Here is a 60,619-nt window from a genome sequence, read left to right as displayed (position 1 = left end):
TGTATTTCCAGAAGATTTACCTGGTTACCACCAGATAGGGAGGTAGAATTTAGGATTCATCTAATTTTAGGAACTACACCGATAGCCAAGGCACCCTATCGATTAGCTCCTACCGAATTGTTAGAATTAAAGAAGCAATTAGATGAATTACTAAGCAAAGGATTTATACAACCTAGTTCATCCCCTTGGGGTGCACCGGTGTTGTTTGTGAAAAAGAAAGATGGACCGATGAGAATGTGTATCGATTATAGAGAATTGAATAAGGTTACAATTAAGAATCGATACCCATTACCTAGGATTGATGATCTTTTCGATCAATTACAAGGCGCTAAATATTTTTCTAAGATAGACTTACGCTCCGGATATCATCAATTAAAGGTTCAAGAAGAAGACATACCTAAAACTGCATTTAGGACTAGGTATGGACATTATGAGTTTACAGTCATGCCCTTTGGACTAACTAATGCACCCGCAGCATTTATGGACGTGATGAACAGGATCTGTAAACCATATTTGGATAAATTTGTAATTGTTTTCATAGACGATATACTTATTTATTCAAAAAGTCAGGTCGAACATTGCCAGCACTTGCATGCACTCTTAACTTTGTTAAGAAAAGAAAAGTTCTACGCTAAATTCTCAAAGTGTGAATTTTGGCTACAAGAAGTGCAATTCTTAGGACACATGGTGAATCACGAAGGTATTCACGTAGATCCTGCTAAGATAGAAGCAATTACCAATTGGAAGGTTCCGCAAACTGCAATGGAAATTAGAAGTTTTATAGGTTTGGCCGGTTATTATAGACGGTTTATTAAGGATTTTTCCAAAATAGTTGTACCATTAACTAAGCTAACCTGTAAAGCCACTAAGTTTGAGTGGGGACATAAACAAGAAGAAGCCTTCAGAATTCTAAAGCAGAAATTAACCAATGCTCCAATCTTAGCCTTACCAGAAGGAACAGAAGATTTTGAGGTATATTGTGATGCTTCAAAATTAGGATACGGATGTGTGTTGATGCAACGCAAAAAGGTAATTGCGTATGCTTCCAGACAATTGAAGAAGCACGAGGAAAACTATACGACTCATGATTTAGAATTAGGAGCTATAGTTTTTGCCCTTAAGATATGGAGACATTATCTGTATGGAAGTAAGTTTACTGTTTATACAGATCATAAGAGTTTAAGATATATATTTGGGCAAAAAGAGTTAAACATGAGGCAAAGAAGATGGATGGAAATCCTGAGTGATTACGATTGTGATATTCAATATCACGAAGGAAAGGCAAACGTAGTCGCAGACGCCTTAAGTCGTAAGTTCCATGAAAAGCAAAAGCGAGTCCGTGCTCTTAGAATAAATCTACAAGTAGATTTAATGGAACAATTGAAGGAAATTCAGGAAACGGCAATCAAGGACGATGCCGAAGGAATGAAAGGTTACCTAAAAGAATTAGAACAAGGAAAGGATGGAATCTGGAAATTCCATAACAGCAGAATTTGGGTACCTAAACAAGGAAATTTAAGATCAAAGATTTTAGAGGAATCTCATAAATCTAGGTATACTATACACCCAGGAAACAATAAGATGTACCAAGATTTAAGAAAGAATTTTTGGTGGATAGAAATGAAAAAGGATATAGCCGAATACGTATCTAAGTGTTTAACCTGTTCACAAGTTAAAGCCGAACATCAAAAACCCTCAGGTCTACTACAACAGTTAGAAATACCGGTATGGAAATGGGAACTCATAACAATGGACTTTGTTACTAAGTTACCCAAGACCAGAAAAGGTAATGATGCCATTTGGGTAATCGTGGATCGATTAACCAAATCAGCTCATTTTCTACCAATAAAGGAAACCTTTAGTATGGAAAGGTTAGCCAAATTGTATGTAGATGAAATAGTATCCTTACATGGAGTTCCACTCTCCATTGTATCGGATAGAGATAGTCGTTTCACTTCCCGTTTCTGGACAAGTTTCCAAGAATCAATGGGAACCCGACTCAATCTAAGTACTGCATATCATCCACAAACAGACGGACAAAGTGAAAGGACGATCCAAACTCTAGAAGACATGCTCCGAGCATGTGTAATTGACTTTGGTGGTAATTGGGATAACCATTTACCATTAATCGAATTCTCCTATAACAATAGTTATCACTCAAGCATCGAAGCCGCTCCATTCGAAGCACTGTATGGACGCAAGTGCAGAACTCCCGTATGTTGGGCGGAAATAGGAGAAAGTCAATTATCAGGTCCAGAAATCGTGCAAGAAACCACAGACAAGATAACTCAAATCAAGGAAAGATTGAAAACAGCCAGAGATCGCCAGAAAAGCTATGCAGACAATCGCCGCAAGCCACTTGAATTCCAGATAGGGGACAAAGTACTGTTGAAAGTATCTCCTTGGAAATGAGTAGTACGATTCGGTAAGAAAGGAAAACTGAGTCCAAGATATGTTGGACCATTCCCAGTGATTCAACGAATCGGACCAGTTGCTTATCGCTTACAACTACCAGAAGAACTAGCTGGAGTACATGATGTATTTCATGTATCCAATCTTAAGAAATGCCTATCAGACGAATCCTTGGTAGTACCTCTTCAAGATGTGGAGGTAAATGAAAAGCTGAAATTCATAGAGAAACCTTTACAAATAGAAGATAGGAAAATCAAGTTTCTCAAACACAAGCGAATAGTACTGGTGAAAGTCAAATGGAATTCAAAGAGGGGACCAGAATATACTTGGGAGCTAGAGTCAGAAATGAAGCGGAAATACCCTCATTTATTTTCAGTAAATCTCGAGGACGAGATTCTTCTTAAGGTGGGGAGGATGTAACAACTCTCACTAAAATTAATGCTTAGGGTGGTAATTAGCTATTAAGAAAACCCTAAATGAGAAACCCAAGTAATTCTGCACTAACCCTAAAATTTTCGAAACAATCGGAATCAGGATCAGAGCCCCTAAAACTCAGGGGGGGTTAAACCCTAATCGATATTATCCTCTAAATTCGTTGTCTGAATTGAGTTAAACAAAACTGTCAACTCACCCAAGCTACTGGACACGGAACCTACCCTACCCTAAATTGGCATCCCAGGCGATACGCGGGAGGTTCCCCGAATTCTTCCGCGACACGCGGGAGATGCAAATTTTCAGTATAAATAGAGGGCCTTGGGACTTGAATCTGGAAGTTGAAACGTCGGCCAAACGCTTTCTGTACGGCGAGTTATCACACTTATACTACAAATAAACACACACACTACTTTCGAATTGCTGCCGCAAAACAGGGTAATCACTCGATCGCTATTACGATTCATTTTCCGAGGTCAATATATCCAAAGAATGTTTAAGTGCCGCCCACATTATGGTTATACTTTGTCGTTCGTCGTTAATTCGATGAATGAGTTTAAGTATCGCACTTTGTCGTTCATTGTGAGAATTTGATCTTGTGAGTTATCGTAACTGCTGTATTGATCACTAAAACTTATGTATTATAGATTATCGGGGTTTATCCCGAATTGTGAAATAAAATAATCGGGAAAAGTTTTAGCTTTACAACGATCCTGATGTTAAAATTTCCGCTGCTAAAATCACATAAATAAATATCACGGGATTTCTGTCCCGCGGCTCCTGAAACGGGTCAAACCGGGTCGGGGGCCGTGACAACAGGTATTATCCATTAAGGTATATATTTCCTTTAATTTCTTTTCTAAATGAGTATTTGATGTAGCGAGTGATACGATAATGAAGAACAAATCACGTTGATTCTACGAATACCCGTGATGATCTTCCCTAAACCCCCAAAATTCAACCCAGGGCAAAGAATTTGAAGTGAAAATGGTTATTCTCAAAATTGAAGTCTGACCATTAGAATTACAAGAGCAAGATATAAATAAAGACTGGAATTCGAAATGGGCCACAAAAAGGTCATAGGCCAAACGCAAGCCCAAAAACAAAATATATAAAACACCGAGAAAAACATAAAAGTGTCCATAACTCCCATTTGAATGTGTTTTTTGGGCCGAAACTTGGAAGCTCGATCATGGGCCTCCAGAAATGTCATGGCTAGATCTTCTATACTTGGGCTTGCATCAGTATTTTAATCTTAAAGCTTGGGTATCCACGAAATGGACTTTGGAAGGCAAGTAAAGAATAAAGCAATAGAGAAGTATTTAGTGCTTTTCCAAATTATGCTCACTATTGATATACATACTTAATTGATGTATTGTTTAATGAAACATTGCAACATTTTATGAAAAGTTTGTTGCAGTTAGTTACACAATATGACACATTTTCACACTTGGTGTGAAAAATCACCCCTAGGTACATTTTTTAGGATGGGATGAAAAATTCATGGCGCTTGAAATGTGTTGCTATAAAATTGGTGCTCGAAATGTGCTTCTATAAAAATCTGCCTAGTGTGCAAGGAAAGAGGATCTTCCGGTTCGAAGTAACCTCGGCAGCAGTGATGTATTATTGTTTGTCACCTCCCTAGGACTTGAATAGAGTTGTAAACGCAATATAAAATCCGTTAGAAGGGGCCCGAGGGCCAAAGCCTCGGGACAACCTTCAATGGTCAAGTCATCAAGAATCATGAGATGGTGTATTAGTGTAGGATCTAAGCAGTACACAATACTTGTGTCAATGCATCTATTGTATAATTTATTACCAGATTTACTCATGAATGCTCGGGCCCTTTGTATCGAATCTTTTAATCCTAGGATAATGGCAGCAAAATCGCGATTTGATAAAAGACTTCAGATTCCTCTTAATACTACGATTAATCTAAAACAATTACGTTTAGAAAGGTCACCTCAACGTGTAAATACGTTAAAAGATGCAAGATAAAATAAAAAAGAGTACACAGATGGAACACACAAGCAATGACCACAATGAAATATTCCGAGGGGGAACTTTTGTGAGATCACCCATCTTGAATTGCTCCCATCCAAATACACGTTCTCCTCTCTTCCAGCCAATGTGCCTAAAACGTATTGAGGTCAGGAAATATCTTTTTTTAGACGGAATGATGTGGGATTTGCCAGTGATGTAACATTTTCTCTCTAATGCGTTTACTAGAAGTCAAACAAAAATTGTATTCAAATACATACAACCTCCTAGATCATATTCTTACAAGGTTGTAATAATATGGGTTTTGTATAATCAATGCTCTCCGTTTATGAAAACTTTTGGCAACAAGTCGGGCTTTATATCGGATATTAGGATCAACAAACTTTTGGCAACAAGTCGGGCTTTATATCGGATATTAGGATCAACAACATAACCGTTATGAGAAATGACAAGTGATGTCATTGTCTACCATGATTCTTTCCGTGCGGATGTAGTGTGTCACATCATAACCATGGCAATATCAAACGTCAATGAGCCGTAGCTACGGACTCAGGAATCCATGCCGGTTGAATGATACGTATTCGATGAACAGTAAACGGGCTCGGCTACCAATCCAAAAAGTAAACATATCGGTTGATGAGTAAAATTGATATAGCATTCGATCATGAATTCACTTTTAGTATTAGATCCAAAATTAGGCTTTTCACTGGGCCCACAAATAATGCTTGAATGAAGTCTTGTAAGCCTAAAAATCTGCTGAACAGAAACACATTTCAAAAATATCCAATTTATGTGGGTCACTAATCACTACCCACTAGATGAACCAGTATCAAACGGCTTGTGGTCTATCGTGTTTAGTAAATGTGTTTCTGAGGCGAGAAGCGTAGATTTAGAAGTGTAAATTTAGTGGGTATGTAAGTTAACCATCGCCAATGCCGTAAAATAGCTCGATTACATGTTTGGAGATAAGTTCCAAGAAAAAACACCAGCGGTTCCGTCGAAGAAATTGTTCATTCTTGATATATAACCCAGTAAAAAAACAAACTTCCTATTATATCCTAACCCAGTAAAATAAAACAAGACATAAAAATTATAGGGACTGAAATCGTATATGTGTGAAAGTGAGTAGTTAAAAGAAAAAAAATTGGTGTACAGAATGTGTGTGTGCGCGTAGATTGAGAATGAGAAAGAGGGGGAAAGACCTTCACCTTATAAACACAAAAATTCAGCAATTAGGAAGGAAATTGGTGGTCAAATAAATTGAAGATAGGAATCATGTTAGTAAGCATTTTTGAATATGAAATTAGGAAAGATTTTGATGATAATGTGATTTCTATGAGAGCCATTGTGTATGATTAAGTGGGTTTTGACATGGTCTAGAGATTCTATGATTCATGACTAATAGCTTGATGTAATTTGCGTAATGAGAATCTATGTTGATTGAATTGTTGTTATGATTGAATGAATTGTGATACTAAATAAATTCATGGCAAGCATCTTAGGAGTTTTGATAACTTGCTTGGGGGATTCAAATGGATGCCCACCAAGTGTTTGATAAAATGCTTAAAAGATGAATTATAGCATGTTATGATGATATCTTGTTGAGAATCATTTGCTAAAATGAAAAGAAAAATGAATGCACAAAACTATTTCTCTCTGGCTTTCCTGTTGACACTCCTATTTTGTATTTCTCTTTTTAATGTTTAAACATAATGTTTTTGACCAATCTGTCGGTAATATAAATCGATGTAGTTACAAGGGACGAAATTGATCACTTTGATCGCCGTCATCCGCTCAGCATTGTGTATCTACAACAGCCTAATCAAAAAAATGAAAATTCTGAAGACGAAGATGAAGACAAAGAGAAAGAAGAAGATGATTTTGTGGAGGAAGACCATCATGGTGGCCAATGCAACCTTTGTAAGGAACGAATCTGGTCATTTCATTTGTGTTACTACCAATGCAAGTCCTGTGACTACTCATTGCACAAATTTTGTGCAGAACTACCCGAGACCCTAGTAAATCACCCATCACACCCTAACCACAATGTTTTGTTCAGTCATGATGATGTTTATTTATTTACGTGTCATGTCTGCAATACTAAGCGTGAGGATAAGTGTTATTATTGTTCTGTCTGCGATATTTTCATGGACATTACTTGTGCTACTATGCCGAAACAGAAGATAAACCATCCTAGTCACCCTCACCTACTGGAACGAATGCCTGGGTCCATCGTATCTAGTTGTCTAGCTTGTGGTAATAAACATGAAGGGGTCTTCTTTCAGTGTACCACATGTCCAGGGTTTCGGATCAACCAGGACTGTGCTTTGTTGCCTGCCAAGTTACTAATACAAAATCATACCGATGGGACTTTCACTCATTCTCATCCACTTACCCTTGCCTATTCCTTTTCCTTTTTGGATCAAGAATCTGCATTCTTCCCCCATTGTAGAGCCTGTAGTCAGCATTTCAAAGGTCATTTATGGGCTTACAAATGTGATAAATGCCGATATTATGTGCATGTTGACTGTGCAACTTCAAAGAGAGAACCATTTATGTCCATCTTCCAACATGAAAGTGAGCAATCTCTCTTTTTTTGTTTTTTTGTTTTTTTTTTGTGTGAACATTATATCTTAGTTTAATTTCAAGTATCTTATTTTTATCAGGCCTTGGCGAAACTTCTAAAAATTTTAATGAGGATGAACATCCGAATCTGCTCCACTGCCCATTTAACGATGAAGGTGACAATCTTTTAAAGCGTCATATGTCTAATCAAAAGGAGTTGATTGGTAAACAAAATGATGGTGACACGCTCAACCATTTTAGCCATCAACATCCACTCATCCTTTTCGACAAGCAAACACCAGTTGGTATAACTCTTCACGACCCCATGAAAAGAGTTCGGCTATTATGCGACGGATGTGTGAAACCAATCATAACGGTACCATTTTACATGTGTTCCGAATATGTTGATGGAAAATGTTGTTTTGTTCTTCATGAGTGGTGTGCCAAACTACCCTTGGAAGTACAACACTACGTGGGCCATCCCGAGCATACGCTTTTTCTACTGCCGAAAATCTCTGATAGGTTCTTTGGCGTGTTCAAATGTACTGTTTGCAGGTTACGATCTAATGGTTTCGCGTATGGATGCACAATGTGTGACTTTTATGTTGATATTAATTGTGCATTCATACCTGAAGAAATAACACATGAGGCTCATCCAGATCATCTCCTATTGAGAGTAATGCCTTCACCTTATAATGAAATGCGTGTGTCTTGCAAAGCATGTTATGAAAATACGTGGCTAAGGTGGGGATTTCATTGTCCCTCTTGTAATTTCTACATTCATGCGGAGTGTGCTTTCTTAATGCCTAGAGTGATTAAGCACAAGTGTGATAAACATCCTTTGAGCTTAAGATACTATCCAGCAGAGAACCATATCAGCGAATACTTTTGTGAGATATGTGAGTATAAGTTTCAGCCTTGGAAATGGTTCTACCATTGCACTACATGTGCCCAGTCTATGGATGTTGCTTGTGTACCCAATATACTTCAATGTGAGCAAGGTGCATATTATCCTTTTAGACATGGTGTCAATAAGCTTCTCAATATCAAATTTGGAGGAATGCTTGAGATCAAAGGTCACTCACACTGCTTGACTTTTGCACAAGGGTTTAACAGCGATGGAGAGTGCGTTAAGTGTCGTGAACGATTGGGATATGATATGATCTTTAAGTGCTTGGAATGTGAGTTTGCATTTCATTATAAGTGTGCATCTTTATTTCTCAGTTGATCTAGCTCTTTGTCATATACTATTGTAAGTTTGTTATATGGTCCAGTCAATTCTTTTGACTGGTTTGGTTTCGATCTTTTATCGTTTGGTGTCAACCACTTGACTATTGTAAGCTTTCTATGAGTATCGAATAAATTATCAATTATCTTGCAACAACTTCTAGCTATAGTTTGATGTAGCCACGCTATTGTAAACTTTTTTAATTGCCAATCTATTACCAACGTGTAAATACGTTAACAGATGCAAGATAAATAAAAAAGAGTACACAAATGGAACACACAAGGAATGACCACAATGAAATATTCCGAGTGGGAACTTTCGATGAGGTCACCCATCTTGAATTACTCTCACCCAAATACACGTTCTCCTCTCTTCCAGCCAATGTGCCTAAAACGTACTGAGGTCAGGAAATATCTCTTTTTAGACGGGATTTGCCAGTGATGTAACATTTTCTCTCTAATGCGTTTACTAGAAGTCAAACAAAAATTGTATGTAAATGCATACAACCTCCTAGATCATATTCTTAAAAGGTTGCAATAATATGGGTTTTGTATAATCCTATGCTGTCAAAAGCGCAAAAAGCACGCGCGTAGGCGCAACGAGGCGCATCTACAGCGCCTGGCGGTAGCCTAGGCGCAAAAATGGGCTTTTTTGAAAAAACGGTTCTGAGGCGCAAAAAGCGCGCGCCTAGGCGCAAAAAAACGTGGTTGAGGCACGAAACCGAGGTGGTTGAGGCGCAGGAAAAAAGGTAAAACAGGACAAATGACTGGCTCACGCGGGCCCGGGTTTCCAGAGCTCGCGCGGGCACGCACAAGTTCAACCAAATTCAAGCTCAGACACTCATATGTGGAATCTTATTTATTTTCAAAGTGTTACATATTTTTTATATATTTTTTTTCTCTATGTGCGCTTTTCTTAAAAAAGCCCACGCTTTTTTTTCCGCCTTGCGCCTAGGCTCCGGGCGAGGCCGATGCGCCTCGCCTGCGCCTTGCGTCTTTGACAACATAGGTATAGTATAATCAATGCTCTCCGTTTATGAAAGCTTTTGGCAAAAAGTCGGAAAAAAAACGGATAATGTGTTTCTGAGGCGCTTCTAATCTCACGGTCGATATAAGCGTAGATTTAGAAGTGTAAATTTAGTGGGTGTGTAAGTTAACCATCGCCATTGCCGTAAAATAGCTCCATTACATGTTTGGAGATAAGTTCCAAGATAAAACAGCAGCGGTTCCGTCGAAGAAATTGTCCATTCTTGATATATAACTACAACTTTAGTAATTAATTTTAAGCAAATCCACCTCAATAAAATTCAAACAAAAAAAAGTAAGAGAAAACAGTGAAAATGGCTTTTAAGGGCCTTTAGCAACTGTTAATTTAGGGTCTTCCAGTTTTAACGATTTTAATTTTATATGACAAGCAATTAGGGGCGACAATTCCTAAGACAACCCAAAAACAACACCGAAAAAACAAATATTTGTTAGGCAAGCAATAGGGGCGACAATTCCTGACACAAGAATTACCGAAGAAACCAACAACGGGCAAGAGTTAAAGCTCTCATTAAAGAGTTACCTATTACACGATAATGATACATGCATGAACACGACCTCTGTAACCCAGAATTCACAAGGCATTCAAGAGGCTCGGTTTCACGACGGATTATGACAACAAACGTCAAATATGTCCCTTTAATGTCACTAAAGTTAAGTTCTCAACATTCCTAGTTCTATGACAGGTTACAAATAACAAATTACAGAAATGCCCCTTTCGTAAAAACGATCATCATTGGCGGCACCACCACTTACTCAATCTTTATCTCCTCCCATGTAGGCTTCACCTCGCTGGCGGCTTCCGCCACTGAACATCCATTCTCCGCTGCAGTCTCTCCTGCTGCTTCTGTTACAGGTACAGCTTCTTCAAGGGCGGGTTCGGTAATTACTTCCTTCGGTGGGGGCGTTATCGGGTTTTCAAGCACTTCTTCATTAACGTTAACGTCTTTTGCAGCCTCCTCGCCTTTTAACTCTTGTTTTTCGACTTGTTCAGTTACAGGGTTCGATACTTCCTCGGATAGGGGCACTTTCGGTATTTCACACGTTTCTTCATTCTCCTCTTTCTTCGGCTCGTTTTTTACCTCGTTAACGTCTTTTGCAGCCTCCTCGCCTTTTAACCCTTGTTTGTCGACTTGTTCGGTTACAGGGTTCGATACTTCCTCGGGTAGGGGCACTTTCGGTATTTCACATGTTTCTTCATTCACCTCTTTCTTTGACTCGTTTGTTACCTCATTGACTGGTTCGGCTACTTCCTCCGCCAGGGGTATTTCTGGTATTTCACACTTTTCACCAGCCTCTTCTTTCGCCTTCTCGTCATCTTTCTCACCCTCCTGCATTTCAACATCTTCTTTCTCTTTCTTGTCTTTCTTTGCAGACGTCGACTTTCTACGTTTCTTGACCGGCTCGGGTTCAGCTGGTGGTGGGGTTGACTTTGCCTTCTCGCTGATCCGTGTTGACCTTCGTGGAGTCTCACCGCTTCCCCAGTCAAACTCCGAGATCTTGGGCCCACCAGGGTGCGATTTCAGGTACTGCTCTAACTGCTTCTTGTTCGTAATCTCTTCCCCTGTTGGTGCCGTGAACACCGTCTCGTTCTTCTTTGGTGTCCCTCCTTTCTTTAGCACGAACTATACATAAATCCATGATAAGGGTAATTTAGGTATTTCACAAAATCATCACACACTACCCGTACATTATACAAGTGTTTCCGTTTGTTCTTGATAGAACATAAAAAAGAGACCTTGACAAGAAGTGGGTTGGTTTCAAGAAACGAATTGATTCAGAACCGAAACTCAAATGGTACCCACTACATACTATGACGTCCGACCCATGACCCGTAAAACTAACCCGTATCACTGATTGGATTTAAACACGTTAACACATTATGCATTGAAAGCTAATGTTTATTGGAAATACGGAATTTTGCTAGTTTAGAGGGGGATATATGAAATTGCCCCTAACCGTAAAATCGAAATTTCACTAAAAGCAAAACCCTTGACAGATCCATTAAATTAAAAAAAAAAAAAAAAAAAAAAAAACTTAAATTTACATAACCAAGACCTAAACTTTACCAATCTTTAACCCTAAATATGCCCATACAAACCAAAGTTCATATCTTTTTTAACAAATCAAAGGTTAACAAAACCGAAAATGTCGCAGAAAGTACCCAATCCACATAAAAAATTAAAAAACCCTAAGCAACCCATGTTTTCCCCAATTAATCAAAACCCACAAAAATTACCCTATCAAGAACCCTAATCCCAAAATTAAACAACAATGTATGCTCAGAATTATAACAATCGCATCAATCAAACCCTAATTTAAAACCCCTAATCCAAAAAACCCAAATTTCATCAAATTGACAAAAACCCACAAAAAAAAACCCTAATTTCTGAAAACCCCACAAAAAAAACCCTAATTTTTTGAAAAAACCCACAAAAAAGAAACAAAATTTCAACACAAAACACTAAATTTGAACCAATTAAACCACACTTATAACCTCAAATCAAGAAACTAACAAACAATGTAACCACAAAAGCTAGCATAACATGTATTATTATGATTCAGTTTAAGATGAAATGTAGAGAGAGAGAGAGAGAGAGAGAAAGAGAGAGAACCGTTTTCTTCCAGCCAGAAGGTGCAGGAAGCTCCATTGAAACAACCTCATCGTTCGGACCAGAGCTCGACATTTTTCAGAACAAAAAAACCCTAAAAATTCACAAGAAAAAGGTCTGTAATTGATGAAGATAGATGCGTGTGTGTGTGTTAGAAATTATGAAGTGTAGTATAATGGGTCATGTATGTATAGGTTTCTCTCTCTAGAAATGCATTCTACCTGGTGATTCTCTCTCTCTCTCTCTCTCTCTCTCTCTCTCTCTCTCTCTCTCTTGACTCTTGTGTTTGAAGAAGTTTTGAGTCTTCAAGCTGAAATCTGTCTAGGTGAAGAATGGTAAGATGTGTGAATATTAAAGTATGATGTGTATGCCCCTTGAAGAATAATTAAATATTGGCACACCTAAATGCCTATATACATACTAAAAAGGGTTTTTTTGTCCTATATGCACATCCTATAGTATTGAGTTGTGGTCAAAGCGTGACATTTTGGTTCGGTCAACTAGACAAAAGACTGACAGGTCTGTTGACCGGATCAAAACGTCGAGCTTTGGCCGCGTTTTGGTCCTGTCAACCAGACAAAAGACTAACCGGGTGTCTGGTTGACAGGACCAAAACGCGGCCAAAGCTCGGCGTTTTGGTCCGCTCAAAAGACCCGTCAGACACACGTCAGTCTTTGTCTGGTTGACCGGACCAAAATGTCGCGCTTTGACCACAGCTCGACACTGCAGGGTGTGCATATAGGACAAAAAGCCCTTTTTGGGCTGATTATCTACACATCAAGTGTGCAAATAGTCTCCCCCATAATTAATTTCATTAAATGGTCCCTATGGTCAGTGGTAGGGATGAGTATTTGGTGTTAGGCTGTACGGGGTGCAGTCGGTAAAGCAAATCGGGGAGGGACTTCACCGATTAGGGGGGGGGGGCTGCCATTGGTTCGGGGAGGGAAATCGGGGAACAAATTGGGTGGTTGTTCACCGCGAGCGGGGAGGAAGACAGATGGTGGGGCCCATTTTTCCAACCAATCAAACAATTTTGTTTTTTTTTTTTTGAATAAAAAAACAAGGGTAGTTAAGAGGGGAGTGGCGCCATCAAATTGGGGTGTTAGGGGAATTTAAGAGGGGAGTTGACGTGGCACACGGGGATTGGTTTGGCGTAAGAGAGGGGACTCACCTATTAGGTGAGCACCCCCTTCACCCTTAGGTATTGGTACGGAATTTTTCGTACCGAATTTTTTGTACCGGTACCCACTTTTTATAATTTTCGATATTGATACCGGTAAAATACCGAATTTTACCTTAAAATACCGGTACCGTACCGAATATTTCGATACCGGTACTCAGTTTTGACGAATTTTGGTATTGGTACCACGCTCATCCCTAGTTAGTGGTATCATGTTAACTCTTGCCGGAAAGTCGACCCTTCGTCGGGTCGGGTGCTGCTTGTGTGGGGAGTGCGACACCAGGATATCGGGCTTAAAGCTCTCACCTTGCCAAGTACCAACGTCCAACGAGCCGACAACTGATAGCTGTTGGTAACGACTACAAAAAAGTGATTGACTTTCGGTTCAAAAGTACTCTGTTGTTGTGTGTCATTATTGCAATTGTTGCCTCAACTAGCCAACGTAAAACAAATGTAGTAAATAACCACTTTCCACACAAACTCATTTTATGTCGTCATCTCAGTGAAGTAAGGTCATGTGCCCCTCACGTGAGGGGCAATTAAGTAATTTTACCCTCATCTTCTTCTCAAATCTAATATAAAACCCCACGATCATCTCTTACACCTCAAACCTTCTCCAAACGCTAGGTTCCTTCAAATAAGAAATCCTAAACCTCAATCCCACGAATCCACGATCGAAGATGGTATACTACATATATGGAAGACTAGTTATCATACGCACATCTTAGACTTTAAGAAATCCAAGTAGAAGGTTTTACAAGCGTCCTGTAAATTGTGGGTTTATTGTTTGGTGTGAAATTGAGCTTTGCCAACGATCAATGGGCATTATCTTCGGTTTGTTGAGGGCTAGGAACGAGGTTGAAATTCAGAATTAGAATTTAGCCTTACAGCTCGAAACAAGTGCAGATCAAGCGAATAACCTGAGAAAATGCTTCTCATTAGCTGGATTTTCTTCTTCATTGTTACATTTGTTTTAATTTTCAAATTTCATATGTAATGAAACATGTGCTTTTGTAATTATAGGGGTTTAAATGTAATTCTACTAATATGTGTAATGCAATTGCTTTTGTGTCTTTTGTAAATTGTCAATACAAAGGCTAACCATCTAACCAAAATACCAATAGATCAAAATTGGCAATATTGTGGCTGTAAATATGCTTTTTTACATCCATATATAAATCAAACATCCAAACATAGAACAAACTGCATGTGGCTTAATGTGGCTGTAAATATTTATTTTTATGATTTAGCTAAGGACTTTGCTACCAATTTTACTAAGTTTTTTTTATTATATTTATTTTCACAATTTTGCTATCGATTTTGCTACAAATTTTATTTTACTTTTTTTTAGTTTATTTCGAAATACTTATTTTCATGGTTTAGCTACGGATTTTGATACCGGTTTTGCTACATTATATGTTTTATATTAATTTCGTCAATTTTGCTACGGATTTGCTATGAGTTTTGCTACGAAATTCATTTGCGACGAAAGTTCGTAGCTAATACGTAGCTAATTCGTAGCAAAATGTGTTCGTACCTAATCCGTAGCTAACTCGTAGCAAAATTTGCCACCATTTTTTTCCGTAGCAAAATTTCATAGCAAATGCCTCTTTTTGTAGTAGTGAATTTAACTGTTTTAAGTTTCTTGATGCCTAAATGATCTTAAAAACCCTAATAAAAACACAGTGCTTAACCTCCCTATACTTTTTCCTGCTTTTTAATGCAACTGTTTTAAGTTTCTTGATGCATTTTCAAGCTTTAGTGGTGAAACATTTGTTGGCGGTAATTCCCGACTCATCAAAAAGTCGGTAATGGGAAAAGGTGTCAAGGGAGACCAAGTCACAAGTTGGTAAACTTGAGGGATCAAATTTGATGAGTTTGTTAAATTCATTAAATTCCCTAGTTACATTAAAGTTCGTTATGATAATATCTTGGCTAGCAAGTTAGGTATCTGCGAAATATTCCAAAGATTTTTTAAGAAAATTATCCAAATGAGAAGCCTTTTGTATACTGACCAGGCCCGGTTTTAGGGCTGGACAGCCTGGGCAGACGCCAAGGCTCAAAGGATTTATAGGGCCCGACAAAATTTCAAAGCCTAGATTTTTAAGTGAGCACCGTTATATTAAATGTTTAATAAATTAGTTCAATAACCAAAAATGTAGCTAGTTCAATAACCAAGGTCACGAGTTCTAATCCCCTCCTGTGCATTTTTATTTAAACAATTTTCAACTATTATATGATTTATTGGTTAATGTTTAGGGTTATAGTCTTGAGCATTTTTATTTAAACAATTTTCAACTATTATATGATTCATTGGTTAATGTTTTGGGTTATAGTCTTGAGGTCATGAGTTCAAACCCCATGATTAATTTTTATTTTTAGTTAATGATTTTGTAACGATTCATTTTCTAAAACAATATTAATGTTTTATAAAGTGAGATTACACGACATGTTATGCCTAAAAACATCACTAATTTGAATCACATATTTATATATACATGGGTGTATAAACATATTTTATCAAACTACACCACTTTTGGTTTGTTTTGTTTATTTTGTAACAATTATCGTCGCATTGTGGTTTCTTGATATATAACTTATGAGTTTATATTACAATAAGTGGGCCCAATTTTTTTTGTTACGCCCAAGGTCCAAATTTTTTTATCGTTCTCGAAGACGGCCCTGATACTAACCCACTTAATTAATTAAGTTGTATTTCATGAAGTAGTTGAAATAAACAGAATGAGTTCTTTTGGCCGCGATGATGATAGATCATAGATGCTTAGCAGAATGAAACAAACAGATAACTCAAGAAGAGTGAAGACTACGGTATCATAGAAATAGAAGCATTTAAAGATCCTATTTTAATTTGATATGGGCTTTTCTAACACTAAGCCCAATATAAATAGCCCACTGAAAATTCCTAATATTCCGCTGATTATTATTATCTACACTTTTACTGCACAATGCTAAGCATGCAACAATTTTATAATTTTTTAACTCATTTTATTGATAATTAGCTAATTACTTTTATTTATTTATCATGTTTTTTTCTTATTTATATCTAATCACTATAATTTATTATCATATAATTTCTTGATTTCTAAAAATATATTAATATATATATAGGGAGGGGCTCATGCGAGAACCACCCTTATTGTGAGAACCGTGAGACCCAATGTGAACACAACCTAAAATAGCTAAAAAAAAACCTAAAAAAACCCAACCCCCACCCCCCCCCCCCCAAAAAAAAAAACCTAAACCCCCCCACCCCCCTCCCAAAAAAAAAAAAAAAAACCTAAACCCCCCCCAAGCTAAATGTGGCTCCAAACATCCAAACATAGGTTGTTTTTTTTTTTTTTTGGAGCCACATTTAGCTTGGGGGGGGGGGGAGGGTTTAGGTTGTTTTTTTTTTTTTTTTTTGGGAGGGGGGTGGGGGGGGTTTAGGTTTTTTTTTTTTTTTGGGGGGGGGGGGGTGGGGGTTAGTTTTTTTTAGGTTTTTTTTAGCTATTTTAGGTTGTGTTCACATTGGGTCTCACGGTTCTCACAATAAGGGTGGTTCTCGCATGAGCCTCTCCCTATATATATATTAATATATTTTTAGAAATCAAGAAATTATATGATAATAAATTATAGTGATTAGATATAAATAAGAAAAAAACATGATAAATAAATAAAAGTAATTAGCTAATTATCAATAAAATGAGTTAAAAAATTATAAAATTGTTGCATGCTTAGCATTGTGCAGTAAAAGTGTAGATAATAATAATCAGCGGAATATTAGGAATTTTCAGTGGGCTATTTATATTGGGCTTAGTGTTAGAAAAGCCCATATCAAATTAAAATAGGATCTTTAAATGCTTCTATTTCTATGATACCGTAGTCTTCACTCTTCTTGAGTTATCTGTTTGTTTCATTCTGCTAAGCATCTATGATCTATCATCATCGCGGCCAAAAGAACTCATTCTGTTTATTTCAACTACTTCATGAAATACAACTTAATTAATTAAGTGGGTTAGTATCAGGGCCGTCTTCGAGAACGATAAAAAAATTTGGACCTTGGGCGTAACAAAAAAAATTGGGCCCACTTATTGTAATATAAACTCATAAGTTATATATCAAGAAACCACAATGCGACGATAATTGTTACAAAATAAACAAAACAAACCAAAAGTGGTGTAGTTTGATAAAATATGTTTATACACCCATGTATATATAAATATGTGATTCAAATTAGTGATGTTTTTAGGCATAACATGTCGTGTAATCTCACTTTATAAAACATTAATATTGTTTTAGAAAATGAATCGTTACAAAATCATTAACTAAAAATAAAAATTAATCATGGGGTTTGAACTCATGACCTCAAGACTATAACCCAAAACATTAACCAATGAATCATATAATAGTTGAAAATTGTTTAAATAAAAATGCTCAAGACTATAACCCTAAACATTAACCAATAAATCATATAATAGTTGAAAATTGTTTAAATAAAAATGCACAGGAGGGGATTAGAACTCGTGACCTTGGTTATTGAACTAGCTACATTTTTTGTTATTGAACTAATTTATTAAACATTTAATATAACGGTGCTCACTTAAAAATCTAGGCTTTGAAATTTTGTCGGGCCCTATAAATCCTTTGAGCCTTGGCGTCTGCCCAGGCTGTCCAGCCCTAAAACCGGGCCTGGTCAGTATACAAAAGGCTTCTCATTTGGATAATTTTCTTAAAAAATCTTTGGAATATTTCGCAGATACCTAACTTGCTAGCCAAGATATTATCATAACGAACTTTAATGTAACTAGGGAATTTAATGAATTTAACAAACTCATCAAATTTGATCCCTCAAGTTTACCAACTTGTGACTTGGTCTCCCTTGACACCTTTTCCCATTACCGACTTTTTGATGAGTCGGGAATTACCGCCAACAAATGTTTCACCACTAAAGCTTGAAAATGCATCAAGAAACTTAAAACAGTTGCATTAAAAAGCAGGAAAAAGTATAGGGAGGTTAAGCACTGTGTTTTTATTAGGGTTTTTAAGATCATTTAGGCATCAAGAAACTTAAAACAGTTAAATTCACTACTACAAAAAGAGGCATTTGCTATGAAATTTTGCTACGGAAAAAAATGGTGGCAAATTTTGCTACGAGTTAGCTACGGATTAGGTACGAACACATTTTGCTACGAATTAGCTACGTATTAGCTACGAACTTTCGTCGCAAATGAATTTCGTAGCAAAACTCATAGCAAATCCGTAGCAAAATTGACGAAATTAATATAAAACATATAATGTAGCAAAACCGGTATCAAAATCCGTAGCTAAACCATGAAAATAAGTATTTCGAAATAAACTAAAAAAAAGTAAAATAAAATTTGTAGCAAAATCGATAGCAAAATTGTGAAAATAAATATAATAAAAAAAACTTAGTAAAATTGGTAGCAAAGTCCTTAGCTAAATCATAAAAATAAATATTTAAAAACTAACTAACTGAGGTTTTAAAAAACGGTAGCAAAATCGGTAAGTAAATAGAGTCCGTCGAGAAATTGGTAGCAAAATCTAGAAAAATTCTTAAAAAGTAACGTAGCAAATTCTGTAGCAAATCCATAGAAAAATTCATTGCAAAATAAGTAGAAGAAAGTATTCAAAAAATCATTTACTAATATCCATCGAAACATCATAGCAAAATACGTTGTGAAAACAAAAAAAAAAATTTAATTAATAATAGTGGTAGCAAAATCCATAGGAAAGCTAACAAAACAAATATTCAAAAAACAATAAAAAAGACGCGTAAAAAAATCCATAAGCAAAAATGAACAAAAGAAATATTAAAAAATAATTAATAATATATACAATAGAAAAATCAAAAGTAAAAATATTAATTACTAAAAAATAGTTAAAAAAAAGTCAATTTTACACGGACTGATGTAAACATATATACATTTAATATAGCTATCTCATACAAGTAATACAAATAATACGTACTAAATTAAGCATATGGATGAGCAAATGGTGCTAGGTACTGATACCGAATATATTTGGTACCACCTTTTGACGTTTTTGGTAGCGGTTTGGTACGGTACCGGTATTTATCGATTTTATCACTCAAATACCAGTACCGTACTAGGTATTTTCGGTACCGGTGCCCATTCTTGGGATTTTCAGTACCAGTTGACGCCGAACTCATCCCTAGTTAAACATATTAGATCATTCTGGTAATTGATTCTATAACGTTTTCATATTATTTGCACTCATTTTATAAATATACAAAATCCATGGAGGGGAATAGTGCCAGGCAGCTGCCTGACACTTCTCCATTGACCCGAACAAATTATGATTTTACCCCAACTTAGAATTTACGATTTGAACCCCAGTTAATATACAAAATCCATGGAGGGGAATAGTCAGACAACTAGCTGCCTGACACTTACTCATTGGCCCGAACAAATTACGATTTTACCCAAGCTTAGAATTACGATTTGCCCCCCCCAGTTCAAAATTCCAGTCTTACCATCGTTGAAGATTTCGACAAATTACGATTTTACCACAGTCAAATTTACGATTTTGCCCCTAGTTCAAAATTACAATGTTGCCACCGTTGTAGCTTTTGACAAATTATGATTATACCAATGTTTTAAAATCCGGTTTTTATACCGTACCGGATTTAGCTCAAAAACGGTTTAACCGAGTGTATCGGGCGGCTCAACCGGGTGTACCAGATGGTTTGACTGGATGGTTCAATCGGTACAACTGGCCGGTTTGAACCGGTTTTTAAAACATTAGACTATACCCTAGTTAAACTTACGATTTATCTAGAGTTCAAAATTAAAGTCTTTTCATCGGTTTCGTTTTTTTTTCTAGCAAAACTTTGATAGTGTTTTATTTTAATTGGTAGAGAATATTTGGCCGAGCGCCCCGCAACGCGGGCGTGGCATAAACTAGTATACTACAAAGACCATAAGGGGAACAATGCCAAGCAGCTGCCCGTCACTCCCACATTGGCCCGGACAAGTTACGATTTTACCCACAGTTTAAAATTACGATTTCCCCCTTTTCAAAATTATGATTTTGCCCCTAATTCTAATTTACATTCTTGACACTCTTATAGCTTTTGACAAATTACGATTTTACCCCAGTTAAAAATTATGATTTTGCCCCCACTTCGAAATTACGGTCTTCCTATCGTTTTAGTTTTTTTTTTTAGCAAAACTATGGTTGTGTTTTATTTTAATTGGTTGACTCGATATAATTTATATTCGTGTTAGGCACCTGCCTTGTACTCGCTCATTGTACTGAAAGTCGACCGATACGATATTTTTCGCTACTAGTACCGAATTGTTCATCCTTAGTGTGTGTATATTGTAAGGATCAAATACAAAACGATCTTAACGTTCAAAACATGAGAAATGGAGATTTTTTTTTATTTATTTTTCATCTAGCATGTGTTCTTTTTTTGAACGGTGACGTTTTTTTAGTGACCCAATGTCACACCGCCTAATTGGCGGCCCTAGCTAAGTCTGCCCAGACTTACGTTGTCTTAACCGGGCCCGTGCTGGGTTGGCCAGACTTGGTTACGGCGTTTCCCCCGAAAACCGTACTGCCTTCACACGAGATGCCTCGCTGTAGTAACAGTCGTATGAAAACCGGGGTGCGGCTCAGGATCAAACCCCCCTCGGTGGTTTTGTCACCATCATTGCCCAATATTCACCCTAATATGACACAAGTGAGAATTGAACTTGAGTGTCCATTGAAAAACCCAAGTCTCATACCACTATGCCATAAGTGGGGATCATCTAGCATGTGTTTTAGTTGAAAAAAAAAATCTATAATAATTCTACCATAGCAATTATATATATTTTTTTAGGTTTTAACACTTAAAATATGCCTGACTAGTAATAAAAAAATAAAAAAAACTTGTAATGTAGTTTATATTACTTTTAACAATTTTAAAAAAATGTATTATCTTATGATGCTACCTTTATTAAAAAAAATTATAATTTGGGTTTCAACTTTATATTTGTCGTAACACTATGTTTATTAGTGAGTTAATTGCTCGGATGGTCTCTGTGGTTTGCCATTTTTTCATCTTTAGTCCTCACCTTTTCAAAATAGCATGTTTGCTTCCTGTGGTTTGATTGTTTGTTACTCGGATAGTCCCCTACGTGGATGACAGTTAGTTTGCTCAGTTAAGTTAGCTTGAAATTACTAAATTACCCTTAATATTAAAACATATTATATAAAATATAATTTGTACTTCATCTTCCATTTCTATACACCCTCCCACCAATCATCTCTCCTCTTTCTCTCTCTTCACCCTCAGAAACTCACCAGCAAATCACCCATGCTCAGATTCTTCCACTCCCTCACACCAACAGTTAAACAAAACAAATCCCGATCCCCAATAGCAAAACTCAAAACCAACTCATCCAATTCAAACATGAAACGTGACTACCCAAATCAAAACCACACCCTCTTCACCGGCTCCAGCAGCTCCACTCCTCCCCCGCTTCCCGATCTGACCGGTAAATCAAAGATGTGGGACGAATTCAATGAACAAGACACCGGAGTTGACGAGCTGCTAGCAGTTCTCGGCCATAAAGTCAAGTCATCCGACAGGGTTGACGTCGCGCAAAAGATCGAACACCTGGAGGGCGTTTTATCAAACGATGATGGATTGTCACAGATGGCGTCCGATTCAGTTCACCCAAACCCGTCCGATCTATGAAAATTGTCACAGCCACCGCCTATTTCTTTTTCTCTCTCGAGAACAAGTGAGAGCTTTGCATTCACATATTTGCTTTGCTGGTTGGAATCTGTGGCCGGCGGTGGTGACCGGAATTCTTTGCTGGCGATGGTTGAGGAGGTTGAAGGGGATGGGTAGGGGCGTGGTTGTTGATGGGTTATGTTTTAGTTTTTACTAGTCGTTTACCCGCGCGATGCGGCGGGAGTGTCGATTTACAATAGGGTACTCGTTTACCGCTAGTTTATCCGTCGTCTCGTGATATCTTGTATAGTACTTAAGTTAGTTTCTTATTCCTGATATGTTCTCACTGGTTTTTCTGTTAGTTTATCGATTCTTTGGTGATATGCTCGGGTAAATTTTTTTAGATGTAGCTTTAGCATTATCTATCTACAAGAAGAGTACAAAACAAGGAAGTAGATGTAATTAAAAACAAGAAGAGTACAAATCAGGCAAGTAGCTGGACAAAACGCTAAAAACAAAATACGTGGAGTCTCTTGTATCTCTTCCTGTTTTACCAATACATCCGTTCGCTCAAGACTTTCTTGTATCTTCTCCTCTACTGTACCAGATTTCGACACATAAAAAAAACAATGTTAGAAGCTTACAGGTGTTTTAAAAAAGTAATTAAAAATTAATTTTCTGGAAGCAATTAAGGCACAAAATCTACTAACTTACCTTCGTTTTGATACGGATGCGGTTAATTAATCACGCAACACTTCCTGGTAGACAACATTTGATGTGTAAACTCCACGTTGTTTGAAATCTTTGGCGAGATGTACCAACACCTTCGTATTTTGTCTTGAAATCCCTCTTGATAACGCCACATAAAGTTGTCCGTGTGAAAATACAGAATCCGGTAGATAAATACCAACATGCGGAATTGTTTGACCTTGAGCTTTATTAATCGTCATGGAAAAGCTAAGTTGAATTGGAAATTGTTTTCTTTTCAGTTTGAATGGGAACATGTCATCTTCAGAAAGGGTTAGAGGGATTCTTGGCAAAAAAACTCGTTTTCCGGCATGTTGACCGACTGCAATTTCCGCATCAATAACATTTCGCATGAAACCTTTACATATCAACCGCGTGCCATTACACAGGCCATGTGATGGATCGATATTCCGTAACAATATTATTGGGCATCCAATTTTTAAACGAAGCTTATGAGGCGGCAAACCACTAACATTTAGCGAGTTTAAGAACTCGACCGGATAGAAGTTGTGCTGATCGTCTTCCACTTCGTCAAAACTGTAATAAACTTTTTCCTCCCCTTGAAAAATTTCAATCATTTGATTATTAATCTCGTCAACACTCTCATTTTTAGTGGACAATATTGCTCTAGAGATTATATAATCTGAAGAATATACAATATTGTCATTACCTTCAACCCAAATACCAGCAACCTATAAATCGCGAACTATAAGTAAATAAAATAAGCAATACTGTTAAATAATTGTAATTAATATAATGTTTTATATACCTCCGATGTCGTTGGTCGGTTGTAGACCCTTTGGTCAAGTTCAACTGAAGTATTCAAAGTGACTCTATAGTTGTCCAGAGGTCCTAGTTCCGCAAGTCTTCGAAATGTATCGACATATGGGTTTGTAGAAAGAACGCGTGTCAAAATCTGAGTAATACGTCGATCAAGATTTGGCCATTGGAGTCTGTGATCTAACTCAGTATCAGGATCATAAAAATACAACTGCAAGTACCTAGGGGTACCATCCCTCGGAACTAATTGGTCGATTTTGTGATATATTCCTTTATGTGCACGAAAAGTATACACACCGTCTCTCATATTGTTCAATGTATCATCCAACGTCACACCCATTGAGGCAAAAGAAAAATTGGTGTTATAAGCACGAATGTTTTGCCTAAACATGTTTCCAATTTCATCTTGCGACGTGAAAAGTCGGTACAATTCCTCTGGAATTTCTGTGTTCGCTAACACAGTTTTCCCACTCATACAACAAAAGGTATCAAATTCAAACTGAAATAGTTTTGCTCCACAATGAGGACATGCACCCCGTTCTTTTAAAACATGATGCTCTCTAGGTACACGATCGTAAACAAAATTATATAGATCATCTTCTACGTTCTCATCTTGGAAGGAAGGTTCATCAGTTACTTCACAAAATTGGGGTAATAGTGTATGCGGTTGAATTCGAATACCTAAAAAAATGTTGTATTAAGTAACTAAGGTTGCAAAAGATGTGTAAAGTCCGATAAACAAATCATTGTTAAATAGATAGATACCTCGTGATGTCCTAGGCATGACTTCTTCAGTTACAGAGGGGAATGTGGTTGTTGGCGTAGCATCATCGGTAAGGGTTTGTGTAAGTTGACTATCATTTGAAATACGCATTCCATTATCATTTCGTGTATTAGAACATGCTTTATTGTACTCCTTCCGTTTTGCAATAGAAACACTTGAGGCGTTCTCATTTGTCATTTGTGTAACTTGAGTAATATTAGTTTGTAAACTTCTTAACGGAGTCCTTTCTGTTGACCTATTACTCATTAAAGATATTGATGAAGCACTTTGGGAAACATCACCACTCCCAAATTTCGATACTTTGTTATTTTCTTTGCGTGCAGCATAGTATCTTTTGTTATACTCTTTTCGTTTTTCAGCTTTAGTAGATGCACTCGAGCTAGAAGCATGATTACGAAGGTTTGGTTGTCCATTAGTCATTGTAAATTGATAAAGTGACAAATACCTTGCAAATTAAATAAAAGAGAGTTATCATAGATGATGAAATTCTGAAATCATTACAACATTGAAACACATGACTTCGCTGGCACCCTCGTTAATATCTCAAACACGATTGTATCAACAGGAAGGTTAGCCATGGTTATACCTTCGTCTAACACGAATAATGATTATTTACTTGTCCAATCTACCAAGATTATAGTTTGGTCAAAAATATGTGTAACCATTACTTGTAAATCAAGTAATATAACATACTTGTAGCAACATATTATAACATTAGACAAAGTAAAGTATACTTCTAAAATAGGAGTGAAACAAAAAGGCAATTAGGACATTACTTTAGTACGAGGGAATCATAAAACAAAACACAAAACAGCAAAAGGGACTTTAATATTCAACAACTAAAGACATAACACCAAATGTTTCTAACTTAAACATAGACTTGGATAACGATCCATGATTTAAATATCTCGTGTCTCGACCATATCTGGTTCGTGCGTAATCGTACTCAACTCCGTAGACTTCAAAATATTAACTGAAATAACAAATAAAATATATGTTTTATTAAATTACATGAGCCATTAAATCTAACTAATTTTTAGAATGTTCATGTAAAGCATAACATACTATCTGGTAGATGAACCAACTTGACACGCGATACATATATGATAGATTTTTGTTGCACGGATCGAATGGTACGTATAACATCGGAAGGCTTCAAGGCGGACAAAAACATTTGTATTGTGTGACCACTGTATATTACGATTTTGGGTTAAAGTTCTTCTAATAATAATATTTTCTTACATATGATATAAATATTATGTTTATAATATGTTAATAAATAATAACTTACGTATTATCTTGAAGAGAAAGTTCAAAACAACATCGATCGCGTTTGCCTTCTATTATTCTCCCAACCACATCTATAACAAAATCAACCAAATCGTATACACTATATTATACATAAATATATAAACTTTTATATATTTAATAAAAAAATATAGACAGAGATTTTATATGTACCAACAATAATTTTTTGAGGTCTCCTGTCATGCTTCAATTCTATAATGGAAGGGATCAATGGATATAAAGAAGCACCCCTTGGAATCGTAAGCATAAGTGAAGAAAGCTTTGTATATTCGTTGATCACAATTTTTTTCTCGGAGCAACCTAAGACGTACTTCTGGTACCTTGGGTACTCATGATAGTTGAGATTCTCAATTTGGAAATGATTCAAGCAAAAAAACCCACCCATCAATGTCGCGTCATTATATATGTGTATCAAATGTTGTGGGACGATCGCAACAATTTTTTGTCTCTAAAAACAAAAGAAATTTAGTGGTGGAAAACCCTTACTCGTATAACACAAAGTAAATTAAAATAATGTTCTTACGTGTTGATCAAGAAAAATAACCACTAATCTCTTTTCATCGACGTCATGCCAAATAAACTCCACCTTAACAAAGTTTATATTGTACCATGCTCTATCATTTCTCAATGATGAAAATTCTTCAACGGAAAAATGATTAGACATATCCTATTAAGTGTTCAATGTTAGTTAAATAAAAAAATAAAAACTCCACCAAGTTGAATTTAAACTAAAACATGATTAAAATTAAACAACAAATTTAATTTTAAACTAATACATAATTAAAACTTTCAAATAAAAGATTCAAAGTAATTCGAGAAAAAAAAACTACATGGAAATAAAAGTAACTAAACCATAATAAAACATTAGATAAACAACATAATATATCCTTATCATCATCATTGTGGTGGATGCAGTCATCATCAAAGTTGTTCTAAGGTTCCCAAACCATTTCTTCATCCAAGGGTAGTTCGTATTCCGCCCCAGGGTCAGTTTCGTACCCTTCAACCCAGCTCGGTAGTTCTTGTGTTTGACTGGGGTTTTCCACATGAGGGGGGTTTGAAGGTGGAGGATATTTAGGCAGTATAGGAGTGTTTGCTACCGAACGATGATACCCCTCCTCAATTCGTAGTCCACCAAATTGTAGTTGAGCAAAGGTATAGTCATACGCCCAATTCAACTCTTCATCAGTCAAACCAAATGGATCATCATGTTCAGCGTTTGTCACCGGAGGAAGGTTTGCCAAAGGAGGAGGGTTTGCCACAGGAGGAGGGTTTGCCATAGGAGGAGGGTTTGAAATTGGAAAACGAAAGACGGCCGGACAAAAAGGGTTTGCCACTTCAGGGTTTGAAGTTAGAGGGTTTGAATCAGGAAGGTTTAAATGGCGACGGGATGATCGTCCATGGTTTGAAGGTCCTTGTGGTTCAACTGGAATCGGATAACCACCACCCATACCTCTCAAATGATATGTGTTTGGAATGAATTGTAAACTGAAAAATACAATTTTGATTGGATATAAACATCATTTTTAAAGCAAATAAAAATAGTTTGGTTAAATATAAAAAAAGATCAATTTTCTGAAACATACAATTGAAACTCAATTTATAAACAAAGTTATTTAGAGGATGTAGTGGGTAATGAAGGATTTTTAGAAAGTTTGATGTCAATTTAAACTCATTTTATAATTTACACATTTCGCACAATAACTCTATTTATATTTTGATCAAATCACTATTTTAGTCGAAAAACTGGACCGGAATAGGAATATGTGAATAGAGGATCGTACTTTATGAGTATAGTATTGCGTTGTCTCTCAATTGGAGGATAATGGTGAGAAGTTAAAAGAAAAGTGTTATTATTTTTTGGGACAAAAAGAAGTCAAAGGTGGTGAAAGTGTTGTGAAAAGTAGCCAACTCACTTAACCTTGTGAAGGTGGGGCTTATATGTGTTTAATGGCACTGTGTATACAGTTTGATACTCCTTATCTATAATATAAAATCTCAAACCCACCATACTTACAAAATTACCATTTTAACGTCCTTAGTAAATATATTTAACTTTATTAAAAACACTTCATTGCAATGATTAACAAATTATTATGACTGGTAAGTTGAAATATTGACAGAATTTGGACGTTTATCGTATCTTAATTTAAGTCGGTGAAAAACAAACCAAACATATATCTTACTGAAAAGCAGGAGCATTTATACAGATGCAAAAAGCAACAGCTGAACATTTATCCTATCTTAATTTAAGTCAAACAATAAAAAAAAATAAAGTATGATGAACATTTATCCTTCAACATAAAAATAAAGTCAACTGAACATTTATTTTACAACACATGTAAACTGAAACAATACAGGTTACTAAGCATTTATACAGATGCAAAAAGCTACGGCTGAACAATACACATTTATTTTACAACACATGTAAACTAAAACAATACAAAGCCACAGCATTTATACAGATGCAAAAAACACAGCGAGATGTAAAAAGCCGACAGAACAATACACATGTAAACTAAAACAATACAAAGCCAATAAATGTGAGAAAACTTACAACAATGCAAGAGAGAGATGTAAAAAGCCGACAAAAAATGTAAGACCTTGATGTGAAGAGCCGAGAAACAACGCAAGACCCAGACGAAAGGAGTATTGATATTCTGAAATCGAAGTAAAATAGTTGTCAGGTTGATGTTTTGAAGGTTTAATTGATGTAATATTTAGTTCAACTGAGATAAAACTTACAATTTGAAGGTTTAAATCATCTCAGTTGAGTGCTTGTAGAGTGTTGAGCTTGATGTTGAATTTATAGACTTCCAAGCATGCTCCATGTCAGACAACTCTGAATAGTTATTATTGATTTACGGCTGCATGCAAAAAGCAAGCTCTCTGACAGACAACTCTGACTGGTGATTGCTTTACGGCTGCATTTAAAAGTTAAGTCTCGTTAGTAGTAAAAATACCATTTCTCACTCCTAATAACTGGTCAGTGTATTACTTCTCACTCTATAATTTCTCACTCCTAATCTTATTGGTTAATACCCTCATTTGTATATTTTCAATGCAAAAAATCTTTTTAAATCTTTACTCAAAAAATTAAGATGTTAATTGAAATTATATAATTTCCTTTAAAAAAAATGAAATTATATATTTTTGTGTACATAGAAAAAAAAATGATCTCTTGTTATACCTTTAGAGAACAACACAAAATGGCGTCTTGATGTTGCCAAAGATCTTTCAATAACGATTCCCCAACTACCGAACCCGAGCTTAACAAATCCGCTCCTAAATGATACCTGGAAAAAAAAAACAAAAATCAGAATCAAATGTTTTCAAAACGTTGCATCTGTTCGAAGAAAAAAAATTAAATCAGCCTTGGCTCTAAAAGATGCCTCGAGAAATTCAGCCCCTTTTTTAAGCTTTCTTATTTTCTCAAGGTCAGAACATGCAGCTTTCTTATATTTTTAAAGGTGGCCATTTCAATCCACTTATGATAATTTATTAACACATGTCATATGAACAAAAATGAAAAGGTAAAACAAAAATTCAAGAAAGTAGGTCAGTGCGTCGAATTGTTTTAAGGGTATAATGGTCATTTCACTTGGAGTCAAATGAACTTTTTAACATCTTTGAGTTAAAAGGACTAAACACACATGTGTTACAGTTTGGAAAAAACTATATCCATATGTTTAATCTACTTGATATCAACAACTGAATCTTTTTAGTTGGTAATTAACTAATAATATTTATTTTCTATTAAAAATCCATTAATATGGTTGCTCATCACTCTTTTTAGACCCTACGTACTGGTAAAATTATACAAGATCAGCCTGCTTTAGCATACCGTTATTATAAATATTAAAAAAAAACCTAAACTGGATATGAACAAAAAGTCAAAAACATACTCAATGTTCAAGACCCGCTTACCCAATCAAAACTTCTTTGACGGCATGTGGAGCATCAAAAACTTGGTCAAGCCTTGAATATAGGCCCATGAATGACATCTGCTTGTTTCATCAGATTGGAAACAAATTAGCTCCATAAGAAAATGGTTTTAAAAAAACGGTTGAGGCGTGCGCCTCGAGGCGCGCCTCAAAGCGAAACGGCCTCCATAAGAACATGGTTTTAAAAAACGGTTGAGGCGTGCGCCTTGAGGCACGCCTCAAAGCGAAACGACCAAAAAACGATTCTGACCTCAGGGGGTTTATACTGTTTGTGCGCCTCAAAGGGGCTGAGGCGCTAAAAAGGTAGCGTCTCGGAGGTTTTAGATATTTGTTTTTGATGTTTTTGCGTTTTTGTGTCAATTTCAAGCAATTTATGTCTTTTTATGCATGTTTTTTTATTGTTTTGATGAACTTGATGATTAATTTAGTTAGTATTACTATTTTTATAAGATATATAATATTTATATTTATTTTTCAATTCCGCCTCGGGCTTACGTCTCGGTTCGCCTCGAGGCTTACGCCTTGTGAGGCGAAGTGAAAATGCCTCGAAACTCGTTTCCGTTTTTTAAGCCTTGCATAAGAAGCGTATAATATTAAATAAAAACGACATCACTTGCCTCTTGAGAAATATTAAATGGCTCTGGGTTGCGATTTCCATCAGCAACCTGGTTAATTACGGCAACATCAAATGGCTTAAGGTTTCTGAACAAGTGGTCACGGTCAGCAGAATCTTGTGTGATAAAAGCTTGCGTTTAGACAGAAAAAAGAATTAAACGATAGACAACGAGAAAATAAATAAAAAATATCCATACTGAAAATTTCAAAATTTTAAGGTACCTTCCAAATGTAACAAGGAACATGACTCTCTAAGTATGAAGTATGAAGCATGAAGCTGGGTTGAAATGTTGACCTGAAGCACGATTAAAAATCAATTTAAGAAAAATAAATAATAAAAACACATCCATACTGAAAATTCAAAACACAACATGAAGTAACCTCAATTAATACAGGCCCATACACCTCCTATCTGCGGTTTGCCTTGCTAATTGTTTATTTCTTTCTAAAAGCTTCTCTTTTTCTTTCTTTTGATATCGTTTCTCTTGCAGAAGCTTCCAGCTCCAATATTTCAGCACCTAACTTTTCCTGCAAATATAAAGTAATTTTTTCGAATATTAAAATAAATATTTTCAGATGCATAAACATTTGAGTGAAATAAATTCGACTTACAAATTGCTCTCGGGAAGTTTCATATGGTGGAACGTTTTGTAGTTCCAGCTCAGCGTCTGCTAAATCTTTTTCAGCTTTTGCTATTCGTTGCTGACCTGTGTTCTTGCCTCTCTTAATCCTCCAGATGTTACCAAATCTACCAAATCTGGGCAACTATCTTCAATCTTCAACAAAAAAAGATCAATTAGACCATCTCATTTGATTTTTTTTTTTGCCATTTCAATCCTTGAGGTTGGCAATTTATTGCGATTTTTGTCCCTCGAAAAATGGCCCTCGGGGATGAAAATGGCAAAACTTCAAACTTTTTGGATGAAAATGGCACCTCAGGGACGAAAGTCACAAAAGTGACCAAACCTTAGGGACGAAAATGGCATTTTACTCTTTTTTACAACTTTAACTGGGTTAATTGTAACAACTCTCATTAAAATTTAAATAATTAGGATAGTAATTAGCTATTAAGAAAACCCAAATTGAGACACCCAAGTAATTCTGCTCTAACCCTAGAATTTTCAGAGCAATCAGAATCAGGATCAGGGGCCCTAAAACTCATGGGGGGGCAAAACCCTAATAACGATTATCTTCATAACTCATTATAAAATTCGAAATTTATAAAACCATCGACACAGCAAGCCTACATGCACGAAGGGCTACTCTATGAAAATAGGGTGGTCACTCGCGTAGCGCGACGGCTAAGGGGGTACCCCTCGCGCTACGCGACGGTGTCAAAATTTCAGTATAAATAGCAGGGGTTGGGACTTGAATTTTGGCATTTGAACGAAGAAAATCGGAGTTACATAGGCCGAGTTATAAGCAAAACAGTCCAACACACACACACTATTATCGAGGTGCTGCCGCAAAACAGGGTAATTAGTCGATCGCTATTACGATTCAGTTTCCGGGATCAATATACCCAAAGAATATCTAAGTGCCGCCACATTGGGCTATGCTTTATCGTTGTCGATAATTCGATAATGAGCCGAAGCATTGTACTTTGTCGTTGTCGATAATTCGATATACGAGTTGAAGTACTATACTTTATCGTTTGTCATTTTGATAAATGAGCCGAAGTATTGCACTTGGACATTCATTGTCACAATTGATCTCGGAGAATTATCATAATCGTTGTATTGATCACTAATCCTGTTTTGTGTGCTTTATTATGAAATTAGGTTAACAGGGATTAAATCTAAATTCTATCAACACTAAATCTGCAATGTGAGTCATTCTCTTTTTATCAACTGTTTTACAATACTCCAAATCATTTTTCAGAGTTATAATTACAGTGATTAAGTTTATGTAATCACCAAATTACAGCCGGTATGTGGGGTATTGTGCACAGTATTGTTATTATTGTTTCCTTCACATTAGGTGGGCGAGCCTAATTGTGACATACGTCACTCATTGGGCCAGCCAATGGTGATCTGACCACAGTCACAGAGCTGGTCTGTGACAAATACCTATTCTTGAAATGTTGGTTGATAATAAACATATGTAAAAACTCTTAATACTGTAAATTATAACAAATGTGTCGTTTTTAGTAAAATGAATGATTCACTCAGTATTTCCCCGCTGACAAAATCTTTTTCAAAAAAAAATGTTTCAGGTGATCTGCTGTAAATCAGGAAAAGTGCTGGGAAGCATTTCAAGCTTAAAATAGTGGCTCAGTATAAAATGAATAAAGATGTTTTAAAATAAGAAGTTATCACTAAACTTATGTATTGTAAATTATCGGGGTTTTATCCCGAATTGTGAAATAAAAATAATCGGGAAAATTTTAGCTTTTCAACGATCCTGATGTTTAAAATTTTCCGCTGCAAAACTCAATTAAACAAATATCACGTGGTTTCTGTCCCACAGCTCCGGAAACGGGTCAAACCGGGTCAGGGGCCGTGACAGAAATAAGGTGGTATCAGAGCCACTGAGTTAAGCTAATTAAGTATTTAAATGATACTTAATTTTTCCTGATTACTATTATGTGATTATGTGTTTATGTGTTTTTAATTGATTATTTGTTAGTTACAGTATGGGTAAACAAAAGTTGCAAGATATCTATCTTAAACCAGATAGATCAAATTATGAGAAAGGAAGTTCGTCTAAACCTAAAATTTCAAAGCTCCCTACAATTCCTGAGGAAGGAATATTTGTGCAAAAAGCGAACTATGAAAATCCGCTTTCTCCTAGAAAAAGGAGTATGATTATTAAGAAAAGTAAGGAGCAAATCAGAGAAAGGAAAATTAAAAAGGAAACCCAGGATTTAATTGATAAATCACCCTGGGAAGATAGACTTGATGAAAAATGGGCTAATTTGTATATGTTAGCTACTGTAGCAGAAAATGCTAATCTTTAAAGAAAAAGTATCTTGAATACAGTATTATTAATTCTCAGTAAGTAGATAAATAAAACTGAGTGTTTTCTGTATTTTGTACAAATAAGTATGCAATAAAACTTCTGTGTTTATTTGGTAAATTTTGTTCCAAAATTTTTAACTTGACATTTTGTGCATTTTGCATATATGCTACACAGCATGAACGAGATCTCTGAAGCTTTTCAGAACCTCAATCTGTACCCAGTAAATATTGAAGTTTCTCATGAATTTACGGGATACGTGGCTGATGTGGATGAACCTGTAGAACTCCCTACTCCACCAGTACCCAAACCAAAAAGAAGGCCAAAGAAAAAATTATGTATGGGGAAGCCGTATACGTAAAAGAAGGACAGTTACAAAAACCCCTAAAACTAGTAAACCCTTAGACAAAGGAAAAGCAATTATAATTCAGGAAAACCCTAATCCACAAGAACAGGAAACTGAAGTTAATGAGGTTAGGCAAATGGAGGAGCAGTTTGAACAATACTCTCAGGAAATAGCAATAGAAATAGGAAAAGATTCTAACCCAACTCAGGTAGAAATCGGAGAGAGTTCTAATCAAACCAGGAGAGTTACTTTTCAGGATCAAATAGATACTTTACTAGAAAAATGTGAAACTATGCAACCTATCAACTCAGGTATCTTTACCTATCCTGTTGAAAACCCAATACCAATGAACCTTACACCAATAATCACTGAACCAATAGTCCATGACCAACCTATAGAACCAGAAGAATGGTGGACTAACGATTGGCAATTCCAAAACATTGTCAATAGTCCTTACTCGTTTCTTCCACAATTCGACCCAGAACCCCTACCTAATCCACCGATGAGCAATGAAAACCTGGCTGAACTTCGCCACTTTGGTGAAGAGTTAATGGATGCAGGGAATAGAATTAGGGAAATAGGGGGACAGATTGCCTGGAAATATGACGAGAGGGAATTCCGTTTCTGAGATGACGAATAGAAGGGTGGTGGAAATATTCCTGTATAATAGTAAAAGTAAATAGTGAAACCAGTTGTAACATAACAAATAAAACATTGTAAAATATCGGTGTGTATTGATGCATACTATACTAATATAAAATGTAATCGAGAAATCGATAATTTTGGCTTTATGTGTTATAATTTGTTTAAATGATTTATTGTTAATTGCTAATTGTTCATAATAACTTATCATCAGATGGCAAATAACGATAACGAACCAGTAAATGAAGTTAATCACTCGGAGCAACAACCAGAAGATCAATATATGACTAAACAAGATATAGAAAATATGGTTGCCCAAGGAATAGCCAACGCAATTCCAATGTTCGTTGCTGCTATGAAAAATCCAAGTAATCCGCAACATATTGTACCTAGCAAACATACTACTGAAGATAATTTCAGTAATAGCATCAACGGGGGCAATGACCATATAAATCATGACAATGAATCTCAGCACACCCAGCGCCCTAAGAAGCGAAAGTCTGCAACGCCTGGTTGCACTTTCAAAGAATTTCTTGCTTGTAAACCCGCTGAATTTGCAGGCAACGAAGGAGCAACTGCAACGCTGCGATGGTTGGAGAAAACCGAAGCAGTAATTGCAATAAGTAAATGTGCTGAAGAAGATCAAGTCATGTATGCCTCAAACTTGTTTAAAGAAGGAGCACTAGAGTGGTGGAACACAGTGCTACAGGCAAAAGGCAGACGGGTAGCATATGCTATGACTTGGGACGAATTTAAAAGTCTTGTCGAAAGAAAATTTTGTCCTGAATATGAGAAAGAACAAATGGCAAATAAGTTCCTCAATCATCGAATGACCGGGGTAGATTGTCGTGGTTATACTTCGACATTCTTCGAATATGCAAGAGTGGTACCTAATCTGGCTTCGCCAGAACCGGTACTCATTTCTCGATATATTTGGGGATTAATTAGTGAAATTCGCAATATCGTTAAAGCTGCGAGACCTCGCACTATTGACGATGCCGTAGAATTAGCTAATACCTTAACTGATGAGCTGATACGCACACGAGACGAAGATAGGAAGAAGGAACTAGCTCAGAAAATTACCCAAGGATTCAAAATGAGTAATAGTAGTAATTTCAAGAAAAGAGGAATAGGACAATCTTCAACTGTGCCATTTTGTAGAATTTGCAAAAAGAGACATTTTGGAAAATGTAATAGAATTTGCAATTTTTGCAAAACAACCGGACATCGGGAAGAAAACTGCAGAAAGAAATCCATAATTTGTTACAATTGTGGAGAAACTGGACATATCAAACCAGAGTGTCCTAAGTTAATCAACCCAGCAGACAATAAACCCAAGGCAGCTGAAGGAACTACTAAGAAGAATGTTAGAGCATTTCAGCTGACTACTCAAGAAGCAGAACTCATTCCGGATGTGATCGCCGGTACGTTTTTAGTTCACAACGTTTATGCAAAAGTATTATTTGACTCTGGTGCAAACCAAAGTTTTATCAATACTTCGTTCTGTCAAGCTCTTAGGTTACTGTTATCTACCGTTAGACAAATCTTTATAGTCGAAACTGCAGACGGAAAATCGGTAGAAATCAATCAGGTTTTACAGAAAGTAGACATCGAACTTTTAGGTCATAAATTTACTGCAAACCTATTTCCTATGAAATTAGCTGAGTTTGATGTGGTGTTAGGAATGGATTGGTTGATAGCCAACCATGCTCAAATCATATGTGATAGAAATTCTATAGAAATTCAAACACCTACTGGAGAGATAATTAAGATCTCAGGAAATAAACCTAGAAAGCCATTAAAGTTCATATCAGTAATGAAAGTTGCTAATTATGAACGAAATCAAGGAATAGTATATATGATTTCCGTAATCATTTGTACTAAAGGCAAAGAACTCAAGGAAATTCCTGTAGTCTCAGAATACCCAGATGTATTTCCAGAAGATTTACCCGGGTTACCACCAGACAGAGAAGTAGAATTTAGAATTCATCTAATTCCAGGAACTACACCGATAGCCAAGGCACCTTATCGATTAGCTCCTACCGAAATGTTAGAATTGAAAAAGCAATTAGATGAATTACTAAGCAAAGGATTTATACAACCTAGTTCATCCCCTTGGGGTGCACCAGTGTTGTTTGTGAAAAAGAAAGATGGATCAATGAGAATGTGTATTGATTATAGAGAATTGAATAAAGTTACAATTAAGAATCGATACCCATTACCTAGGATTGATGATCTTTTTGATCAATTGCAAGGAGCTAGGTATTTCTCTAAAATAGATTTAAGATCCGGATATCATCAATTGAAAGTTCAAGAAGAAGACATACCTAAAACTGCTTTCAGAACTAGGTATGGTCATTATGAGTTTACAGTCATGCCCTTTGGATTAACCAATGCCCCAGCTGCATTCATGGACATGATGAACAGAATCTGTAAACCATATTTGGATAAATTTGTGATCGTATTTATTGACGATATACTTATTTATTCCAAAAGTCGAGTCGAGCATTGTCAGCACTTGCATGCACTCTTAACTTTGTTAAGAAAAGAAAAGTTGTACGCGAAATTCTCGAAGTGCGAATTCTGGCTGCAAGAAGTGCAATTCTTAGGCCACATGGTGAATCACGAAGGTATTCACGTAGATCCTGCTAAAATCGAAGCAATTACCAACTGGAAGGTTCCACAAACTGCAATGGAAATTAGAAGTTTTATAGGTTTAGCCGGTTATTATAGACGGTTTATTAAGGATTTCTCCAAAATAGCTGTACCATTAACTAAGTTAACCTGTAAAGCCACTAAGTTTGAGTGGGGTCCAAAACAAGAAGAAGCCTTTAAAATCTTAAAACAGAAATTAACCAATGCACCAATCCTAGCCTTACCAGAAGGAACAGAAGATTTTGAAGTATACTGTGATGCTTCAAAACTGGGATACGGATGTGTGTTAATGCAACGCAAGAAAGTAATTGCGTATGCCTCCAGACAATTGAAAAGGCACGAAGAAAACTATACGACTCATGATTTAGAACTAGGAGCCATAGTTTTTGCCCTTAAGATTTGGAGACATTATCTGTATGGAAGTAAGTTTACTGTTTATACAGATCATAAGAGTTTAAGGTATATATTCGGGCAAAAAGAGTTAAACATGAGACAAAGGAGATGGATGGAAGTCCTGAGTGATTACGACTGTGATATTCAATATCACGAAGGAAAAGCCAATATAGTAGCAGATGCCTTAAGTCGTAAGTTCCATGAAAAGCAAAAGCGAGTCCGTGCTCTTAGAATAAATCTACAAGTAGATTTACGAGAACAAGTGAAAGAAATCCAGAAAACAGCAATCAAGGACGATACCGAAGGAATGAAAGGTTACCTAAAAGAATTAGAACAAGGAAATGATGGAATTTGGAAATTTCACCAAAACAAAATTTGGGTACCTAAACAAGGAAATTTAAGATCAAAAATCTTAGAAGAAGCTCATAAATCTAGGTATACTGTACACCCAGGAAACAATAAGATGTACCAAGATTTAAGAAAAAATTTCTGGTGGATAGGAATGAAAAAGGACATAGCTGAATATGTATCTAAGTGTTTAACTTGTTCACAAGTTAAAGCAGAACACCAGAAACCCTCGGGCTTACTGCAACAATTAGAAATGCCGGTATGGAAATGGGAACTGATAACAATGGACTTTGTTACTAAGTTACCCAAAACCAGAAAAGGTAATGATGCTATTTGGGTAATCGTGGACCGATTAACCAAATCAGCTCATTTTCTACCAATAAAAGAAACCTTTAGCATGGAAAGATTAGCCAAGCTGTATGTGGATAAAATAGTATCCTTACATGGAGTCCCGCTCTCCATTGTATCGGATAGAGATAGTCGTTTCACTTCCCGATTTTGGACTAGTTTCCAAGAATCAATGGGAACCCGACTTAATCTCAGTACTGCATATCATCCACAGACCGATGGACAAAGTGAAAGGACAATCCAAACTCTGGAAGACATGCTCAGAACATGTGTAATTGACTTTGGAGGTAATTGGGATAACCATTTACCATTAATTGAATTCTCCTATAACAATAGTTATCATTCAAGTATTGAAGCTGCACCATTCGAAGCACTGTACGGACGTAAGTGCAGAACTCCAGTATGTTGGGCAGAAATCGGAGAAAGTCAATTATCAGGTCCAGAAATTGTACAAGAAACTACTGACAAGATAACTCAGATCAAGGAAAGACTAAAAACAGCAAGAGATCGCCAGAAAAGTTATGCAGATAATCGTCGCAAACCGCTTGAGTTCCAAATAGGAGACAAGGTACTTCTAAAAGTATCTCCTTGGAAAGGTGTTGTAAGATTCGGTAAGAAAGGGAAACTGAGTCCCCGATATGTTGGACCATTTCCAGTAATTCAACGAATCGGGCCAGTTGCCTATCGCTTACAGCTACCAGAAGAACTAGCTGGAGTACATGATGTATTTCATGTATCCAATCTCAAGAAATGTTTATCAGATGAATCTCTGGTAGTACCTCTTCAAGACATAGAGGTAAATGAGAAGCTGAAATTCATAGAAAAACCTTTACAAATAGAAGACAGGAAAATCAAGTTTCTCAAACACAAACGACTGGTATTAGTCAAAGTCAAATGGAATTCAAAAAGAGGACCAGAATACACTTGGGAACTGGAATCAGAAATGAAGCGCAAGTATCCTCATCTATTCCAGTGAATCTCGAGGACGAGATTTTTCCTAAGGTGGGGAGGATGTAACAACTCTCATTAAAATTTAAATAATTAGGATAGTAATTAGCTATTAAGAAAACCCAAATTGAGACACCCAAGTAATTCTGCTCTAACCCTAGAATTTTCAGAGCAATCAGAATCAGGATCAGGGGCCCTAAAACTCATGGGGGGGCAAAACCCTAATAACGATTATCTTCATAACTCATTATAAAATTCGAAATTTATAAAACCATCGACACAGCAAGCCTACATGCACGAAGGGCTACTCTATGAAAATAGGGTGGTCACTCGCGTAGCGCGACGGCTAAGGGGGTACCCCTCGCGCTACGCGACGGTGTCAAAATTTCAGTATAAATAGCAGGGGTTGGGACTTGAATTTTGGCATTTGAACGACGAAAATCGGAGTTACATAGGCCGAGTTATAAGCAAAACAGTCCAACACACACACACTATTATCGAGGTGCTGCCGCAAAACAGGGTAATTAGTCGATCGCTATTACGATTCAGTTTCCGGGATCAATATACCCAAAGAATATCTAAGTGCCGCCACATTGGGCTATGCTTTATCGTTGTCGATAATTCGATAATGAGCCGAAGCATTGTACTTTGTCGTTGTCGATAATTCGATATACGAGTTGAAGTACTATACTTTATCGTTTGTCATTTTGATAAATGAGCCGAAGTATTGCACTTGGACATTCATTGTCACAATTGATCTCGGAGAATTATCATAATCGTTGTATTGATCACTAATCCTGTTTTGTGTGCTTTATTATGAAATTAGGTTAACAGGGATTAAATCTAAATTCTATCAACACTAAATCTGCAATGTGAGTCATTCTCTTTTTATCAACTGTTTTACAATACTCCAAATCATTTTTCAGAGTTATAATTACAGTGATTAAGTTTATGTAATCACCAAATTACAGCCGGTATGTGGGGTATTGTGCACAGTATTGTTATTATTGTTTCCTTCACATTAGGTGGGCGAGCCTAATTGTGACATACGTCACTCATTGGGCCAGCCAATGGTGATCTGACCACAGTCACAGAGCTGGTCTGTGACAAATACATATTCTTGAAATGTTGGTTGATAATAAACATATGTAAAAACTCTTAATACTGTAAATTATAACAAATGTGTCGTTTTTAGTAAAATGAATGATTCACTCAGTATTTCCCCGCTGACAAAATCTTTTTCAAAAAAAAATGTTTCAGGTGATCTGCTGTAAATCAGGAAAAGTGCTGGGAAGCATTTCAAGCTTAAAATAGTGGCTCAGTATAAAATGAATAAAGATGTTTTAAAATAAGAAGTTATCACTAAACTTATGTATTGTAAATTATCGGGGTTTTATCCCGAATTGTGAAATAAAAATAATCGGGAAAATTTTAGCTTTTCAACGATCCTGATGTTTAAAATTTTCCGCTGCAAAACTCAATTAAACAAATATCACGTGGTTTCTGTCCCACAGCTCCGGAAACGGGTCAAACCGGGTCAGGGGCCGTGACATTAATGTTCATAAAGCTCGCGGCTCGTAGCTCTCTCGACAAAAGCTCGAAAAAACTCTCGCTAAAAAACCTCTGAATTGAAACGACCTGAGCCGAGTGGGCTCATTTTGTAATTGAGCCGAGCTCGGCTCGTTGGCTTGTTCATAGGCTAGTTTAACTTCTATCTCTAGCTCAAGCCAAGCCGAGCTGCCTCGTTGAAATTCTTGCGCACGAGCTCGAGACCACCCTGGCTCGACTCGGCTCGACTCGTTTACAGCCCTAGCACTAAATCGCAAGTGTACTTAGCCATTTGGCCAGTGCGGCGATCAACCGGTCACAATTATCAGATTAGCCCACATAACAAAGTATAGTCACTAATTCATGACAAAAAGTATACTTAACAAAACGGGCCAACGAGCTAAGTTGGTTGCTATATTGTGAAACGTTCCCTTACGAAAATTACCACTCGGATGCAGCCTGTAACATGTCGTCCGAGATTATTCTAGCACCAGACAGAAGGGTACCTAGACCAATGCTGCAGTTCAAGATTTAGTCAGACGAAGAGTAGTTAAAACAAAAAAAAACAAAAAAATTAAATCTTCAATTTTCTGATTAGTGACGGGAGATATGAACCGTTCACCGACCCAGGAAAAAGATACATATTGTTTCCCTGATTGCTGTAGCCGATCTCTCCACCTCCTGCGATCAAGTTTACGTATTACAGCATGCAGAAATTACTAAGCTCATTTTATTAAAACGGTAGAAGTAAAATAAAGAAGAAGTTAGAAAACAGACCAAGATCTACATCCTTAAACGGGCTTCCACTTGCAAAAATAATGTTTTTACCGACAATAGAAAACGCTTCTTCAGGGGTGCATTCCGCTGTCATGTGACAAAATTTTGAGACGTTAAAAGTTCGTATTTACATGTCAATTTGGTCGAGCGTTATCAACTGTACCATTGGTTGTGGGATTCGACAGTGCAAATATTGCTGGTCTGGTTGAAGTCGAACCTCTAAATGCTTCTAATATCTACACAAAATTTTTAAAATAAAATTACAAATGAAGATTCCTAAACATGTTGTTTTTGACATACATGACCGCATAACGTGTTTTACTCAATTAATTAATATAAGAATATACCTCTTTAGAAAACAAGCCGCCGACTGCAGACAACCCAAGGAGTACATCAGGCTTCACTTCCTGCACCTGATTACAATATGATAATATTCAATATCCGATCTGGCGTAGTGTAGTAGAAATAAAATTGGCGAGCTATCATAACCTGAAAAATAAATATTCAAACCAATTTTTGAAACTTTTCTTATATTTAACTAATTAACCTTTGGCAACACGTATAGAAACAAAAATGAATTCGAAATTAAGAGAAAACTCACAGCTTTTTTGACTCTCTCAGACATGGAAAACCGCTCTAAGATGAGTACACCATTCACAGATCTGAGCTTAAAATAGTATTCATCTTGATGAGACGATGAGTACACCTTTCATAGATCTGAGCTTAAAATCAAACCCGCATCCTTCGTCGCCGTCCTCTGAATGTAAAACTCTTGAATATAAAACTCAGATCTGAGCTTAAAATGCATGTTCATCAACAACAAACCAACCGAAAACATCAAAAAATGACCTTAGATATGAGAAAACATTCAGCAGAAAAAAATAAACCTACCTGGATCTTTTTCTCATCGAGTACAACCCTAGCTCTGAGCGAATCCAGTCAAATCGAAGATTTCGAGAGATGAAACTCATTCGATCTTGTGTTGTATAGAGAGATCTGGTGTCATTGAGAAAGACATCTTGAATCGCCAACAAAAACCCAAGATTTCCTTTTGAATCGCCTGGAGAGAAAGCAGGCGGATGGGGGCGGATAAAATGTATTGAGAATGAGAAACCCTAGACTTGATTGGTATACCCGTGTTTTTTTTAGTAGAAGGGTATAAGTGGAAAGGGATGTTTTCTGATGCTTAAAAGACTGGTACATTATGCTTTAGGGGTGTTTTAAGGAAATTTCAATGACATTAAGAAGTCCTTTGGATATGTATATTATATATAGTATAGATATATGTGTAGGTCCCACAATTTATATTCTTATTTAATATGTTTTAATACTAAGGATAATTTAGTAATTTCACACTAACTTAACTGAGCAAACCAACTGTCATCCACGCAGGGGACTATCCAAGTAACAAACAATCAAACCACAGGGAGCAAACACGCTATTTTGAAAAAGTGGGGACTAAAGATGAAAAAATGGTAAACCACAGGGACCATCCGAGCAATTAACTCTTTATTAGTTAATTGTTAAAAAAATACAAAAATGAATTTATGACATCCCATAAAATCTGCTAAAACCACTTTTTTCCCTCCACTAACCCACTTTCCCTCAAAACTACTTTAGTTCCCTCTCAATTTCAAAAACAATTTAGCAACTCCCCCCATATTACCCTATTTAAATTAATATATAGTTATATCCTCTATGTCTTTAGATTCATGCCTCTCTAAAATCTTCTTCCCTTCCCTCTTTCCATTTCACGAATACCAATCCGTCATCAGTTCTTGGTCACGAAACAACCGGTATATTTTCTTTTAACAATTGATAAGTCTTTCTATTATATTAATTTCATTATACTTTACTTCTATTTAGTCCATCTGGTTTGGTTTGTAGGACTATTAAAACCTTGTGAAGCTTTCATGTTTATGAACAACAGGCTCATCAACTGTTTGATAATTTGCCCCAACTAGATGTTGATGTTGGGGATACACAAGGAGACAACCATTGATTCATGCATGCCTCAGCTTTCGTTTGTTTGTTTGGCTGAGATGTACAACGAAGTAAGGAATTTTGTGAATCAAGTAGTTTATTAATCTCCTAGAAAAGAACCCTTGGAAATGGTTTTATAACCATTGGAAATGGTGTTATTATTAATTTTTTAGAGATTATGTAGGACATTCTCTCATTTCTTCTTACGAAACAAGGCTGATAAAATTGCATACAAGTATTTTTATAGTCTTAGACAATGTACATTGGTTTAGATTGATGGAGGTATGCCTCACATGGAACAGTGGTACACCTTTATCTCTATTTATCAAATTCTTATCTTTGCACATTTTGAATTTACAGTTTATGTACTAATGAATTTGCTACTTTTTTTATATGTACAAATGACTTCATTAGATGAGCATGACAACGATGGATGAATATGGGACTTGTGCTCAAAATTCAAGAGATAGCAATATCCATAAACCTTACCCATCAAATGGGATGGTCTATATGATGTCGAACTGCTAGACATTACAGAATTCTAAACTTGTGATTAAGGAACACAATTTGTATCATATTTAGAGAATTTGTATAATTTTGTATTTCATTTGAATAATATGTACAATTTTGTTGGTTTATATAAAGTTGAATTATATAATTTTTTGGGTTGAATTGTGTTTGTATGCATACGTACTGATTGAATTATATAATTTTATAGATTTGCTAGTAATATTTTTTTTATATTTAGCAAAAGTTATGGTAAAATTTTGTAGGTAAATTCCATAGTGCAATTTGTGGCTAAAAGAGTCTAGCAAAATCAGTAGCAAAAGTTGTAAATGAGATTTCGTGCTAAAATTTTGTAACGAATGTTTTCGTAGCAAAATTTGTAGCTAAAATAGCGACGCACCGTTTTGTAGCTAAGATCGTAGCAGATGTGATCCCGTAGCAAAAATGGTTGCAATACATAACAAATTTCCGTATCTAACATTCGTAGCAAAAACTACTTCGTAGCTAAAAATCAGTAGCAAAATTTCATAGCTAAAAGTCTCCGCAGCTAAAAACCTCCGTAGCTAAAAATTCATAGCAAAATTCTGTAGCAATTTTTTCGTAGCAAATTGGTGACTAAAATAGTGACGACCCTTTTTGTAGCTAAAACCCTCGAAAATATAATTTTCGTAGCTAAAGTTTGTAGCAAATAAATTAGCGACGAGACTTGTAGCTACGGACCAAATCCGTGGCAAATCCGTAGCTAAATGGGTGTTTGCTATAGGGAGGTTAAGCACAGTGTTTTTTATTAGGGTTTTTAAGATCGTTTAGGCTTGGTTCTTTTATTAGGGTTTTCTAAACTAGTGATAAATTAAACCGTGTTCTGTTATAGTGAAAGGTTCAAACGAGAAGAATTTTTTTGTAAGAAGAAAAAGAAATAAGTTTCAACCAATAAGAATGTTTCATTTTACTTCATTTAATATTTGTATTTAATTTTAATGTAAGGGTATATTTGTAAACTTACATAGATCATTAATTTCTAGTATTCTTTTTTAATAGTTAACTACATTAAATTTTTAACTTATTTTTAAAATATATATTTTTCAAAAAAAAAATTAATTTAGAGTGTAGGATAAATTATAAATTGTGTAGGATAATTTTCGAAATGTGTAGCATAACTTTTTATGTGTGTAGGCAATGAAAATTAATGTAGAGAATAATAGTCTTTATCAGTAATTAATTACCTAGAGTTTGTAATAAATGAAATGAAAGAATAACTACTTAATATTTTACAATTGTACCATTTGTTTTTTTTCTTCTTAATTAAATTTTTTTTTCTCAAATGAACCTCCCCATCTGTTATATATATGATAGTTATATAATCTTAGTATTATGAAATGAAAACGTGAGTGATCACTAATTAAAATGTATGAAAATAACTTAAGCTAGTTAATTAGAGATGGGTTTCAAGTAATAGAAATGGTGCATTATTGCAACTAGTTAGATCCATTTATGTTCGTTGTCCTAACCACTAGTTTTCTTTTCTTGTTCCTTTTTCCGGTCCCAGTTTTTTGGTAGGGCAAAAGTTGTATGTTGCATCAATTATCAAACTCAACATCAGGACATGTAAAATTTCTAAAAAGTATATATTCAGCAGACCACAAAATCAGGGAGTTCCTTCAGTTTTTGTTAACAAGTGTGTGTCGGCTTCAAGATCTAATAACAAATCTTGCGTCCGTATATATAGCTAGGTGCATTAATAACGAACCTGTTTTTATATTATTTATTTATTTATTTATTTAGTAGGTTAAGTACTTATGTATTACACATGTTTGAACATTGAAAATTATATGAGTCATAACTCTAATGCACATGTTTGATCAATCAATGAGTAGGGATGACAATGGGTCGGGTTTGGGACAGGCTTAAGTAATCCCAAACCCAAACCCGATTAGATAAGCTTGTCCCAAACCCGTCTCAAAACCCGTCTGGTTTCTAGCGGGTAAATACCCATCGGGTATACCCGCAGGTTTCGGGTAAACCCGTTAATTTAAAAAAATTACTCGTTGAGTATACTCATCTCAAAACCCAATTGTGTATCTATCGGGTAACTACTAACCGGTTACATTTTATATTGTTATTATAAAAATATATATCAAATAACTACAATGTATATGGAATAGAATACCTATATGTGTAAAAAATGAATGTATCATATATATACATATTAATAATATAAAAGAAATTATATCGGGTATACAATCGGGTACACGGGTACACTTTATCGGGTAATTGGGTCGGGTAAACGGGTATATCACTAAATCCCAAATCCATCCCAAACCAGCGAAAAAAAGAAAAACTATTCCCACACTCGTCCCAAACCTGATTAACCGACCCCAAACTCGTCCCAAATGTGTCGGGTTTCGGGTTTACCCATCAGGTTCGGGTTTGATTGTCATCCCTATCAATGAGCAAAGAAAACGTATCATATTCATTGGCACCTAAGAAGAAGTAGAAAATTACAACAGCAAGTTCAGGTGAATTCATTTTTTTACGACTGATTTTGACATTATGCTATGAAAATAATAATGGGAAATGGAAAAATCAGAACCTAATTAACTAAAATAAGAAACATTAAGAGTTCGTTGGACCAATTATGTTTTCCTAATATGCCTTATGTCACTCAAATGACGTACCTTACTTATTTTTCCAGCCACCAATTTACCAATTTCTTTTTTATCTATAAGGTTTTTGGGTATATTTTAGCATATCTTAATTCCATCTAAGTTTTTTAGGTATACTATAACCTATCTCACTCCAAGGTAATAGTTTAATCTCATTAACTTCATCTAATCCTATCTTTTAATAGTGTTTTTTTTGTCTAAAAAGAAAAGAATAATTATTCAATCTTTTAACATTGGGTTAACATGTTAACACATATCCCATTTAATGCTCTTTAACACAAGAAGATAGTGGTTTGTAATTTCAGTTAGGGTACAACTTCTAAATGTTAGAGTACAACTCATGGCCTAACCATGAAGCAAAAGTATCACATAATTAGTCTTCAAAAATTCATGTTATACTATATAAAACTCTAGGGTAGCGTTTGGTATGCAGGAATGAGAGGTGGAATGGAATGCACCATTGCGAGGAAATGAAAAAAAAGAGTGTTTGGTTGGTCGATGGAATAGAATCGTCCATTCTAACATGCATTTCATTCCCTCAAAATCATTCCATCCGCCCCTTTGTTTTTTTTCCATCCCATTCCCTCTTCGCCCTTTATTAACAACACCACAACCCACCACTGTTTTCACCACCCACCACAACCGCAATCCACCACTGCCGCCTGCCATCGTCACCCACCTCCACCGCCTCCCATCGCCATCACCGCTACCAATGCCATCGCCACCAACTCCGACCACCACCGCCACCCACCGACGACACGACCACTGCCAACACTGCCACTGCAACCCGCCGCTACCACCGCCATACCAGCCACCTTCGCTACCGCCACCCATCATCGCCATTGCCACCTCCGATCACTGCTGCCACCCACCTCCGCTACCATCATCGCTGCCACTTTCGATCACCGCCACCACCCACGTCTACCACCACCACCCACCATCGCTGCTGCCCACCGCCGCCACCCACCTCCGCCACCACCCATCGTCGACACTACTACCACCTCCGACCACCGCCCCACCCCCACCACCATCTCCAACGCCACCATCACCACCCCCACCGCCACCACCACCATCCCCACCGCCGCCACCCTCCTCATCGTCACCCACCACCACCGCAGCTATCACCAGGGGTGTACCCACCCTAAGCTAAGGGTGAGCGGGCGCACCCCATCAAAAAATATTTTTTAGTGTTATTTTTCGCCGGAAAACCCGACCGCACCCCTTGGAACTTTTCACGCGCACCCCTTTAAAATTTTCAACCGCCCCACTTAGAAAAAAAATAATTATTAACCATTTATCACTTAATTATTTAATTCAATCAAAGCCCAATCTACAATCAATTTTTATTAACACAAGCCCAAACCCAACCTAAAGAAATTTGAACTAAATAAAATAACCCAAACCCATCCACCAATTCCATTTACAAATCCCGCCCCCAAAAAAACTTCCAGCGACTTGACGCCACTGCTCACGACCTGGTGGCTTTTTTTACCGGAAAAACCAAAATTCCGGTTTGACCAACCCATATTACATCAGAATTCCAATATAGAACTAGTATGGTTTATTTATTTATTTTGTTTTATGTGATGATTAGGAGAAAATATAGGTGTGTAAGGGTTTAATCTTTTTTATTATTTTTTTTTTTTGATTTTTTTGTTGTTCTAGACTTGTAGTTAAATGATTTTGTTGTTTTTTATAGCTTTGTTTGTTTAAGTGATTAGTTACAAGTAATCAACATTTAATATTAGGGCTTGAATGTTTAAAAATATAATTGAAAGTTATGGGCTATGGTTGAACATGATTGTTTATTTTGTTTAAGTGTTTAGTGTTGTTTTATGAACTTATGGAGCAAAATTATATGTGTTAGGAACAATTAGAAAGAATGTAATAAACTTATGGCTTGTTTAGTATCTTTAAATGATATTTTGGATATATTTCAAAAAAAAAAAAAAAAAAAAAACTGCAGGGCACAATTTTAAATACGTTTGTAATTTGTAATGACGTTTGACGTGTTTTTGATGATTTATAAGTTTTAGTTTGATGTTCTTTTGTCTTACATGATCCGACCCAACGCGTTATGAATCGATATTTTTATACAACTAGGGGCCTAAAATCTTTGACAATAAACCGCACCCCAAGGAAAAAATTCATGGGTCTGCCACTGGCTATCACCACCCGTCGCCATCACCACCTACCACCACCGCCACCCATCGTCGCCCGTACAATTGCCACCTATCACCACCCACCATCATTGCCCACCATTGACCACCATTATCCGATTTTATTCCTTGGTCTTTTCTTGCCAACCAAACAATAAAAGGTAATGATTCATTTCATTCTCATATGGTAACCAAACAATACATGGAATGGTAATGATCCATTTCATTACCTCATCCATTCCATTACCTCGTCCATTTCATTCCACCATTTATTCCATTATCTCATACCAAACATACCCTAGAAATTTATTAAAATAAAAGTAGTGTTAAGAAAAGTTCAAAAAGATAAGTTCATAACTATATTTTATTGGATCTCCATAAATATGTTTTTGGTCTAATATTAAGTAACTCTAGAATACTTCACTTGCCAATAAATAGACTTGCCATATTTTCTTGAAACAAATAAAAAACTATAAAGAATTGTTTTATCGAAGTCTTTTAGTTAGTACATTAGATGCGGGACGTTTCAATGATGGATCGTTTCCTACCGAGGTATGGTTTGATTTGGAGGGCAACTCGGTTTTACCCAGCTATTACCTCGGCGAGGTTCTCGTGTAGGGGCAGTATGGTTTTCGGGCAAAGGTCAGTTTGCGCGGCGACCGAAGTCCGATAGAATATCGCGTCCGTAGGCGGGGCTGACGAGAGATTGTCTTTGACAAAAACCCGGTGACCACTAGGTTCTGTAAATAGAAAGTTACACTTAAAAAAGTACATTAGATTAAAAGTCGTGCATCTTGACATTACTTACTATAACTATACACATTCAAGTTGATTTGAACATTAAATTAAAACTGAATATTCCAAAAAAAAAACAATAATTAAAATAAAAACTAGACATCAAGTTAATTGTAATAAAGGTAGATTTCATTCTCTATTTATCTTTATTTTTTAATTGTAATTAAGGTAGATTGAAAATTCGAAGGGATGATTGAGAAAAATTAAAGTAATTATTATTTTTTTTTTCAGATCCTCTAAACTGTAAGATTGATATTTCTTTTAAACAAACGATTGATATAACCAGAAAATTTGTTAAGTTAAGGTAGACGGGCAACAAGCTGCGCCGCCACCCCTTTCTGAATTGCAAACCCTAACCTCCCGAACACAAACCCCTGCCCCCTTGGGGTCGAACAATTGCTGTGGATAACCTGTTGAACCCTCGTCAAGAAGTTGATGGCTTCTGGCGCTAGGGAGCCAAAAGTATCAAAGGCAAAAGGGATAAAGACATGTTGGTTCTCTGCGCAAACTTTAGCGTGTTTATCCACTTTCTTTGATTCTGCCTTTCTTGCTGCTAGTCCAGCTACAAACCCGTTTTCCCTTAAACCAACCATAGGGGAAACCCCTGTGAGGTCTACACAAGCATGTCCCCACCCCCCCCCCCTGCCCAGCCAAAGACGAGCAGATCCGCTGGTCGCAGAGTAGATCTCCCTTCCATAGGGTCCGTGAGAAAATTCACAGGGGCCTCTTTCTTAGCAGAAATCCCAGCTCTTCTTAAGATGTCCCCCAAAACATCTCGCACCCAGTCATGCCGATATTTAAACCTAGGGAGCTCTTTACAGTGAACTGCGTGCTCTCCATATTTATCCATACAAGCTTTACGACATATCGGGCAGGTTTCATCTTCTGGGTACATAGAGATAATTAGCCGGTATTTGAGAATGGTTCTGTATTCTACTGCCGACATGCATTGTCCTAACCCCTCAATCGGGATCACGGTCAAAATTTTCTGAGCATGGGGACCCTTCAAACACCGCCTTCTGGTTAAGTAATTTTAGAAACATAATTAATTAATCGGTTTCTCAATGAATTCGTATTTCCACTAAATGCTTTCTTTGATTATATAGTATAGATTTAACATTATATGTTGTTCTTATACATATTGTTTTTTGCTCTAGTTTTTGCATCTAATTTCCTCATGTTTCGATTGCCCCGGTGGGCAAGGGCGGTATCAAAATATAAATATTATTAGGTATAGTTTATTGTTATTTCCTACGTATACAAAACCAAGTTGGGGAATAGTGCCATATAGCTGCGTGGCACTTCCCTATTGGATCATCAATTTTATTATTCTATATTTGTTTTAAAATTACGGTTTCGTCCTTAATTTAAAATAAAATTACGTTTTTGCCCCCACTTCAAAATAAAATTATGTTTTTGTCCCTCGCTCAAAATTACGATTTTGCCCTCGGTTCAAAATTATGATTTTATCCCCATATTACAATTACAATTTTAGCTCCAGTTCAAGATAAATTTTTGCTTTTGCCCCAAGCTAAAAATGGCGATTTTGCATTTTCGCCCCGTTTCAAAAATTATGATTTTGCCTTCGGTTTAAAATTCTGTTTTTGGCCGGTTCAAAATAAAAGTATGCTTTTGCCCCCAATTCAAAATTACGATTTTGCTCTCAGTTCAAAATTTTGATTTTGCCCCAGTTCAAAGTAAAAGTGTAGTTTTGTCCCCCGCTTAAAATTACGATTTTGTCCTTAGTGCAAAGTTATATTACGATTTTGTCCTTAGTGCAAAGTTATATTACGATTTTGTCTCTGGTTCAAATTTATAGTATTGTCATCACTTTAAGTTTTGGCAAATTACGATTTTATCCAAGTCAACAAATACAACTTTGCCCTCAGTTTAAATTACAGTATTGCTATCGTTTAGTTTTATAAAAGTGTTTTCTTTAACTGGTTGACTGAATTTAATTTTTTCCATGTCAAGGAGCTGCCTAACATTCGCTCATTAATCCTGACAAACTACAGTTTTTCCCTGAGCTCAGAACTATGGTTTTGTCATCGTTTTAGTTTTTTTTTTCAACAAAACTATAATAGTGTTTTTTAATTGATTGAGAATTATTCGGCCATCGCCCCGCAACGCGAGTGGGGCATCAACTAGTTATCTACAATAATATCACTTTTTATAAGGGTTTTTTTTTTTTTTTTTTTTTTTTTTTTGTAATTATCATAACTTGTATTGTGATTATATTTTCTTTGTAGTTATTATTATCATCATATCTTTATATACAATTAATTAATATTGTACATACTATCTTACGATGTTACAGGATTTCCATTATTCTATAAATTCCTTGTGTGTGGAAATTAACGCATACTCTAGATAAATCATTCAATGAATTATTATACTTAATGACTTCCGATGGATAGTCAGGCATTCACATTAGATATTTTGATAATTAAGGTTTAAATTGTTTTTCAGTCTGCTTTGAACAAAAGACTACCGGAATGTGATGGTGTTGGAGGTCATGTCATATTCAATGCAATATTTTGTGTGAATTTAAAGCGATGTCAAGTATAGATGGTGTATACTTTGGCATTTTCTAATGCTTTAGTCTCTTCATATTTGACCTCTTTTCTAATGGTCATTTCTTCATGTCGATCCACCGAACTTAAAAATAGCCAATGTTAATGCATCGATATATATATTTTTAACCCACACCACTTTTATATATATATAACCCACACCACTTATAGTGACTTCTAATTTCATATATTTTAAACACTAATAAGCCTACTTGTTCATTTACAACCATTCCAAATTGACAAGAGTCTGATGCAAAAATTACAAGAAATACACACCCAAAAATAAAAATAAAAACAAGTCAATTGTCTTTTATTTACTTGTTAAGAGTACCATTTTAGATGTTTAATTCCCCATGTGAAATTCATACTCCAACAATGTACATCGCGTATCTTATGTTTTGAAAAATAGTACTAGATGCTTATCACTATATGTAAACGCAGATGTCTCATAGAATATGGTATGATGGTAAGGTATCTCCCCTTTATCCAAGAGGTGGAGGGTTAAATCCTATAAAATGCACTTATAGGAATATATAAGAGTAGGTTAATTTTTTCAAGAAAATATGTAAAACGCAGATAATAGTGAACCCAACACTAAAGTTTTGAGGACCAAGAAATCCTATCACCAAGGGCTAAACCTTTTGAGATCATCTGTTTATTAACAATAAACTCACCACTTGACACTTATAACTTCACTTACCAAGTGGTAGTACGTAACTAGCACAAGTATTAAACAGCTTATGTTCAGTGTAATGGGTTGAATTAGACAAGAATCCATATAAGACACGACACATGTATTTGCGAGTTAACATAGAAATGACTGGTTTAATTAACCTGATTTATTCTCAAATTACTACTATAAACTTGTAAACTAACACCCATAAAGATATATAAAGCAATCACTTTAATTACCCAAAAATAAACACGGACACACATCCATTTCTCTTTTGCCATTAAACTTTGACATAGTAATAAACACAACGAAACCCGCGAAAGTAACCCGAGACTGGACCATTTCGCTAAACATATTTACATGGTCGATTTGGATTTGACCCAGACCCGTTTAAGGTAAATATAAACTTGTAAGTTTCGTGTTAATTTGTGTCATGATTTTGGTTAGGTAGCTTAGCTCTCATGCAGTATGATTGTATGAAAACCAAGTTCAAAACCCTCGTTTATCTTGAAAACTTCCTGAGATTATGAGTAAAGCTTGCTTACATAATTATTAAGAGAATAGCAACATAGTACGCTACAATGCTATATTACCTAATTCATCTTTTTTACTAAGTTACCCTTCAAGAGTTGCATGTTTATGGTAAGGGGACTAGGGGTGGTTCACTAGTGATAGAATTTATCACTCACAAGCACCAATCAAGTTTCGCCATGTCATTGACCATTTTTCCATCACTCACAACCATTTTTAGTGGGGGTGGTCATCACTCACCACCACACCCAACAATTTCCCCCCAACCAACAAATACCCTCACAAAAATAAACCATAACGCGTTGTCACCATCACGAAAATGATTAACGCGTGGAAGATTAACGCGTTGAAGTGGTAGCGGCGGCGGCCCATCACGCGTTGATGTTTGTTTCCGTTATAGAATAACGGAGTGCCCCGGCACCTCTAAGTCTTCATCGTTATATTAGTAAGTTAGCACAATCACGTGGAAGCGTGGTGCATGTGGTCACTAAGGCACCAATAATTCGGGATAACACTTGACCATATATTACTCCAGACAAAGAAAAGGACTTGGGCCAATTACAAAATAACCCCTTCCCCCTTTGACAACCTTTGTCATTTTCACAATTTTGAGCTGGCATTTTTCTTTTTTCTCATTTTAACACCCCCTAAATAATTACATGTTATTGTTATGAATCTCAAATTGGCTTTTGTTATTATTATTATGATGTTCTTGAGGGAGTTCAATTATAACAATATATGTGAAATATCCAATTTTGATCATGTTTTTGGCCAAAGGCACACTTGATGGCAATTTTAAATCTCATATTCTTACGGACACGTCTCGAAAAGCTTCGTGTAGAAATCACAATAAGGACCATACCTTCTTCCTCTTACGCATGTGTGAGTTTCACTAGTTTCATACCAAATTGATCATATCATTGGTTTCACTCAACGTGTAATGAACATTCCTTTTTGGCATAGTCTGTTATTCTCAGTGACAACCCTCAAACATATCATCTGTCTCGCGGCACCGGGTCAAGGTACGTCATGTGACACCTTGAGTGATGATCTCGGCTATGAGCATTGTGTATCAATCATGTACTTCCACCTCATATTAATACTGGAGTTACCATTATGGAACCAAAATAAATAAATTGGGAGAATGACATGAGCACACACTAAAACTTAAAGGACTTTCACTGACATGTATATACCTCTCTAATACCTCAGAGAAGGTGGTACCCATTAGTAATCCGTAGGTAATGGTTCATGGGGAAAGGGGCATGTGTAAGAACATCAATGACGAATCAACAATCAATATTGTTCATGGCTCATTAATAGACTTTTCATCTATAGATAATGTCAATAGTCAATGTGGCAATATCCCTACCAGATTAGCGAGAGATTTTTTACCAACAATATCTCATGGACGGATCAACGACAAATCTGTCATCAGCAGATCATTGATGGTTTTGTCTATCGTAGATAGCTAATTTGTATCTAAAAAAACAAGTAACTCTATGTTGCTAATTCCAAAAAATGAAAATAAAAGTCTCATCTTAACCAAAAGTTTAGTAATACACAAAATATTTTTATATAATAAGAAACCATCTAGCTAAGTAGGGAATGGTATTTGCCAACTCGATGTCAATAATGCATTTCTCCATGTAGAGCTACCTTAAATTGTGTATATGGCATAGTCTCTCGGTGTAACACCTCGAAATTTTGTGTCCAATGATGTGTTAACACGTGTCATTTGATTACACGTGGCATCTATAATAAATAAAGGACTAATTTTGACAAACCTTGAAAGTATATATAAATTCGAGGGTTATAAATGTCAACAAGGGTAAATATACTGTATAGTATCCCTAAATAATGCTTAAACCTTCAAACGAATAAATTATAGATCGTACAAAAATAAAACGCGGAAGAAAGTGAGAGATTACAAACTACAGGGGTTAACTGTGTCAACATGTTTAATAATACCTCTGAGTGACCCTTTAACGTTCCAAAGACTTTGTAACGGTATTATACCCTCACAAAAATAATATATATAAATTTCGCGAAGTTTCGATATGAAACGAGAAAGTTACGATCGAATTCGTAGAAGAAGGGTTAAAAGCGTCAACAGTGAAAGTTAAGGCTTTCCAATATAATTAAAAAATAAACCGGGGACTTAATAATGCGGGTAATTAACACGAGGCCCCTATCGGTAAATAACCGAGGGCCAAACCGCAAAGTTACCCCTTCAGAACCGAAAGGCCAGGTGAATCATTACGAAAGATTTCGTTATTAATGGCCCGATTCTGTAATGATTATAAAAGATTTGAAAAATTCTGAAAACATAACCCCACGCGACCCGCGTAAGGGTTCAACCTAAGTTGAGGCGGGCCGCGAGCTCCCTCTATTACGCGTCTGAATTGTTGATCCCAGGCGACCCGCGTACAAGTTGCATGGATTGTCCATGCGGGTCGCGTACGACGCCCAGATGCAGAATAGTTGTGGTTTCTTGACTTTTGAGCTCTTGAACGATCATTTGATCAATTATGGCAGCATGGGTGACCCCTACACGACCCATACACCTCAGGGGACATCTACCCATCATCATGGTCAGTATAGATTGTTGTATAGTGAACTAGAGGGCATGGTTGCACTATAAATAGCACCATTGTGCTCATAACCTTCATCACACTCAAAACACACTATCTGATCATTCTAAGGAACTCTCTAGCTTTTCTTCTGCTCTATAGTCAAGAACACAACCTCTGTAAGTGATCTCACCCTTTGTGGTGTCACATTTCCATAACCGTCGTAACTAACGGTTGTCATTGCAATATCTTGCAAACGATTCAGTCTTATGACGAATCAAAAATGGTTATGAGTTGGTATTTATGTGGGTATTAAACCTCTAAAATGGTTCCCCCTGATCACCACTCTAACTATGTCAATTATCGAGTCAAACGTGCGGTTAAAAAGTCAACAGAAAGCTATTTTAGCGATTTATGCATAATCTGTAATGTATATGTTATGGAACCTGTTTTGACAATCATAAAACATGATAATAAGTATATAAACCTGTTTGCGCTCGTTTGAATCGATCATTTACTATATAGAACCGGTTCGGAGCCGAAAGTCGCAAAAGTTTGACTTTTGCTTTGACTTCAGTTCTGACCCGTTTTAGTGAGGTATAAATATACCTTAGGACTCTCTTAGGACCAGGTCACATGTTGGTATAAGCCTCTGTGGTCGGTTCATGAGTTATCCGAGTCTTTAGCGCATTTCCGTCATTCGCCTAAAAGTTGACCGTAACGGCCTTTTAAAATAAAAACGAGTATTTCGGACACGTGAACGGACCAAAACCTTGCTTGTTAAATTATAAGCATGTCCCTGAAGTTTCACGTCAATCCGAGGTCTAGAGTGAGAGTTATGCTAAAAGGCGCACTTTTAAGAAAGTTTTACAATTAACGGCGCAATTAGCATAACGCTCATCTAACCCAAGTTTTCGTCACCAAAACTTTTACCCACTGTGGTAAAATAATATTTTGGGAATTTTAAAGATTTTTAATAATTTTTACCTTGCTCATAACCTGCGGTTATGGCTACGGTTCGGTAAATACCGAATATGCCCTTTTTGGCCAAAACGGGAGTTCTACAAGGTCTTTTGACCCGATTCCAGTTGCCACTGGTTTTAAATAATAAATAAAGTATTTTAAGCTTCATAAGCTGTTCGGGAAACTCAGATTTCCTGTAGAACTCGAAAATCCCTTTTAAAGTCTTTAAAATGACCGAAAAGCCCCTACGGGGCATAATATAAACTTAAACTCGTTACGGGCATTACGAAAGGTATCCTACTGATACCAAAATACTTTTAAGGCATATTGACTTAGGAAATAAGCGTACGACTCTTATGATTAACCGTTTCGCCTATTTGCGCACACGGTACGGCCCACGGAACTAGTTTCGTGCAATAGCCGATATGGGTCAAATTATATTAATTGAACCCCAAAATCCAGAGTATGAACTATAAACCCATATAAAACAAGTCACTGAACTTGTCGGGTCCAAATCATACTCCATTCTCGGTTTTCGCCTTTTCGTGCGAATTAACCATATCTATATATATCGGAATCAACCGGTTTAAGCTACGGCTAATATAAGGACCGTTAGGATTCTAAGAGGTTAATTAAAACCTTCGTTCCAGATTAGGAGCCCCAGTAAAAGCTATCGGTGACTTGATCTAAATTAAGGATTAATACTTGCAAAGGTAAATACTTTTGACTTATTTCCCCTATATGGGCTTGGGTTACGGTATATTAATACCGCTTGATTGAGCACTATATTCGTCCACCGCTTAGGTGGATAACTAAATAATATGATTGGCTCATTTAAACAGTTTTGTTGCTTATAAGCCTTTGGGGGGTTTAATGACCGTTGTCCCGGATATCCTCGGCATCATTTTACGAAATGGCCACGACCATCGACATCCCGGTGTAGGCGTACACCCGGTATAAAGTGTCGACATTAAAACTAAAAGACGTAGCCGTTGGTTTCTGTACTACGGTTTTACGCAAACGTGGTGTGTCTATAAATCTTTAACCCGACACGACCCGGGCTACTGAACGCATAAAAGAACATGTAAAACGTTCACAAGATCATTACGAATTTTCCCAAGTTATAAAAGAGTTTGTGCCTTGTGCATTCAAATCAATTTTAATAAACATTTTCAAATGTGTCAGTTGAATGTATTTACCAGTGTAAACTGACGTATTTTCCCCAAAAAGATTAAGTGCAGGTACCTAAACGTAATTGGCTGGTATTAGCTCCCTAGCGTCGGGATAAGCCTCGCAAGCTTGATTGCAGTATCTAATGGAACAATACTTTATCTTTATTTACGATCCACTGTGGATATTCAACTTCTGTAATACATTGATATTATCATCAGAGGTTGAAATTTATATATTTATCTTATGCTTCCGCTGTGCATTATATAATTGTGTGGTTTGACTATATTGTTGCCAACATCGTCACGGAAATCCCCCACCGGGCCCACCGGTGAGACACGTGGAAAACGGGGTGTGACAGGTTGGTATCAGAGCCAACATTGAGTGAATTAAACACTATCCTAATGTGTTTAATCTCAGTGACACAATTGCACATACTTGAGTCTAGACAAGAACTTAGGACAAATTCGGATTTATACTCCTTTGTCTTTATTTTCGATTTGATTTTTAATAAGTTTTGGAGCAGGAAAATGCCACCTGTTATATTCCGAGGAAGAGGAAGGGGACGAAGAGGCCGAGGAGAAATCGTGACACATCACGATAGCGAGGCTGGACCATCTGGTACAAGACATCCTTCGATGACACGAAGCGAAGAGCCACAACGACGAAGAGATCTTTACGAACCAGCGAGGCATTCCACTTCGCACAGCTCAACGCCATCCTACCGGCACTCCTTTGGGCCAGATTCAGAAAATAATCCCAACAACCCACAACCTTCCTTCATACCTCTGCAACGTTCGGTTTCGCACCGGAACTACGACGACCCTAGTCCATACTACGTAGCTCAGTTTAATCCGGCTGACTACATACAGGAACCTTCAGGATTTGTTCCGCTAGGTCCACAAGACCACTTTTCTGAAGATCCCATGGAGGAAGATGAGGATCCAACTGAACCAGCTCGTGGTACGCCCACGCATCCGATAGAAGTATCTGATGGATCTTCATATCATGGTCCGCAGTATCAAGGCCCAGACAGCTTTATGGCCTTGTTTGACCGACATGAGTGGTACAACACACCATCTCATCAGACATCGCAACCGAGACATCCACAGGATCCCTCTGAGGATTCACGCTTTGAGGCAGTTACGCCACCACCTCCGCCACCGGCACAACCAGTTATACCTGATCCGCCGAGGCGTAGGAGGACCAATGCTCGTATGTCTACACGAGGAGGAGGGGGTAACCACTTCAGCACTCCTCGACATTCTAGTAGTAGCCACTATCCGCCACTACAAGAAGAAGGACCTTCAAGTCCTATACAGGAGGCGAACTCCGCACCTACTGCACGAAATTCGCCACCATTTGGGTATGACCAACCCATACCAGCTTACACAGGTCCAACGGCTTACAACCCGTTTGAACCGTCACAAGCACAATACAACTACGGCTATGAGCGCGACCCATATGTGGTGTCGGCTAGATATAATGCGCGCTACCCTGACGGAGCACATGGAAACATGGGACCACCGGACTACTCAGCTCATGGGTATCCAATACCTCCCAGACCTCCAGTTCCGCACCAAGCGCCACAACCACGATTTTCTCCTCCTGAACAAGAAGAAATACTCCATCGACTAGATCGTGTGGAGAGAGAGTTCGAGGAAGAGAAGAAAAGCCACCGAGGATTTCTCAAGGGCTTGGCGAACCTACTAAAGGGCAAAAAGAAGAAACGTGACCATTAGCCCTTAATAATTGTACTACTGTAATTTCTACTTTGAAATAAGTCCCTGTGTGGACAACTTATCGTATTTCAGTCCCTACGTGGACTTATCTTTAGTCCTTGCATGGACACCTATCTTGTATTAGTCCCTGCGTGGACTTGTCACTTATTTTAAAACCTCTCTGGAGGTATGTATTATTTGAAAGACCCGTTTAGGGCAATATGTAATTGTATTTGAGATTTTGGAATGTATGTTATGAGTTTTGTTTTAATATATATAAAAATAAATCAAAACCATTCCTTTTATATTGATCTGCCTAAATAAAGAATCTTAAGGGGGTGAAACCTAGCTTGGGGTCTTTTAAGATCAGTCAAGATGGTACGACCTAGCTGAAAAGATTCTGATTCCCTGTTAACCTCTGTACGCATGTTAACATTCATGGCAGATGTGATTCGTTATAATCACGCACGTCATTCCTATACAATAATCCTTTAAGGATTTCAAAACCCAACTAAATGATTTATAAAATCGCGGGTTAAATCACCAATGAAGGTGATCAATATTATAAAGACATCCATTTAGCGATGCAATGCCTACGGGCCTATATTATAAAGACATCCATTTAGCGATGCAATGCCTACGGGCCTATATTATAAAGACATCCATTTAGCGATGCAATGCCTACGGGCCAGTACTATAAAGACATCCATTTAGCGATGCAATGCCTACGGGCCAATGTTATAAAGACATCCATTAGTGATGCAGAGCCTACGGGCTAGTATTATTATTACATCCATTAGCGATGTAGTGCCTACGGGCCAATATTACCAAAACATCCATTAGTGATGCAGAGCCTACGGGCCAGTATTATTATTACATCCATTAGCGATGTAGTGCCTACGGGCCAATATTACCAAAACATCCATTAGTGATGTAGTGCCTACGGGCCAACCATATTAAGACATCCATTAGAGGTGTAGTGCCTAT

The 60,619-nt window shown here is 36.7% G+C and overlaps 3 protein-coding genes, 2 long non-coding RNA genes and 1 other non-coding gene across 10 annotated transcripts; 2 read left to right on the top strand and 4 right to left on the bottom strand.

Annotated features, from left to right (window-relative positions):
* Window positions 1-7,400: 7,400 nt before the first annotated feature.
* On the top strand, window positions 7,401-8,638 carry LOC110893884. Its single transcript, XM_022141033.2, has 2 exons — window positions 7,401-7,422; window positions 7,512-8,638. The coding sequence occupies exons 1-2, from the start codon at window positions 7,401-7,403 to the stop codon at window positions 8,636-8,638; spliced, it is 1,149 nt and encodes a 382-aa protein (XP_021996725.2).
* A 1,513-nt stretch (window positions 8,639-10,151) lies between these two features.
* LOC110893885 (methyl-CpG-binding domain-containing protein 11) lies at window positions 10,152-12,611 on the bottom strand. Its single transcript, XM_022141034.2, has 3 exons — window positions 12,515-12,611; window positions 12,297-12,387; window positions 10,152-11,306 (listed from the first exon to the last, which is right to left on the bottom strand). Exons 2-3 carry the CDS (start codon window positions 12,366-12,368, stop codon window positions 10,434-10,436), a joined length of 945 nt encoding a protein of 314 aa, XP_021996726.1. The 5' UTR covers window positions 12,369-12,387; window positions 12,515-12,611; the 3' UTR covers window positions 10,152-10,433.
* Window positions 12,612-22,618: 10,007 nt separating this feature from the next.
* Window positions 22,619-29,128, bottom strand: LOC118484764. Of its 2 annotated transcripts, XR_004874381.1 has the most exons (5): window positions 28,990-29,128; window positions 28,545-28,723; window positions 28,357-28,459; window positions 22,895-23,029; window positions 22,619-22,778 (listed from the first exon to the last, which is right to left on the bottom strand). It is a non-coding gene; the product is annotated as an uncharacterized LOC118484764 (long non-coding RNA). The 2 variants fall into 2 exon arrangements; XR_004874380.1 differs by lacking the exons at window positions 22,619-22,778; window positions 22,895-23,029 and having other exon boundaries at window positions 28,285-28,459.
* A 1,313-nt stretch (window positions 29,129-30,441) lies between these two features.
* LOC110893886 lies at window positions 30,442-31,097 on the bottom strand. Its single transcript, XR_004874379.1, has 4 exons — window positions 30,971-31,097; window positions 30,740-30,886; window positions 30,581-30,653; window positions 30,442-30,488 (listed from the first exon to the last, which is right to left on the bottom strand). It is a non-coding gene; the product is annotated as an uncharacterized LOC110893886 (transcript).
* A 10-nt stretch (window positions 31,098-31,107) lies between these two features.
* On the bottom strand, window positions 31,108-42,419 carry LOC110893887 (NAD-dependent malic enzyme 1, mitochondrial-like). 3 transcript variants are annotated; one of them, XM_035980738.1, is made up of 8 exons: window positions 42,213-42,419; window positions 41,923-42,117; window positions 41,669-41,734; window positions 41,485-41,557; window positions 41,322-41,408; window positions 41,171-41,225; window positions 40,990-41,061; window positions 31,108-31,134 (listed from the first exon to the last, which is right to left on the bottom strand). In XM_035980738.1, coding segments are annotated over exons 2-8 (378 nt in total). In that variant the 5' UTR covers window positions 41,947-42,117; window positions 42,213-42,419; the 3' UTR covers window positions 31,108-31,133. The 3 variants fall into 3 exon arrangements, with proteins under 3 accessions (XP_035836631.1, XP_021996729.1, XP_035836632.1); XM_022141037.2 differs by having other exon boundaries at window positions 41,923-42,112; XM_035980739.1 differs by having other exon boundaries at window positions 41,923-42,078.
* A 579-nt stretch (window positions 42,420-42,998) lies between these two features.
* LOC110896314 lies at window positions 42,999-43,962 on the top strand. Of its 2 annotated transcripts, XR_004874378.1 has the most exons (3): window positions 43,005-43,117; window positions 43,209-43,608; window positions 43,719-43,962. It is a non-coding gene; the product is annotated as an uncharacterized LOC110896314 (long non-coding RNA). The 2 variants fall into 2 exon arrangements; XR_002567828.2 differs by having other exon boundaries at window positions 42,999-43,117; window positions 43,209-43,962.
* Window positions 43,963-60,619: the final 16,657 nt, after the last annotated feature.

Source organism: Helianthus annuus, chromosome 12, assembly GCF_002127325.2.
Source record: "Helianthus annuus cultivar XRQ/B chromosome 12, HanXRQr2.0-SUNRISE, whole genome shotgun sequence".
Taxonomy (NCBI): domain Eukaryota; kingdom Viridiplantae; phylum Streptophyta; class Magnoliopsida; order Asterales; family Asteraceae; genus Helianthus; species Helianthus annuus.
This window is presented reverse-complemented; position numbering and strand designations above follow the sequence as displayed.

What these genes read in the sequence shown, in the direction of transcription:
- LOC110893887 (XM_035980738.1), bottom strand. Translation starts at nt 41,946, where the DNA reads ATGTCTGAGAGAGTCAAAAAAGCT. An exon ending in CTGAGAGAGTCAAAAAAGCT is followed by an intron (nt 41,735 to 41,922) that starts GTGAGTTTTCTC and finishes TATTGTAATCAG; the next exon opens with GTGCAGGAAGTGAAGCCTGA. An exon ending in GTCGAATCCCACAACCAATG is followed by an intron (nt 41,409 to 41,484) that starts GTACAGTTGATA and finishes GTCACATGACAG; the next exon opens with CGGAATGCACCCCTGAAGAA.
- LOC110893885 (XM_022141034.2), bottom strand. Translation starts at nt 12,368, where the DNA reads ATGTCGAGCTCTGGTCCGAACGATGAGGTTGTTTCAATGGAGCTTCCT. An exon ending in CTTCTGGCTGGAAGAAAACG is followed by an intron (nt 11,307 to 12,296) that starts GTTCTCTCTCTT and finishes ATTTATGTATAG; the next exon opens with TTCGTGCTAAAGAAAGGAGG.
- LOC110893884 (XM_022141033.2), top strand. Translation starts at nt 7,401, where the DNA reads ATGTCCATCTTCCAACATGAAA. An exon ending in GTCCATCTTCCAACATGAAA is followed by an intron (nt 7,423 to 7,511) that starts GTGAGCAATCTC and finishes TATTTTTATCAG; the next exon opens with GCCTTGGCGAAACTTCTAAA.